This window comes from Schistocerca americana, chromosome 3 (genome assembly GCF_021461395.2).
Source record: "Schistocerca americana isolate TAMUIC-IGC-003095 chromosome 3, iqSchAmer2.1, whole genome shotgun sequence".
NCBI classification, from domain to species: Eukaryota; Metazoa; Arthropoda; class Insecta; order Orthoptera; family Acrididae; genus Schistocerca; species Schistocerca americana.
In genome coordinates this window covers 929304782-929376870 of record NC_060121.1, presented here as the reverse complement: position 1 = coordinate 929376870, position 72089 = coordinate 929304782, and the positions used below count along the sequence as shown (strand labels likewise).

The 72089-nt window shown below is 42.8% G+C and overlaps 1 protein-coding gene across 1 annotated transcript; it reads left to right on the top strand.

Annotated features, from left to right (window-relative positions):
• Window positions 1-15614: 15614 nt before the first annotated feature.
• LOC124606545 (aminopeptidase N-like) lies at window positions 15615-46355 on the top strand. The gene is made up of 15 exons (XM_047138531.1): window positions 15615-15748; window positions 15868-15901; window positions 18452-18646; window positions 22751-22857; window positions 24789-24956; window positions 25783-26094; window positions 32019-32317; window positions 35474-35555; window positions 36146-36305; window positions 36401-36575; window positions 39155-39429; window positions 39615-39811; window positions 44308-44472; window positions 45419-45497; window positions 46218-46355. Exons 1-15 carry the CDS (start codon window positions 15615-15617, stop codon window positions 46353-46355), a joined length of 2520 nt encoding a protein of 839 aa, XP_046994487.1.
• Window positions 46356-72089: the final 25734 nt, after the last annotated feature.

Genomic DNA, 72089 nt, shown 5'->3' with positions numbered 1-72089 from the left:
TAAAAGCCTGACGAAACAAGACAAGTATAAATGTCGATTTTGATAAAATTCAGTGCATAAAAAAGTGGAAATTTCTCTGCATTACCTCCCAGCCATTCTACCACGGAACTTGTGGAAATTAATACTCTCTCGTTAAGCGCCATTGTGAGTTTTGTCCGCTAATGTTGGTACACTAAATTAATTGCCATGCGAAGTTAAAGAATGTAAATGATTCATAGTAGAATGAAATTATAACGAAATCCAGACTTTTAGCTTCTTATAGGCGTTGATAAATGTCAACGGTGACAGTTGAAAAATGTGTTCCGCGGGTGGACTCGAACCCGGGACCTCCCACTTACGTGGCAGACACTTTAGACGACAGAGCCACCGAGGACACAGAAAATTGTGCGACTACAGGGACTTATCTCTGGCTCACTCCCCGTGACATCCACAGTTTCCAACTCTCTGTCCACACTCTACATTTGTAGTGCCCCTGCCCACCATACTTATTAATCGCGGCAGTCAATCTACCGATTCCCGTAAGAGTTCGGGCAATTTGAGTGCATCTGCACTGAAGACGATCATTGGCTGGTAAGCCTTATCTGTATAAAGCTGATATCTGTACAGATATCACTGGTGACCTGGCTGCTCTCGAAGAATGAAATTATAATGAAATCTGGGCCTTTAGCTGGTTACAGGCGTTGATAAATATCAACGGGGACAGTTGAAAAATGTGTGCCCCAACCGGGACTCGAACGCGGGACCTCCTGCTTACGTGTCAGACGCTCTGTTTATTTTTATTTATTTAATCTCATTTTGTTCGCTTTCGTTTGTTGCATCTGCTCGGGGCGGATGTCGAAAGACACCCGTTTAAGTCCGTTGTTGATGGATTAACTCAGTTTTTTTATTACAGACAGCAGCTAACTATCTGACCGAACACGCTGAGCTACCGTACCGGCATCTGACTGACCACTGAGGACACATAACATGGCGCGACTACAGGGACTTATCTCTGGCACACTCCCCGTGACACCCACTGTTTCCAGTTTTCTGTACACACACTAAATTTGTAGTGCCCCTGCTCCCCATACTCATTACTCGCGGCAGTCAATCTACCGATTCCCGTAAGAGTTCAGGCAATTTGAGTGCATCCGCACTGAAGAAGATCATTGGCCGTTAAGCCTTATCTTAATTACTGTCACAGAGAATTGTTGAATTTAATCTTTTATGTTATAAACAGTCGCACTTAAAAAAAAACAATCTTGAAAGCTGTGCATCACTTCAAGATGGCCAGCTTTGGCTCATTTCATTCATAAGAGGGTTGTCCAAAAAGTAATGCACCGCATTTTTTCTTCAATACTTCTTTATTGAACATAATGAGAATTACACACACGAAAGAATGGTGTTTTATCTACACACCCTATTTTTCCACGTAATCTCCAGTTGGTTCTATGGCCTTCCTTCAGCGCGAAACAAGGGCGTGTATGCCCTGTCGGCACCAATCCTTGTCCTGGTGGCGGAGTCAGTGCTTCACTCTGTGAATCACCTCCTCATCGTCCTCAAATTGTCTTCCACGCATGACATCCTTTAATGGCCCAAACAAGTGGAGGTCAGAGGGGAATAGGTCAGATGTGTTAGGTGTGACACGCCATTTTGAAACAGACATTTTGAAACTGTCCTGCAGCTACGCTCTATGTCGAAAGTGGCGAAAACTTGGCGCCCTCACTCAGGAGACTTCAAATAATACATACACGAAACGTTTCGCATTCGTAGCATTGTATTCGACTTAGAAAAAAATGCAGTGCATTACTTTCTGGGCAACGTCGTATTTCTTGCTTTCTTTTTTTCGGCTCCTGATGATTTTTTGTGCGTAAGACATGTTTGTTACCAAAAGGCATCTGACTGAAATTATGACGGTAACACACGACTGAACCTGTCTGAAGCTCGTACAATATTTGACCGCCGTCTTTTTATCTTCGTCTTCCGTTTTCTATTGATTAATTATTTTTTTTCTTAATTGGTTCCACGTCGTCTGCTTGGAACCATCGTACTCCTATTATTCTTTTCCACCCTCTTCTTCATTTCACACGTCCTTCCGCAAAATCTCCGACACACATTTCAGTCTTCAGAAAACGTCTTGAGAAATAATAATTCAGAAGAAGTTGATGGAACAGATGTGAAGGTAGTAACGGATGACGTCAGAGCACAATGTAAATACGAAAACAGGGAGAAGTATAAAAGTCATCGGATTATGCGGCAATGAGACAGTTTCAGGAAACTGTTTCCAAATGAGAAGTATCGTTTTGCACTGTTTAGATTACTGGTATCACCTGCATTATTGATACAGAACTTAATGAGTTCTGAAATCTGCTGTGTAAGATGGAGAAAGATCGATCTCACTGCTTTCTCATCCGACTCCTAACAGGATGAAAATAGCTGTATGACTCACACTGTGGAGTAGGTTTTCGGTGGATAGAGATTCGGGCTGTGCAAAAATGGGTTCAATTTTACAAAGAATTTATTAAACATAAGATATTCTTCTTCATTATTGAAATTTTGCATGTGGTTAAGGGCTATAAAATGAACCTTTTAGAAGAATTTGAAATATATAAACATTCCCAGTTAAATTCAAAAGATTTGATGCATGATCAACTCGCATTAAAAAATACATTGAGGTGCTATTTGATTGAGAAGTAGCGGCTCCGGTCTCGGAAACTGACATACGGCCGGGAGAGCGGTGTGCTGACCACATGCCCCTCCATATCCGCATCCAGTGACGCCTATGGGTAAAGGATGAAATGGCAGCCGGTCGGTATCGTTGGACCTTCATGGCCTGTTCGAGAGGAGTTTAGTTTTATATATAACTTAGCTATACTTTTTATATGTCTTATACATGTTCCTCTGCTGCTAGTACAACAGATTGACATGTAAATAGATATGATTCAGTTACTGTAAATTGTCAATCTGTGTTTGTGATTATCACATACGATACGTACATTTTGGGACATATCATAGCATTTTGCTTTTATGTATGAAGTATTGACGTCTGTTAAACCAATACTAAGTAAATTTTTATAATACAGATCTTATACTTTACTTAAGTGTATAGCCACGATCTAAACATTTGCAATATCCTAAACTTTGTAGGCTCTTGAAGATCACTAATTAATTTGGGGAAACCAGTAAAACGAAATAAAAATATATTTTCATCCGACGACTGAATATTTATTCTGAAATATATAGTACATCTGCTGAAAATTACAACCATGAATAACATGACAAGAGAGGACGTAATTTAAAGCTATATACCATTCTTGAAAAAGGGGTTCAATAAGAAAATAGCAATATAAAATGAAAACAAATATCAAATCGACTCCTCCCAACCAGGTAGAATCGGGCCAATAATAGTTTACAATTATAGTTTAAAGTGTCTGGCCCCTGGCCACAGGCAAAAGGTGACATTGCAATTAACTTTTGTAATTACCTGAAGGACAAGAAACTAGAGGACAAATTCCTGTTTATATAATGGCACTTACATTGGCACTCAACTAAATACTGATATACCACCACTCCCATCACCAACCAGTCACTAGTGTCAACCATCTACAGGACTGCCTATGCAAATTTCTCAATACAACTTTCTGTGTAATATGGCATATAAAACGGATCACTTCTGGGCATAATAACAACATAATCTTTGACACAAAGGCATCGACAAAAATAGTCACGCTCACAGCATAATAACAAGATCAGCTTCTATACAATGATACATACAAAATCAATCACGCTCACTGCATATAAAAAACAAAATAAATATGGCTCTCTTTTTTAGAGAAAACATCCAACCACCCACCATGCCACAACATAATAACCGTGACATCGCCACACTATACCCAGGAACCTTTAGTAATACTGATCACCCGGTATACTCAATGCACAGTCTGTAGTCTTCTCGTTACACTAAGTTGTATCACTCGTCCGACCAAATTCCTGCTGTGGCTCAATAAAAGCAACCAGTTATTCCTCCTCTTGTAATTTGGAAGTTCGTGCCTGCACCTCCACTGGAATCGCCATCCTTGCGCCCGGGACAAGACACCAACCGCCCCACCGTGTCGTTTGCTTGCACTCATCGGATACGGGCCACACTGACCTCCGGTGAGAGCACTGACAGATCCCTGGCTTACCAGTTTGAAGAAGACTTCCTGTTCTAGGTTCTTCACAAACTGACTGCAATCGTCGACAGTCCCTTCCGGCTTGCACCCAGCTGCTCTAGCGTCAGACACAGGCATGGGCAATGCGTCAATTCAGGGCCTCAAGCAGCCAAGCATAACACTGCCCACAGGTGAAGCAAATGTGCCGTTTGCTCGACACAGCATAATCTCCACAAACATCCCCTCACCCTCTCACCCCCCACAACGAAACTCCTGCCTCATCTCACGATAAGCAGGCCGTTGTGGCCGAGCGGTTCTAGGCGCTTCAGTCCCGATCCGCGCTGCTGCTGAGGTCGCAGGTTCGAATTCTGGCTTGAGCATGGATGTGTGTGATGTCCTTAGGTTAGTTATGTTTAAGTAGTTATAAGTTCTGGGGGACTGATGACCTCAGATGTTAAGTCCCATAGTGCTCAGAGCCATTTGAACCATTTTTTTTTTTTTTTGTTAAGCCCCATAGTGTTTAGAGCCAATTGAACCTCTCACAACAGCTGACAGAAGGAGGCACCACAAACCGTAATACAGTAAATTATATCAATAACTTGTAGCAACATTCAATGTCGCACACAAAACAACACTTTAATGGGCCATACGCTGGTTTATGTTCAGAGACATGCGCCCTGCATTTCCTTGCTGCAGAAAGATTCCTGGTTATAACAGTGACCTGGATCACAAAAAGAACAATCTAAAAGGATTCTGAAAATAATGCCATTGCTTGCCCGTCAGCTTGGAAATTTGGAAATTTGTGGTAAGTTCCTATGCGCCTAAACCGCTGAGGTCATCGGTCTCTAGGTTTACTCACTACTACTTAATCTAACGTAAACTAACTTACTCTAAGGACATCACCCACACGTATGCCCGAGGGAGGACTCGAACCTCCGGCGAGGGGAGCCGCGCGAACCGTGGCAAGGCGCCTGAGACCGAGCGGCTACCCCGTGCGGCCCGTCAGCTTGGACTCCGTTGTTCTTAGCTTCCTGAATTTTATAATATAGCTTTTTGGAATGGGGGATCCATCAGTCTTTTTACTGGTTTGATGCAGCCCACCACGAATTCCTCTCCTCTACCGTCCTTTCATCTCAGACTAGCACTTGCTGCCTAAGTCCTCAACTGTTTGCTGTATTTAGTCCTATCTCTTCCTCTACAGCTCTTACCCTCTACAGCTTACTCTAAATCTGTGGAAGTTATCCCGTGATGCATCGTGCCCATTTTTCTTATCAATTATTTATATATATTCCTTCTCTCCCTAATTTTCTCGAGAATCTTATCAGTCCACCTAATTTTCAACGTTCGTCTGTAGCACCACATCTCAAATCCTGCGACTCTTTTGTGTTCTGGTTTTCCCACAATCCACGCCTCACTTCCATACAACGCTATGCTCCAGAGGTACAATCCCAGAAATGTCCTCCTCAAATTAATATTATCTTTGATACTAGTAGACTTCTCTTGGCCAGGAATGCCCATTTTGCCAGTGCTTGTCTGCTTTTTACGTCATTCTTGCTATGTCCGCTATGGGTTATTTTGATATGTAGGTAACAGAGTTCCTTAACTTCATCTTGTCATCACCACTTCTAATATTAAGTTTCTCGTTCTTCTGTTTCCTGCTACTTCTCATTACTTTCGCCTTTCTTTGATTTGCTCTCAATAGATATCCCGCACTCACTGGGCTGTTCATTCTTTTCAACATATGCTTTAATTCTTCTTCATTTTCAATAAGGATAGTTCTATCGTCAGCGAATCTTATGATTCATATACATTTGCATTGAATTTTAATCCAACTCTTAAACCAGTCTTTTATTCCCATCAGTCCCTCTTCGATGAACAGATTAAACAGTAGGAGCGAAACTCTGCATTCCTATCTTCTACCCATTTCTAATCTGAGCACTTCGTTTTTGGTCTTCCACCCATATTATTCCCTCTTGGTTCTTGTACAAATTGTAGTGTATACTATCATTCTTTCCCTATAGCTTACCCACATGCCGTTTGACATTCTGGAACGCTTTTCCCATGTTGACAAATCCTATGAAAGTGACTTGATTTTTCTTCAGTCTTGCTTCCATTACCGACCTCAATGTTAGACTGCCTCTCTGGAGCCTTTACCTCTCCTAAAGACAAACTAACCGTCATCTAACACATAATAAATCTTTTTTTCCATTCTTCTGTGTATTATTCTTGTCAGCAACTTGGATACATGAGATGTTAAGCAGACTGTGCAATAGTTCTCGCACGTATCTGCCCTTACAGTCTTCCGAATTGTGTGCACGGTTTTTTTCTCATTTTTCAGGGCACGTTGGCAGTCTGATACATTCTACACACCAATGTGAATACTCCTTTTGTTATTACTTCCCCCAACAATTTTAGAAATTCCAGTGGAATATTATCTATCCCTTCTCCTTATGCAGACCCAGTTGGATTCGAGAGCCTTTCCTGCTCGTAAGTCTGAGCTTCTTGCTAACAGGTCGCCACTATACTTTTCCTGGCATTACGACTCCTCCTCCCTATCTCCTAAGGAGATATCTTGCTGGACAACAAATCCTCGACCGACCGCAAGTTAGCCACAGCGTAGTTAGTTCGAAAGTCTGTTAATTCCCGTACTGCGGCCACAATCGAGTCGAAAGTCATTTCACGTGAATCGCCTAATTAGAAATACCAGCTCCGCCAGTGCACTACAGTTTTATATCTTGTGTACTCGATACTACTGCCACCTGCATAAGTTCATATTGCTGCCCCTTGACTTGTCACCTCAGTGTAATATAGAATCTAAAATGGGTGAGGTTTCGCACCCTGAAATTACAACATTGTAACACATGTTTATGCAACGTGTTAGGAAATAGAAGTCAACAAGCAATATAGAAGGTTACCTTAATCGTACGTACTAATACCCACAACTAATCCAGAAATCACGTTGTTTCAAGTGGAAGTGATATAGGCCTTCGTCCGGATGTTACGCAAACCATACGACAGTTGTGCGTGTCGTGTGACCTAATATGACGCCTACGGTCGTTATGCTGAAACAACCGACTTAGAAGACTGCTTAGTCACTAAGGCCATAAGGATTTTCGCAGTGCCACCAGTTGTCCATCTGTTAGCATTGTGATGGTAGCCTACCCAGTAAACGGGTCTACATTGAATATACTCTTTGAGTAGAACAATTAGGAATTCTCGCATGTTCATCGAATCTGAAGTGCGTCAGCTGGATGTCATTGATGGATGATGAACATTTTGAGCACATACTATTTTACACTGGAAATCAAATGAATAAAATGTTAACGCTGGAATTTTTTTACACACTAAAAAGGAATATTAAATACCTCTATTTTGACCCGTACATCCAATGTGTCAGTAGGTAACATCTCCAGGATTATAATGCTACAGACTCCCACCATATCTGTTGCCACAGCATGCAAGAATCATCTATCCAAACACATCTACAAATGTGATACCTAAATTAACATTAACAGTAATTTATCGTAGATCGCTTGAGCAACCATATGACTGGAAAAAAATGCAGGTCATTCCCGTTTTTAAGAAAGGCGTAAGACAGATCCACACAATTATAGAACTACATCGTTGACATCAATCTGTTGTAGAATTACGGGACATGTTTTATGCTAAATAATTATGGAGTTCTTGGAAAATGAACAGCTCCTCTACAAAAATCAACATGGATTCCGCAAAGAGATCCTGCGAAACTCAGCTCGCTCTGTTCCTTCATGAGATCCACAGCGCAGTGGACACCGGCGCTCGGACTGATGCCGTGGTCCTTGATTTCATCTAAGGAAAGGTCCCAGAATTAGTATCGCTTACTGAAGGTTATAGTCCACAGATAGTATTGGGAACAGAAAGCTGGTTGAAATCAGACGTCAATGGTAACAAAATCGTAAGTTCAGACTGGAATGTTTATCTAAGGATAGGTTAGTCGCCAATGGTGGCAACGTGTTTATTGCAGTAAAAAAATTCGATAAAATCTAGCGAGGTTATCACGGATTTCGAATGTGAATTAATCTGGATGAAACTGAGTGTCAAATAACCGTCAAAAATGGTGATCAGATGCATTTATAGACCACCTGGGTCAGGATCTGTAATTGTAGAGAGCTTCAGACAGAACGCGTACAATATCATTAATAATTTTCCTGGTCATGCCGTTGTAGTAGGGGATGAGTTCAACGTGTCGGGTATAGATTGGGAGTGTCATGACATCAAAACTGGTTCCAGAGACAGGGAATCGTGTGGCATTGTTCTGGACGTCTTGTCCGAAAATTACCTTGAGCAGATAGTTAGAGAACCAACTCGTAAGGGTAACGTCTTAGACCTCCTGGCAACAAACAGACCTGAACTTATTGGATCAGTTAACGTAGAGGAAGGTATGAGTGATTATAAGGCTGTGACAACATCTATGATGACGGGTCCTACAAGGAATGTGAAGAACGGTAGGAAGATATATTTGCTCAGCAAGGGTGACAGGACACAAATTTTAGAATATCTCAGCACTGAGCATCAAATACTCGGCGATGAGAACGAAGACGTGGAGAACAAATGGAAAAAATTCAAAGGCATCGTTCAATATTCCCTAGACAAGTATGTTCCTATTAAAGTTTTAATTGATGGAAAAGATCCACCAAGGTTTAATAGGAGTGTTAGAAAAACGCTACGTAAACAAAGAGCACTTCATCTCAGATTCAAGAGGAGTAAAATGCTAAATGACAAACAAAAGCTGAACAAAGCGGAAATGAGCGTAAGGAGAGCAAGGAGAGAAGCTTTCAATGATTTCGAAAGTAAGACGTTGTCAACCGAACTGAGTAAAACCCCTAAGAGATTTTGATCGTATGTAAAATAAGTAAGTGGGTCAAAATCATCCATTCAATTTCACAGCGATCACACCGGCACCTAAATGGAAGATAACAGAGAGAAGGCCGAAATACTGAATTCGGTCTTCCAAAGTTGCTTCACCGCGGAAGATTATAACACTGTCTGTCCTTTCATCGAAATGGCAGACATTGAGATAAACGATCGCGGAACTGAAAAGTAGCTAAAATCGCTTAGTAGTGGAAAGGCTTCAGGATCAGATGAGATATGTATAAGATTCTATAAAGATTATGCGAAAGAACTTGCTCCCCTTCTAGCAGTAATTTATCGTAGATCGCTTGAGCAACCATATGACTGGAAAAAAGCGCAGGTCATTCCCGTTTTTAAGAAAGGCGTAAGACAGATCCACACAATTATAGGACTACATCGTTGACGTCAATCTGTTGTAGAATTATGGGACATGTTCTATGCTCAAAAATTATGATGTTCTTGGAAAATGAACAGCTCCTCTATAAAAATCAACATGGATTCCGCAAAGAGTTCCTGCGAAACTCAGCTCGCTCTGTTCCTCCATGAGATCCACACCGCAGTGGACAACGTCGCTCGGGCTGATGCCGTGGTCCTTGATTTCAGTGAGGCATTTGACACCGTCCTGCATTGCCGTTTAATGAACAAAATGCGAGCTTACGGTGTATCGGAGCACACCTGCGATCGGATTCAAGACTTTCTTGCAGACAGAACTTAACAGGCCGCTCTTAACGGTGTAAGAGGTGAGGTATGCGCTATATGCGCTGCCTGCAATAGGCGAGACTTAGGAGAGTCTCTGACCAGAGACCATTATGTCGTTAGTTGTTGCTTGTCACTAGTCTGCGCGTGTCGACAGTAGTCTTGAGTAGTCTGCGTGAGTCGGCGGTAGTCGGCGCGTGTCGGCTGTCTGGTCTGCTCGGGACTCTGGTCAGGACTCTGGAGGATGAGTATTGTTGTAGAAGGTAAAGAAGCAGCCTTCCGCATATCTAGTAATGTATATTAATTGTCATTTAATTTCTTTAAAAAGTGCCCCAATAATAATTTTCATAATATAAAGTAATTTTTTTTTAAAAAAAAAGCATTCATTTCAATTTAAAGATTTTATCCAATGAATAATTAATTCCTTTCACGAGTCACAAAGCAAAGGCCAGCATTGCACGGAGCTGTGCCGAAAATTTTTATGTAAGAGCAGATATATTTGCAGTTTTTATTGAGGTAAGAGTTTTTGCCTTTTTTTTATTCATAATACAGGGCCGAGGCGCAGCGTGGCTGTCGTCATAAAATTTACCAGGTTACTAAGTTTTTTTATTATTTTGGTGTTTAGGAATTTTTCTGTTTCGAACTTAACATAAAATGAGAAAAGAATTTTGTGGGAACATTAAATGTGAATGCATGTCTGCACACAGATTATAAATGGGAGCCAATTTTGTTCAGAGGTTACAATATGAAAAAATTCATTTAATTATTATTTTTGTGGGGAGTTTACGCTAGGTTCATTTTCATTTAATTATAATAATTCTGTTGGGAGGTTACATATGGTACAATCACATTATAATAATTCCTGTGGCGAGGTTACAACGGAACTAAATCGACAGATGTAAAGGTAATATCTGGAGCACCACAGGGAAGTGTGATAGGACCGTTGCTGTTTACAATTTATATAAATGATCTAGTAGAAAGCGGCGGATGCTCTTTAAGGCCATACAGAGATGATGCAGTTGTTTATACCAAAGTAGCAACGCCAGAAGATAGTAAGAATTTGCAGAACGACCTGCAGAGAACTAATGAATGATGCAGACTCTGGCAGTTGACCCTGAACGTAAATAAATGTAACATATTGTGCATACATAGGAAAAGAAATCCACTACTGTGCAGCTGCACTATTGATGAAAAACAGCTGTAGACAGCGTCTGCCGTAAAATATCCATGCATAACTATCCAGAGCGATCTTAAGTGGAATCAAAATATAAAACAGAAAGTGGGAAAAGCGGACACCAGACTCAGATTCATCGGAAGAATCTTTAGGAAATGTAACTCATCCACGAAAGAAGTGGCTAATAAGGCGCTTGTTCGCCCGATTCTTGAGTATTGTTCACCTATCTGGAATCTCTATCAGGTAGGACTGATAGAGGAGGTAGAGAATATCCAACCAAGAGCGTCTCGTTCCATCACGGGATTGTTTAGCTGCCGAAAGAGCGTTACGGAGCTGCTAAACAAACTCTACTGTCAAACGTTATAGGAGAGGCGTTGTGCAACACGGAGAGATTTACTATTGGAATTTCGGGAGAGCACTTTTCAGGAGGATTCAGACAATATATTACTTCCTCCAATATACATCTTGCGTATTGACCAATAGGAGAAAATTCGAGAAAGTAGAGCCAATACAGAGGCTTACCAGCAATCATTTTTTCCATGCACTATTCGCTAGTGGATAAGAGTTGGAGGGATCAGACGGTGGCACCGAAAGTACCCTCCTTCACACACCATTAGGTGGCTTGCGGAGTATGATGTAGACGTAGATGTAGAAGAGTTTCCTTAGAACATCAAAGGTACTTAATAGCACTGCTGAAAATACCGGGGTGCAACTTTGTAGGGATAAGACTTCCCTTCCCATTGGTTGGAAAAGAGTTTCTGAACCTCAGCCACCAGGACATGACGAGGAGTGAATGACCTGAAAAACCGTTGATTAGGCGGAGATCAGGAGTGGGTAGATCAGGTTTTAATCTGGCGAGATTGAAGTACAGTACAGAAAACAATATCAGGTATGATTGTGGGGAAGTCCAGACTGTCCAACACTTGCTTCAGTGCCGACTGTGTCCAGCCTACTGTATTGCAGAAAACCTCCATCAAGCGACATAAAATGGTCTGCAAGTGGCCAAATTTTGGTCAAATACTGTATGACATGGGAACTGTGCACCTATAAATGTTTCTGACACGAAAATAGCAATGTATTCCGTTGGTGTGGTTTGTTAATTTATGTAAAGTCTCTAAACTTCCCCTTTCATTGGATAAGTATCTAGACATATACTTTTACACCAATGGAATATCGCAACTACTATCTTCTCAATAGTTACATACAAGCATTTACAGTGAATATATCCATAGTGGTTGCGAAAATGGGAACAGTAGTTAAAACTGTGATTGTGATAGTAATGCTTTAGAAACCGTATTGCACCCAACGCACACTGTTTACAAATATGAGACTGGGGAAAAGCATAACATCGACACGATTCGCTAGTCAAAATATCATCTTGAATCAATAGTCGATAATCGAGGGACATCAGAATTGCTTATGGAGATCTTCAAGGGCTTAGTAGCACATATTGGTGTTTCAGCAGCTGTCCCAAAACTTCGAAATGCAGCTGCTGTTCTGCAAGCGATCAGACCACAGAATATCGTCCAGTTCCCCTGATACAAGGCATAGCAAGAAGTAGTACCAAAGTGAGTGACAGACTAACGACACGCTTCTTGTAAGTAACTTACCTTTATCATTATAGAGGAGATAAATCAGTACACCGGGTCCTTTAATCAGTGTAATATCAGCATCAGTTAAACGAGATCATAGAACGCCCTTAATTCATTTCAGGCACAGATAACACACAACATATACCATACGATGCTCTCAGAGAGGCACAACTCTCAAGACTGAAACAGAAAGCTATGATACCTCCAGTACTTCCATTGCCATTCATTCACACACACACACACACACACACACACACACATATATATATATATATATATATATATATATATATATATATATATATATATATATATATATATATATGGTGTTACAAAAAGGTACGGCCAAACTTGCAGGAAATATTCCTCACACACAAATAAAGAAAAGATGTTATGTGGACGTGTGTCCGGAAACGCTTAATTTCCATGTTAGAGCTCATTTTAGTTTCTTCCACCTACGCTCAATGGAGCACGTTATCATGATTTCATACGGGATACTGTACCTGTGCTGCTAGAACATGTGCCTTTACAAGTATGACACAACATGTGGTTCATGCACGATGGAGCTCCGGCTCATTTCAGTCGAAGTGGTCGTATGCTTTTCAACAACAGATTCGGTGACCGATGGATTGTTAGAGGTGGACCAATTCCATGGCCTCCACGCTCTCCTGACCTCAAACCTCTTGACTTTCATTTATGGGGGCATTTGAAAGCTCTTGTCTACGCAACCCCGGTACCAAAATGTAGGGACTCTTCGCGCTCGTATTGTGGACGGCTGATACAATACGCCATTCTCCAGGGCTGCATCAGCGCATCAGGGATTCCATGCGACGGAGGGTGGATGCATGTATCCTCGCTAACGGAGGACGTTTTGAACATTTCCTGTAACAAAGTGTTTGAAGTCACGCTGGTACGTTCTGTTTCTGTGTTTTTCCATGCCATGATTAATGTGATGTGAAGAGAAGTAATGAAATGAGCTCTAACATGGAAAGTAAGCGTTTCCAGACACATGTCCACATAACATATTTTCTTTCTTTGTGTGCGAGGAATGTTTCCTGAAAGTTTGGCCGTATCTTTTTGTATCACCCTGTATATATATATATATATATATATACACTCCTGGAAATTGAAATAAGAACACCGTGAATTCATTGTCCCAGGAAGGGGAAACTTTATTGACACATTCCTGGGGTCAGATACATCACATGATCACACTGACAGAACCACAGGCACATAGACACAGGCAACAGAGCATGCACAATGTTGGCACTAGTACAGTGTATATCCACGTTTCGCAGCAATGCAGGCTGCTATTCTCCCATGGAGACGATCGTAGAGATGCTGGATGTAGTCCTGTGGAGCGGCTTGCCATGCCATTTCCACCTGGCGCCTCAGTTGGACCAGCGTTCGTGCTGGACGTGCAGACCGCGTGAGACGACGCTTCATCCAGTCCCAAACATGCTCAATGGGGGACAGATCCGGAGATCTTGCTGGCCAGGGTAGTTGACCTACACCTTCTAGAGCACGTTGGGTGGCACGGGATACATGCGGACGTGCATTGTCCTGTTGGAACAGCAAGTTCCCTTGCCGGTCTAGGAATGGTAGAACGATGGGTTCGATGACGTTTTGGATGTACCGTGCACTATTCAGTGTCCCCTCGACGATCACCAGTGGTGTACGGCCAGTGTAGGAGATCGCTCCCCACACCATGATGCCGGGTGTTGGCCCTGTGTGCCTCGGTCGTATGCAGTCCTGATTGTGGCGCTCACCTGCACGGCGCCAAACACGCATACGACCATCATTGGCACCAAGGCAGAAGCGACTCTCATCGCTGAAGACGACACGTCTCCATTCGTCCCTCCATTCACGCCTGTCGCGACACCACTGGAGGCGGGCTGCACGATGTTGGGGCGTGAGCGGAAGACGGCCTAACGGTGTGCGGGACCGTAGCCCAGCTTCATGGAGACGGTTGCGAATGGTCCTCGCCGATACCCCAGGAGCAACAGTGTCCCTAATTTGCTGGGAAGTGGCGGTGCGGTCCCCTACGGCACTGCGTAGGATCCTACGGTCTTGGCGTGCATCCGTGCGTCGCTGCGGTCCGGTCCCAGGTCGACGGGCACGTGCACCTTCCGCCGACCACTGGCGACAACATCGATGTACTGTGGAGACCTCACGCCCCACGTGTTGAGCAATTCGGCGGTACGTCCACCCGGCCTCCCGCATGCCCACTATACGCCCTCGCTCAAAGTCCGTCAACTGCACATACGGTTCACGTCCACGCTGTCGCGGCATGCTACCAGTGTTAAAGACTGCGATGGAGCTCCGTATGCCACGGCAAACTGGCTGACACTGACGGCGGCGGTGCACAAACGCTGTGCAGCTAGCGCCATTCGACGGCCAACACCGCGGTTCCTGGTGTGTCCGCTGTGCCGTGCGTGTGATCATTGCTTGTACAGCCCTCTCGCAGTGTCTGGAGCAAGTATGGTGGGTCTGACACACCGGTGTCAATGTGTTCTTTTTTCCATTTCCAGGAGTATATATATATATATATATATATATATATATATATATATATATACGTGTGTGTGTGAAGTGATTTTGAAATACAAAAAGTAGTATATGTATCCCCCTAAAAATTTACTCTTCTCTAACAAAACGTTTAATGCGTTTCATAATACGTCTTCTATACTACCTGGAAACATACACTCTGTGATAATCCGGTATATGGCCATGTGTGTTACTCTCGAACGCAATGTTATGTTCTGAACGTGATTTTGAAATACAAAAAAGAATACAAGTATCCCCTTAAAATTTACTCCTCTCTAGCAACACCGTTTAAGCTATCAAATGACGCTTCTGTACACCACGAAATGTCCGTCATCAACCATGGCTTAAGGTCTGACACTACAAAACTGTGGATAGATCTGGGCTTTATGCACATCGTTGTGGTTAGGAATCACTGTACACCACTTTTCCTTTCCATGTTAAAATCTGTTCATTTCTTCCACAACCAGTCTTATATCAGTGATAGGAAGCTCAACAACTCGCAGCACAAATACTTTTCGTTTGCCTTTGGCAACTATTACGCCATTTGAAGCCCACAACGCGACTTATATACCCAGGTGTTCCAGCATGAGGGTTGTGTGGTGTTTGGTGGCCCTGGAGCAGCTGGTGGTGGTGGTCCACGGACAAGACGACCGCCTGCCGGGGGAGAGCCGACCCAGTTCCCAGACGGTCGACATCACGGTCTACCAGGACAATGAGGGGTGAGTCACCCACCTCCTCCCTCGCTACTAGTCTAAGCTACACATACTTCTGCTGCACAGCCGATCTCGATGACTATTGATACTCAGTTTGCTGTACATGTCACACCCGTCTTCCACAGTGAAGAATCATTTCCTCTGGTTTCTGGATTTCAAGTGACTAAACAGTAGCACAATCAGTTAGCGAGTTAATAAGGCAGATGTAAATCTTGAAAGATACAGGTGAAGGCAATGGAGTACTGCCAGATAATTGTGTCTTTTGTGAATCTAGTAGAGTACAAACTGTGTATATTTCTTCAGGTAGTGTGGCTCACAGAGAGCAAATTAACCTGGACGATATTTATACAGTTTTGAGAGTAAGAGTACTTAGCGACTTCCAATGAACTTTACATGTAATTTCAGGCATTTATGAAACCTATTTCACTCTGCCGCCCCCCCCCCCCCCAACAAGATCTTTAAAAGAAAAAACTTTACCCCTTACTACATTATCGTTGTTCATGCGGTAACATTTCCGCATCAGATGTCTTGTTTTAATTCATTACTCATTTACTATTACCTCTGTATACATATCTATATAACTGAATATGCCTGTAAAGTTATATCATTATACGACAAATGGTTTAGGAAATTTAACGTCACAGACATCGAGACTGGTGAATAAATGGCTATTGTTTTTAACGGAGTACAAATTATCCAGAATATACTCATATTCAGGATTCTATAATGAGAGCACTTAGTTGCCCATATGTTTCATGTAAACATGTAGCACATTAACATATTTGTAAAGTAATCACACGCTTGAAGATGCTCTGTACACGGGAGCTCGAGTCATTAAAGACTTGTGTGAGAGGGGTTTGCTGGTAGTTAAGGAATTCATCACAATTTACGTGAGAAAGCATGTACTACTACTGTGGGTCGCATGAAACATTTAAACACTACTTTGTATCACTAGAGTAAAGTCGTACGGCATGATTCGTAAGGGGCGTCGAAAGGCAGCTTCAAGCCACCTAATTGGAAAGGTTTTCCCCATCGTTCATGCCCGTTGGCATCTTCCCTTTGCAAAGCGTAAGATTTATGTATTTAAATGTATTTCGTAAGTGTAGATGACTGTAATGAGTATATGTGTGGTCAGGTGTCATGTTTATTGAGTCATAATGAGAGAAGGGAGTGCTCTCGAAAAGCACCTAGGCAGCCGCTAAGCTTGAGACTTTGTGGAGAGGTTTGGAATTTAATCTAGAACATTGTCGCAAAGAGTGGTGATTAGGAACGTTACGCAACTACCTCTCCTTCCCTTTACTCTAAAGGTAAAGGGAAAGCAGGCAACAGCATACGGCATTCAGCTATGCAAGCTCTGCCGTTAACCATAGTTCATTAATTTCGGTGGTGTGACGGGAACCTGTGTGTTCCACGAGCCAAGGCCGTTGGCACTGTAGTATTGCAGTTTGTGAATGAAATTGCTATTTTGACAGAAAACGTTGAGTTACCTGGGATCTGTCTCGTAACTTTTGTATGTCACCACTATATTTAGCTAGAATCGGAGAAAGCACTGAACATCGCCGAGTTTCTCAAAGAAATTCACTAGTTACCATTCACTGTATTATATCTTATTTATTCTCATCGTCATCCTAACACTAAACAACGGGATTTCCACAGATCCAGTAGAAAGGTTCGTAGTGTTATTTAAATAAATTGCACTTCATTTCTGCTAAATGGCTATAACACATGTCAGATGGGCAACGTTTTCACTAATAGATGTTTAAAAGGAGAAAAACTTACATAACAGGATGAACAGAAATTTCATAACTTGGCTTGATCAAGTTTTGAACACTGTCTAAAAATTCACAGATCAGAGTAAAAAATTGGAGTGTGATCTACATCTCCTTCTACCACAAATGTCAGCATCATAGTTGCTGTTATTTGTGTAATGACTACCGAGCCAATTTGGTACACTACTGCTTCTCTCGTCGTATCGCTTTGTCAATGCCATATCGAAACAACGTTTCCCCCTCTTACAAGTTTTAACACGAGATTTTACAGTATAAGCTACAGGCCACAAACCGATATATCGATAACTAGTTCGTTATTGATGGCATAATTCTACTGGCGTCACTGGAAATAATGGACACACTTCGCTCTTGATTCTTTCTAGTGTTATTACACCAATTATGAATGTCCCATATTTTAGAAATAATCATGGTTTACCTGGCATAGCATGATCAAATATCACATATGATGCATCAACAGCTAAACTGAAAGTAAAGGAATTTTCTCAATCATTGGCTTGAATCTAGGCATCTCACCAAATTTCATCCCATTCAAATAGTAGAAGATTAGTACAGGACTGAACAGCCGCCAGAAATACACCAACAATGCCATACTTGACGATCAATACTGCACGAAGTATAAACACTAAATTCTTAAAACTCTTTCATCATTATGTCAAGTATTCAGGTTTGATAGACATAAAATTAAAATATGAAGAGATTGATTAGGGACGAGAGGAGGGCAGAGAAAAGTAAGAGATATGGTGAAAATACCAGGAAAGGAAAGTTAGAGCAAGTCCGAATTGATGAAGAAATGAGAGCAAGTGATGAAAGTGATAAGAGAAGTTAGCTCTTTACCATGCACCCAACAGCAGATAACGTCTGTTTCCCTGTGTTTGTCACTCACTGCTTTAACGACTGTTGTGTTGGCTGCCCTGACAAGCAGCAGAGCCTCACCCTCCAGGGCCAGACGAGCGTGACAGTGGAGGTGGTGCGTGACACGGCGCAGCTGGTGCTGCACGCCGCAGTCAGCATCTCCTCCCTCACAGTTCGGTTCCAAGGCGGCGGCGTCATCGCCTCCAGCTACGAGCAGCCTCAAGACGGCCGGGACTTCTTGGTGGTGTCCCTACAAGAGCAGGTGAGAGATCATAAAATTTCTACAGCAGAGTTCATCCACATTCTACGCCAGAATAAATTCTTGGTAGCCGCATATCTGAACTGCTATGAAAGAAGTGAGACCATCACACAAGAAGGTAGTATGTATCATCATTTAATAGTGTAAACAAATGTGGACATTGAGGAACTTACGAGGTGCGGCTAGAAAAAAACCGGACTGATGCTGGAAAAAACATTTATTTACAATTATTTACAATTTCATGTTATCTCCTTCAATGTGCTCTCCTCCTCGGTCTCTACACCGCTCCATACGAATTTTCCACTGTTCATAGCAATGCTGCAGATCATTTTCGGTAAGTCCATACAAATGCTGCAGATCATTTTCGGTAAGTCCATACATTACTTCCGTCGCTTTTTCTTTTACTGCTTCATTAGTCTCAAATCTAGTTCCTTTCAAAGCTGACTTGACTTTAGGGAAAAGAAAAAAGTCACAGGGGGCCAAATCAGGTGAGTAGGGTGGATGATCTAAGATGGGAATGTTGTGTTTTGCCAAAAACGTCTTCACTGACAACGCACTGTGAGCTGGGGCATTGTCTTGGTGAAGGATCCATGACTTTTTTCTCCACAAATCGTTCCGTTTTCTCCGTACTCGCTCACGTAGGGTAGCCAGGACGCTAATGTAGTAATGCTGATTCACTGTTTGTGCCTCTGGTACCCAATCAATGTGCACAATCCCTTTGATGTCAAAAAAAAAACAATCATCATTGCCTTGAATTTCGATTTTGACATTCGTGCTTTTTTTTGTCGTGGAGAACCAGGAGTTTTCCAATGCATCGATTGGCGTTTAGTTTCGGGATCGTAAGTAAAAAACCACGATTCATCGCAAGTAATAACATTTTGTAAGAAGGTGGGATCACTTTCAATGTTTTCCAGGATGTCAGAACAAATCATTCTTCGGCGTTCCTTCTGTTCAATTGTGAGACACTTTGGAACCATTTTTGAACACACTTTGTTCATGTTGAAACTTTCATGAAGAATCTGCTTAACACTTTCCTTGTCAACTCCTGTTAACTCAGACACTGCTCTGATTGTTAAACGGCAATCTTGTCGAACAAGTTTACCGATGTTTTCAATGTTTGCATCAGTTTTAGCTGACAATGGTCTGCCAGTGCGAGTGTCATCACTGGTGTCTTCGCGGCCATCTTTAAATCGTTTAAACCACTCAAACACTTGTGTTCGCGATAAACAATCATCGCCGTACACTTGTTGTAACATTACAAACGTTTCACTTGCAGATTTTCCTAGTTTGAAACAAAATTTGATGTTAATACGCTGTTCTTTCTGTACACTCAACATTTTCCGACGCACAGACAAAACGTCAACTACTTAAAACAGACGCCACGGGCAGACTGAGTGCAGGAGGCAGATGAAACTCGAGCAGTAGGCGGAGCGAGAGTCACGTGACAGGCCACGCGAATTTCAGCCTTATTGCATTCGTTTCATTGTTTCACCAGTACTAGTCCGGTTTTTTTCTAGCCACACCTCGTATATTAAGAAACACAAATTTTTCTCCAGTTTCAATTAAAAAATATTCTAGACTTTTAGCTCAAAATAATAAGAAAGACAACAGTATATATTCTATTTCTTCCGTTTACCTTCAGGGAAATATTCACTGAAAAGGTACATTTAATTGAGTTTCATAAAGTGTGTACATTGACTCTCCGAATTAGCTGTTTCTGCATTTTACTCTTTGCTCTCACAAATTTTTAATACTACTAGCTCATATTATGTACACTACTGGCCATTAAAACTGCTCCAACAAGAAGAAATGCAGATGACAAACGGGTATTCATTGGACAAATATATTATACTAGAACTGACAAGTGATTACATTTTAATGCAATTTGGTTGCATAGATCCTGTGAAATCAATACTCAGAACAACCACCTCTGGCTGTAATAATGGCCTTGATATCCCTGGGCATTAAATCAAACTGAACTTGGATGGCGTGTACAGGTACAAATGTCCATGCAGCTTCAACACGATACCACAGTTCATCAAGAGTAGTGACTGGCGTATTGTGACGAGCCAGTTGCTAGGCCACCATTGAACAGACGTTTTCAACTGGTGAGAGATCTGGAGAATGTGCTGGCCAGGGCAGCAGCCGAACATTTTCTGTATCCAGAAAGGCCCATACAGGACCTGCAACATGCGGTCGTGCATTATCCTGCTGAAATGTTGGATTTCACAGGGATCGAATGAAGGGTAGAGCCACGGGTCGTAACACATCTGAAATTGGTTGGAAACTTTCTTCATGTCAGCACGTTGTAGGTGTCACCACCGGCGCCAACCTTGTGTGAATGCTTTGAAAAGCTAATCATTTGCATATCACAGCATCTTCTTCCTGTCAGTTAAATTTCGAGTCTGTAGCACGTCATCTTCGTGGTGTAGCAATTTTAATGGCCAGTAGTGTAGTTTATCAGATATTATTAAAATTCCAGTTGCAAATCTGCAAATACCTGTCGAACAGACTGTTTTACAATGTTCATTTGTTTCTGACACATATTTTAAAAAGTATATTTTTTGGTTAAAAGGTAATGGAGGATGAAGAGAGAGCTGGTTACAGACAAAATAGTGGCGGTTACCATTATAATGTTACGGGTTCCATACTCCACAAATCAAGTAATTGATGCTAGATCAGGGGTAACGGGTTCCACCGTTCTCGCTGCAGTTAATCGAACATGACGAGCCAGAGCTGTGGCGCTGCGGTCGCTTCGTACTCGTCGACACGTTCTCTCTTACTCAAGCATGCTGGAGCGTAAGGCTAGTTGTGACTTGTTGTTAGCATAGAAGATGAGTACACAATCTTACTGCTGTAATGTAGCAGTGACAAGGCGAAATGACCGATTTCTGGGGTCAGATAGCCATTAACGAAGCTGTGTTCTATAAGAGTAGAGGGGGTGCGACGAAAATTACCTGTTGCAAAAGACACAGTTGCAGATGCGTTCCACTATAGGAGGAGTGATATCTGGAATAAGTTCAGATGGAAAGCATACAAATTTCGTCCAATGCAAACAAAATTGTTCTATTCTTTATTCCACCTCTACCATGAGAAAACAATTGCGCTGTGACAAACGGAAACTGGGCGCAAAGCAAAGTCACTCTTATAGCCCTGTGACAAAAAAGCTCGCTATTTCTGTATTCATTTGCTCGTGGCAACTTGCGCTTGTGGGCTAACGGCGAATTATGAGGCTTATAATTCATTTCTATAATTTATTTTAATAATCAATTATCATTCTGTGACTGCACGTAATCCTCATGTCATGTTTTCTGATACTGTCGTTTAAGACTCGTTAACACCTGGAAAGTCTTCATCTGCCAATGTAATCGTTAGACAATTTCGGAATAGGTATTAAATATTAAATTTGCAGCAGTCTTCGAAAAAGTTTTATATATATTAATGTTTGTATAAACAGAACTATATTTACTGCTCACCGAACGGTCATTATACTGGTATATACCAAACGTCATGCCCAATGGTTGGTTTTGCCATTTAAGGCAAGACGGACGTTTTGTGACATTTCAACTTGCTCTTGAGAATGGTTTCAAAGCCGAACTCATGACTGTATGAAATAAATGAATAGTAATTTACAGTTCAATGGTGGAAATTTATTTCAAAACGGTTTTGTATTAGAGGGAATGGCGCGAGTCCGCCGTTATACCTGCAATCTCGTGTACTTACTGTCCTTTGTGAGTGAACTTGTGCCCAGCAGCAGACTCGGATGATGTGTGGGCTGTGGAAACGGTTCACGAGTCTGGTCTACGGACACACAGGGACAGCGAGTTCCGAGATGACTTCACAGGATACGCTGACGAGTTTAAAGCGAGTTTCTAATCTCTAATGGTTGAGTTACTTCGCTACTAAACTTCGTTACTAGATGAAGGGAATAAAAACATTCGAGTCGTACACTGAGAGAACAGACCAGCTAGTGGAAGTGATTTGTGTAGTTAGATGTAATCAAATTCTTTCTCCCACAATTTTCCATTTGAACTAACATCTATTCTCAGTACTAACAAAGCGTACCATGGTGCTGCTTCGTGGCTCATTCACGTCTCCATGTTGCAGGTGGCAGAGGGCAGCCTTTTGGTGCTGGACATCGTCTTCAGTGCCAACATCGGCGACAGGGAGCCCGGCTTCTCTCGCTATGACTATCAGGGGCGGGACGGGCAAGCGTGAGTATCGTACAGGTCACAGTGCTGTCACCAACAGACACACATTGCGAGACACTGCTCTTGATCCTTAGAAACCGCAATAACCTGTAACGCTACTTGCCAGCTACAAAATATCCTCATGCAATCTATTTTCTAACACTACCCAAATGCACGTTTAGATACTTGTTCGATGTGTACACATTTGGTTGTTGTAGACGAGCAATAATTGGAGACTTGTCTAACTTGGAGGCCATAGGATAGTCAGGCAGAGAGGGTACTAGCAGCTATATCAACGATTGCCGTTATTTTAGTTGAGTAGCAGCGTGCGAGCTGGTGACAACTCGTAGAAATCAGTGGTCACTAATAAAACCTTACATGTATTCTCATATATACCGCATCCTTACTAATTTCAGCTACATGTAAAGTGATATGGTGGTTCTAGTGCACACTTTTCAAAGATGTTTACTCCTCTCACAACATATGTCAAGGCCAGTTGATAAAGCTTTCATAGCCATGTACAATTCTTGTACAAAAGTTTTCTAGTTGTATTTGTTCCAACCAATTCCTTCAAACAAGTTTCTGTTTTGCTCTTAGCTAAATATGTTAATCTACTTTCTTTTCTAAGGAGTTGACTATTATTTGTTACTCATTATTAGCATGCTTCAACTAATAATAATTATTGAGACTACCATTTCATTTGAAGCATAGTAGTGATAGGATGGGTTGATATTGTGCATGTTGTCTTACTGGCAACTTCAGGTGGAGAGTGGGGGGGGGGGGGGGGGGGGGGGAAAGGGGGGGGGGGGAGAATTGCAAGGGGAGATGCAGTCGTACTATCCGGAGACATGTGTTATCAGTTCAATCAACACTTCATTGTCTTGTCCACAGTGTACGAAAATATCTCGCCTTCAATCTGTCCTCAGACATTACGGATGTTACACATCCTAACTCGGACATAAAGTGATACGTTCCTTTGGCTATATCCCCAGCACTTCCTTATGAAATCGTGTTATGTTCAAATATAGCAATACATTATTATCATTACTTGGAGCTTGTAATACATAAATCAATGAAGAACGGTGAAATCTCCCCACGAGAAAAAACTCACAAAATGCTTCAGGCATTTTTAAAAAGCAGGAATTTCTTCTCGGTGTTTAATCATCAGTAGGAAGTTTGCGCTTTGTGCTTTTCAGTATGACGTGTAACAGGACGAGTTTGTTATTCGGTATGATTGCGACGTGTAATGTTGTCTTTCATTTCTCACTCTTCACTGTCGCATTTATGGGCAGTAACACAACTTTATCAGGGAAGAAGGTGACATAGAGTAGAGTACCAATGGCAAGATTAAAAACGATACATTGCAGAGAATAGTTATCTAAGCCGACAGAGCACATTATCAGATACTTTCTCAATCGAATTTCTATGTCCTTTTGTCATGATCGTGGCAGCTTCTGATTGGAATCTCCTTCCAATGAAATATGAGTGGTGCTTGTCGAAAATTCAACTAGAAGGTTTGGTCATAGGACAGCTCCTATAGATGCTAGACAGTTGATTGCGTTCCCAGTACTTGATCTCCACTCGTACGTTGCAGAGTTCGTTGTAAATCGTATGTCAGAGTTTTCTTTTCAGATTTTCTGATTCATTTCTCTTATAGTTCCACACATTTGCTGCAGGCGTGCCTCTTAGAGACTAACTTTCATTTTGTTCATCTTTTGTAGCTGTTGAAATACGTCTTCTGCAGGCATTACTCAGCTTGTTTCAAGCAAACTTACATCTGGTGATACAGTTAAGTGAAAGGCCGTCTGCTGTGAATTCCTCTGTTTGTATCATCGTGATGCCCATCCCCGTTATGTTGTTGGTAAACTGGTTCCACTGTACGATGACATGAGTAAAATATATACGCAGCGCCTCAGCTACAACGTAACTGCCACGCTATGCTCTTCTGTCCACAGGGCCGTATATGCGACGCAGTTCATGCCGAACTACACGCGACGAGCACTGCCGTGCTACGACGAACCAGCATTGAAGGAGCGCTATCAACTCAACATGCGACTGCGGCCCAAGACGTACCAGGTTACGAGTCCAACGCTCGGGCCAGTTACGATGATGAGTAAGCAAAAGTGATTGCCTCCCACTATCACATGTGCGCTATGTAGTTTGAGTCTGACGTAATAGTATACGGTCAGCAAGAAGCACCAATGCAAATATTTCACTTTCCACGACAGCAGTTTCGTGGATAGTGATGGCCGACATTTAAATAAAATGTGTGCATGCAAAGGAAGGGAGAAACTGATAAATATTTTGCTGTCGTAAGGTCCACTGAAGGAATCAAAACAAGTACAGGCATTCGAAGATCTTTCTCTCATTCAATGCGTTTAATATCTCGAACAGGGTGACCTAGTGCTTGACAGCCGGAATGGATTCCGAAAACATTGCTCTTGCGAAAATCAACTGGAGCTTTTCATACGTGACATTCAGAATTCAAGGTTCAAGGCAGTCATGTTGAAACAATATTTCTTGACTTACAAAAATCATTCGTCTCACAATCAGTGGCATATTAACAATTATTAACAAAAATACGATCGTATGCTGCATCAACCTAAATTTGTGAAAAATTATGATTCCTTTTTAGAAAGATCACAGCATGTAATCTTGGATGTAGATTTAACTGCAGGCGTGGCCCATGGAAATATGTTGGGACCGGAGCCGTCATGTTGCTCATTAATGAGCTTGCAGACAACAGTTACCTAATACTTTTTACAGATGATACACTTGAAAAGATTTCAAAGTGGTTCGAATATTGGCCACGCACATCGCAATGCTTATGAGAGTATAGATGTAGATGTACACAACGTTCTGTCAGCTGCATAGTAATGGTGTAGCATTTTAAATATATGTACTTCCAGAATCTCACAAAATGTGACGTGGAGCACTTGTCATTTGCAGATTGGACGCTGAGGGTTTCCGTGGCTACTACTTCGAACAGACGCCCCCGATCAGCGCCTACCAGCTGTCCTGGGTACTGCACGACATGGTTGGTAGGGTGTCGTCTGGGGACGTCAGCTCTGTCGTCTGGCAAGTGACCTCCGGAAGCGACCAGAACGGTTTCGCGAGCTACATGGGACCTCCTTCTGTGGAAGCTATGGAGCAGCTGCTGGGCGTGCCCCTTACATATTATGAAACCAACAAGATGGATCATATGGGTGTACCTGGATATATAGAGGAAAGCATGAGCGGCTTGGGTATCATCACATACACGTAAGGACAACATCAATCTTGTCAATAGCACTGGCAGCGCAGACAATAATTTGCCATACCTACTGAGCCATCTCTCATGGCAGACACATTTCTGCATCGTTTGTGTCTGAAATTATAGGTTCTACTGGTTATGACCATATGAATAATTAATTTACTTCAATTCAGAAAGTCCTTTCTAAATGTTCTTCATAAAACTCACAGCTTTGCAAGTTACAACTGCCCCCTCTTGGATAGACTTCTAAAACTTCATGCATGCACTTCTCGTGAGTGTCGCTAATACTCCATTTACTGATTACTGTTCTAAGAGAAGATTTTATGTTAGTATTTATCTCCATATGGCGTCAGAGTCTAGGAGAAAATTACAGGTAACAAACACCACCATATTAAAATTCATCGAGACAGTTCATCTTAACAACTAAAGCATTTTATTGTGCTTTAACTTTGACCTTTTTATTTCTACGAATTCTTATCACACGGTGCGATTATAGGAGGACTTGTTCACAAAAATAAAAGATACAGTTTTTCCTCACAGAAGATACAAAACAAAATACATTCTACATGTGCAGTAAAAGTTCTTAGAGGTCATAGCCTGACTGACACAACACTGAGAGATAATGAGAAGTGCGTGTTTTGGGGCACGTTTCGATGTGTATGTAAAACAGTATTGCTTCCTGAATAATCTAGAAATTTCAGTACGTCATATTAGTAAGTAGTACAATTTCTTTTTTTGGGGTAATAACAAAATGAAGAGAAAATATATATTTTATGGCTGCTAAATTCTTAGAAATGTAAAGGAAACAAAAGGTATTAGTATAGTTACGAAAATAAATTCAGCAACTTTGAAAGTTTCCCACGTCAAAATGTTTGTTTATATTTACTGTTACACCAACATAGTTCCTTTCTGTAATTTAATCTTCTTTCTGAAGCATAATGACGATTCTTACAAGAAACCTCTTGAGTGCGAGGTTGCAAAGCGCTAACGATGTTTACGGTATTCGACGCCCTACATATTGTCTACCATGCAACGATAATATTTGTTGGTAATCGCACTAGGCGCCTTGACTTGAGGCAGTCAATGGTGAGCATAGCATGAGGCTACGGAGCGTAGCTGAACTGTTTATTCTACGAGTAACAACAGGTAGTGCTACTGGTGTTGATACAATGCAGAGCAATGGCAAAGATAAACGAAGTCGCCATTTCATTATTTGATTTCGTCACAAAGCAACCCAAGGAATTTCGCAGAGTAAGAAAGACGTTGCGAATGAAATTTTAACGCTTCGGTAACATGAGTCAGTGCAATGTGGTGCCGTACACGCTCGCAAGTGCGGACAGTGTACTTAAGGAGTTCAAATTTTCAAATCTGTATGAATTCCTAATGGACTAAACTGCAGAGGTCATAGGTCTCTAGACTTACACACTACTTAAACTAACATATGCTAAGAACAATACACACACCCATGCTCGAGGGAGGACTCGAACCTCCGGTGGGAGGGGCCGCGCAATTCGTGACATGGCGCCCTAAACCGCGCGGCCATTCCGCGAGGTATATGAGAAGTACAACGATGGCGATCTGCACTTAACAAGTGAAAGTGATACTGAAAGGTGTCAAGCCACGTAGTTCATCATCCTTGTCGGACACGGAGCCACAAATCCCATTCCCAGTGGAACGTAGTACAGGCTAATCGTTGTCCTACGAGAGAGTGGTAAACATAATTACGTACATGGGAGATCATGAACAGTTATGAACAGATTTCGAATAAGTACGCAGCAAAATGGCTGTGTAGTGCATAAGGCTCAACCTCGATATTGTGGGGATCAGTGAAGTGAAATGGAAAGAAAGATTTCCAGTCAGGTGAGTATAGGGTAAAATACCAGCAGCAGGAGATTGTATAATGGGAGTAGGATTCGTTATGAACAGGAAGGTAGGGCAGAGGGTGAGTTAATGTGAACAGTTGAGTGATGGTGTGTTCTCATCAGAATCGACAGCAAACCAATACCGACGACGATAGTTCAGGTATACATGCCGATGTCGCAAGTGGAAAATAAAGAGAGAGAGACAGCATACACTGAGCAGCCAGAACATTACTACCACCGACCTACTATCGATATAAATACGTCCAGGCGGCGGCAGCGTCACCTGGCGATGAATGACTGCTAGTCAGACACATGCACGACGCATGTAGCATCAGTGAGTGTACTGTCCGTGTGTAGAATGGGGAAGACGCGCCAAGTGAGTTTGGCCAATGGCAGACTGTAAGGGCGTGGAGTCTCGGTACGACAATTTCGGAAATTGAGCGACTTGTTGGGTGTTCGCAGAGTGCTGTTGTGAGTGTCTTCAACACATGGCGAAACCAAACTGAAATCATGTCCAGACGTGAGGGGTTGGGCGATCACATATCATTAAGATATCAGGCGTCGTAGCCTGGGCAGACTGGTAAAAGACTTCAATGCTGGACGGAGTAAAGTGTGTCTGTACATGCAGTGCACCGATCACATCAAACGATGGGCCTACTCAGCTGATGACCCATCCACATGCCAATGCTGACACCATGATATCGACAGTTACGACTGAAATGGCCACGTGACCATCGGCACTGGGCGTTGGCCCATTGGCAGAGCGTTGCATGGTCTGATGATCCAGAGACTTTCTTCATCATGCCCACGGGAGGACGCGAACCCTTTGTCTTCCAGGGGAACAGCTCCATGACACCTGTATTGCAGGAGTGAGACTAACTGGTGGCGGCTCCATTATGCTCTGGAGGCATCCATGGTCCCAGTGTTGCTCGTGCAAGGCACCATGACGGCCAAGAAGTGTTGTACATGACGATCATGTTTCCCAATGACAGTGACATGTTTCAGCTAGATAATCCGTCATGTCACAAGGGCAGGAGTGTCATGGTGTTGTTAGAGGATCATACTGGCGGGTTTCAGTTAATTTGCTAGTCCCCCAACTCGCCAGATCTGAAACCGATCAAACAAATCTCGGATGTGTTGAACGTGGCGTTAGAGCTCATCTCCACCCTCTCCAGAATTTTCGGGAATTTGTGTGACTAGTGTGTGCAGATGTGGCGACAATTCCCTCCAGCAATCTACCAAGGCTTAATTGTTTCTATGCGACGACACGTCGCCGATGTTATCCGTGGAAAAGATGGACATCCGGCTATTGGGTAGATGGTCATACTGTTCTGGATGATCAGTGTACGAGGATATTGAACGGGTAACTCATACGTAAATGGAGATGAAAATCTAATAGGCGTGGGGGACTACAGTTGTAGGGAAGGAGTAGAAGAAAAGATTGCGGGACAATTGGGCTTGGCAGTTGGAGAATCGAAGCATTAGAAATGTGATGCTACAGACGAATGTTGAAAATAGGTGGACTGATAAGGTAACGAATGAGGAGATTCAATGCAGAATCGGAGAGAAAAGGAATATGCGAAAACAGTGGCGAGGAGAAGCGATAGGACGTCTGTTAAGACATCAGGGAATGACTTCCATAAAACTGGAGGGAGCTGTAGAGGGCAAAAAGTGTAGAGGAAGACAGAGACTGGAATACATCCAACAATAATTGGGGACGTAGGTTGCAAGTGTTACTCTGAGATGAAGAGGTTGGCACAGGAGAGGAATTCGTGAAGAGCTGCATCAAGCCAGTCAGAAGACTTAAGACTCAAAGAAAAAGTAGGAATGAGAGAGGAGTAAGACTAATTGAGTTATGCAATAAATATCAGTTAGTAATAGCGACTACTCTGTTCACGAAGCACAAGAGGAAGAAGTATACTGGGAAATGACAGGGAGACACTATAAGATTTCTGTTAGATTACATCATGGTCAGGCAGAGATTCCGAAATCAGATACTGGAATGTAAGGCGTACACAGGAGCAGACATTGGTACAGATCATAATTTACATGTAGTTTAGAGTAGGCTGAAGTTTAAGAGACTAGTCAGGAAGAATCAGTGCTCAAAGAAGTGGGATATGCTTGAAGTTCTCTGAGGCTATAGACACTGCAGTAAGAAATACCTCAGTAAGGTTTTCAGTTGAGGAAGAATGGACATCTCTGAAAAGGAAAATCACAAATTTTGGGTAGACAAACGTTGGCACCAAGAAGGTATACGCGAAGAAATCATGGATAAGAGAAGAAATACTTCAGTTGATCGATAAAAGAGTACAAAAATGTTCAAGGAATTCCAGGAATACAGAAATACAACTCACTTAGGAATCAAATGAACAGAAAGTGAGCGGAAGCTAAGGGAAAACGGCTCCATGAAAAATGTCGAGAAATTGAAAAAGAAATGATTTTTGAGAGGACACACTCGGCACATAGAAAAGTTAGAACAGGAAGGGTTGTAACATTAAGAGCGCCATGTGAATTCCACTGTTAAATGCAGAGGAGAGAGCTGGTAGTCGGAAAGAGTACATTGAAAGCCTCTATGAGCGAGAAGACTTGTCTGACAACGCTTGAGAAGTAGAAACAGGAGTCGATATAGAAGCGATAGGGGATCTACTATTACAATCAAAATTTAAAAGAGCTTTGGAACACTTAAGATCAAATGAGGAACAAGATTTCGATAACAGTCCATAAGAACTTCTAAAATTATTGCGGGAAGTGGCAACAAAACGAATGTTCACGTTGGTGTGTAGAATATATGAGTCTGGCAATGTACTATTTGACTTTCGGAAAACCATCATCCACACAATTCTGAAGACTGCAAGAACAAACAAGTGCGAGAATTATCGCACTATCAGCTTAAGCATCATCCACACAATTCTGAAGACTGCAAGAACAAACAAGTGCGAGAATTATCGCACTATCAACTTAACAGTTCATGTATCCGAGTTGCTGACATGAATAATATACAGAATGGAAAAGAAAATTGACGATGTGTTAGATGACGATCACTTTGGTTTCAGGAAAGTTAAAGGTGCCACCAAAGGTGCGGTTAATAAATAATGGAAGCAAGACTAAGGAAAAATCAAGACACGTTCATAGTGTTCGACAACACGAAATGGTGCAAGTAATAAGAAATTCTGAAAAAAGTATGAGTAAGCCATAAGGAAAGACGGGTAGTAGAGTATATGTACAAGAACTAAGAGGGGAAGATAAGAGTGAAAGACCAAAAACGAAGTGGCCAGATTAAAAAGGGTGTAAGACAGGGACGTAGCCTTTGCCCCTCCTGCCCACTCTATACATAAAAAAAGCAACGATGTAAATAAAAGAAAGGTTCAATAGTGAAATTAAAATTAAAGATGAAAGGTTATCAATGACAAGATTTGCAGCTAACGTTGTTACTCTCAGTGTAGAAGAAGAATTACAGGATCTGCTGAATGGAATGAAAGGTCTAATGAGTACAGAATACGGGCTGAGAGAAAATCGAAGGAAGACGAAAGTATTGAGAAGTAGCAGAAAAGAGTACATCGAGAAACTTAACATCTGGATCGGTGATCACGAAGTTGATGAAGTTAAGGATCTCTGCTACCTAGGGAGTAAAATAACTCGTGACAAACGGAACAAGGAGGACATAAAAATAGACTATCACTGGCAAATGGGACATTGTTGGCCACGAGAAGTCTAATAGCAGCACTTCATTTAAAAAAGAAATTTCTGACAATATACGTGTGGAGCCCAACATTGTATTGCACAACCATTTCGGAAACGGCGCGACTTGCTGGGTGTTCGCGGAGTGCTGTGGTGAGTGTCTTCAACACATAGCGGAAACAAGCTGAAACCACATCCAGACGTGGGCGTTCACATCTCATGAAGATGTCGGACGTCGTAGCTTGAATTGTGAATCGTATTTGTTCCCGAAAGTATTAAATACGCAATTATCATTTCGTTATGACTTTCTACTGATTCTAGGACTGCTTTGTGTTAATTAAACCAATCCTATAGAAGTGGTACGTTGCATGATGTTGTGGTGATGTCTGCAGGGAGAGCAGTGTGCTGGTGGACGACGACTACACATCGGAGGCGACCAAGGAGCGAGTTCTGGGCGTCATCCAACGCGAGGCGGCCCACCAGTGGTTCGGGGGCCTGGTCAGTTCCAGCTGGTGGAACGACCTCTGGCTGACCGAGAGCTTCGCCTCCTACTTCCAGTGGATCGCCGCGGCTCTGGTGAGTTCCGAGTCCTCGCAGCACACGGTCTCCCACTGGCCACTGAGAGAGAGCCAGCGACAGTGTAACATGCGGCCCGTGTTAACAGGTGCAGCCCTCGTGGCAGCTGCGAGAGGTATTCAAATGGTTCAAATGGCTCTGAGCACTATGGGACATAACAGCTATGGTCATCAGTCCCCCAGAGCTTAAAACTACTTAAACTGAACTAACCTAAGGACATCACACACATCAATGCCCAAGGCAGGATTCGAACCTGCGACCGTAGCAGTCGCGCGGTTCCGGACTGCGCGCCTAGAACCGCGAGACCACCGCGGCCGGCACGAGAGGTATTCGTAGTGAACACAGTGCTGCAGGCCGCCATGCCAGCAGACGTTGCCCCCGGTAGCTACCCGCTCTCCAAGAGCCCCAACATCTCTGTTCGGTAGGCCTTTGACGAGTACTTCTACGAAAAAGATGAGATTCAGTCTAAGCAAGAGACCAACGAAAAACGAATACTGCTACGACATTAGCAGCGACTACTGCCAACACCAGTCAGTCAACATCACATATCCGTTCATAGTGGTCAGATTGATCAGCTGGGTAGTGCACAGTTTTGTACATTGCGTGATACAGATCATATGTCTTGCTTGTACAATATTACAATCGAGGAGATAGCCTTCTGGTTGTGAACAGTGGACCAGGTATTTTGACTCATGAATACTTGAATGTGGAAAGTAAAGAATAAATTCAATAAAATCGGGAATTAACAGGATCAGTGAAATGACATGGAAGGACTAGGTCCCTCTAACTAACTTCGTTAATCCTTGGGCATCAACATTTATTTATATATATTTTTTATAACAACAGGTCCCTTTGAAAAACATGTAGAGGAATAGAAGATAATTTGCCATTAAAGGCGTTCAAAATGAGACAGCCGGTAAATTTAGTAATAATAACCTCAAACCAATTCATGAAATAAGACGTTAACAATAGTGACGTTTTTAAAACTTTTAGATCAAAATTTTTTAAATAAATCAGCCAGGTAAAGTAACTAACACACTTCTAGATAAATTTATTCACGGGAATTCAAGTCTGAGACATTAAGCGGATCCCCAAAAAATATTATCAAAGATAACGTACGGATTACCCAAAAGGCTTACACAAAAAAACACCATGAAACAGAACAAGAAAATAGTATGTATTAAATTTTAAAGAGAAAGTTTCTTGTGTGAAGCCAGTCAACCAAAGACCCCTTGGCCGACAGCAAAATTTCGTTTACAATGTGGTACCTCAAAACCAAGATTGGGATAGATGTAAGGGCAGCATATGAAAGGTGGACCCAAATATTTCGTCATTTGTTGTCTCATGTATCATACTTTATTACTTAACGACAATAGTATCATTACAATTTTAAAAAATACCTATTAAAAGAATCCGAATTCTCGCAGTCAAAGCGTGAGCAGACTCAATTCATTAAAAACAAAATTTAACAATTATACCATTAAGGGCAGGGCTTGAAACCGGAAGTATTTAGATCCCAAAGACAAGAAAAAGTCGCAACAATTGGACGTGGCTGCAAGAGAGTTAAAAAAAAAAAAAAGGTTCAAATGGCTCTGAGCACTATGAGACTTAACTTCTAAGGTCATCAGTCCCCTAGAACTAAGAACTACTTAAACCTAACTAACCTAAGGACATCACACACATCCATGCCCGAGGCAGGATTACAACCTACGACCTTAGCGGTCGCCCGGTTCCAGACTGAAAAGCCTAGAACAGCTCTGTCTCTCCAGCCGGAAAGCGAGTTCAACAATCCGTTTTATCAATCAAATGAATTACAGTCCAGCCATTACTAACAATTTCCACACTTTAGTAACCGTTACACAGTTGGATAACATTCATCCAAATACAGGAAGGATCACAAGTCCCGCTACTGATTGTAGCTGTTGGAATGCCGCTTAGAAATACGTAAGTCTCAACAAAAAAATTCCTTAAGCAATAAAAAACACGTTCCCTCAAAGCAGACAAACTGTGTTCAGAATGTATGTGAATTCCTAAGGGACCAAACTGCTGAGGTCATCGGTCTCTAGACTTACACACTACTTAAGCTAGCAACAGCACACACATCAATGCCCGAGGGAGGACTCGAACCTCTGGCGGACAAATTGGAAAGGTAAAAAATTTAAATATAGATTCCACTGCCACACTGCAATCGAACATTGAAAATGACCTTTAATAAATATACAATTGCACAAAATTCAAGATAAGCTGAGAGTAAATGCAACTGAAATGTACTTCTAACTGGAACAAACCAGTAGAAACGGAGACAATCCTTAATAAATACACAATTGACCCAACTCCAAGATGCACTTCCAACAGGTAAAAACCAGTAGAAACGTTGACAATAACCTTTAACAAATGTACAATTACCAAAAATTCAAGGAAGCTGAGAACTATGGCAGATGAATGTCACAGCCAAAGCCAGTAAGGAACGAGCAGCCAAGTTTCACAATACGTGAGATTAACTAATGACTATGGACCAATGTAAGGTCAGACAGTTGATACTGATAAGTAACATGTCTTAAACGTAACGCACTGAGAAGAAGTAATAAGAGTGTAAGGTTTAAACGAGTAATTATAGAGGTATAATGTCTTTACTCATATGGGTATATGGACAATGCAACTTTTTTCTGAAGTTATCTGCCTTTGAAGTTGCAGGTAAATAATATCAAAACAGGTAACATTTCATTGATTGAAATAATTGAGATGCATGTTCCCTTTTCCCGTTGCAGCTTGTAGATATTCTGCTTTATGGCTGATCTAAGAAAATGCTCAAATGGTTCAAATGGCTGTAAGCACTATGGGACTCAACATCTGAGGTCATCAGGCCTCTAGTCTTAGAACTACTTAAACCTAACTAACCTAAGGACATCACACACATCCATGCCCGAGGCAGGATTCGAACCTGGGACTGTAGCAGCAGCGCCTAGAACCGCTCGGCCACAGCTGCCGGCCTAAGAAAATGAACCTAGATTTCACGATACGCTTTTTTCATTGACAACTGTCACTACTTCGACTACAAAACGATGATTGTTAAGTGTTTCATTTCAGAAGATCAAATATTAGTCAGATAGTCCTGTGAGAGTGTACTACACCTCCTGGACCTAGATAACGTGACCTCCCATTCCAGTCATCCGTTATTATCTCTCCAGTGACGATGGTCGAAATGTAAGGTAGACGCAGCTTTGACATTTCTGATCCGTTGATTTTCTCCTAATTTGTATCTCTGTTGCAGGTGCATCGATTGTCTGGATGATAGAGAATATAATGGGATCAGAACCATTCTACAGAGCCCTCAACAAGTGCCTCACACAGAAGTATGTATTATTTGTCAGAATTCAAAAGATAACCTTTTATTTGCAGACTCTATTAAATAAAGCTTTTAGCTGCTAATGTTTACTTTCTGCCAACCATTCACTGAAATTTTCTGTTCAGTAGATATATCTGGAATAACAATACGCAAAATATCCAATTTGGATAGCCTCTTCTAAAATATTACGTCACAGTTCTGTTTGCTTGTTAGTAGAGCTCTTTTATCCTTGGATATGTAGGCACGTTTGTTAGAATGTAAAATATGTTTCATAGGTATGTGGAAGCCACTGCTCAGAATTAATGGAGTAGTGGTTATTTGGTCCTAATACCTCACTTCTGCACAGTAGACCTATAATTTTATTGTCAATGAATAGGCATGATACTGTTCTGTATTGTCAAAAATACATTAAGTAATATTGATAGAGGTCGTCTATCTCACAATACTGGGACATTGCTCATTTACTTGTTGGTAAGACAAGGAGAATTATCTCAAATGGAGTGAACATTTCAGTTTATTGTTAAAAAATATTAAAATAAACATATTTTAGCTTTATTTTATCGTCTGTATATGACAGAACTAATCGCTTTCCCCTAGCATATACATGGACGTATGGGAGGATCTGCTCTTGGCTGCCCTGGACTCAGAGTCACCTGCATCTTCCCTGCCAGAGGGCGGCTCCCTGTCCTCTGTGGTGCAGCCGTGGCTCATCTCCGTCTCCAGGAACTACTCTGACGAATCAGCTGTCATATCACAGGTGCTTTGACTTCCCCACCTCCTACGGAGGTCTACTCAGCTGTCCCTGTCATGGTCCATTGCAGCCCTCGTGTGACCTCTTATGTGATTTTGCAGGCACCGTACCTGTCACAAGTGGACGCCGTGTGGCCAGTGTCCATCAGCTACATATCCCACTCTGAGGCGAACTACTCGGCGACCCCCCCACGGCTCTGGCTGCTGGACTCTGAGCTAGTGGTGCCGGCTGTAGCCCAGCCAGATGACTGGCTACTTCTCAACATGAATGTGACTGGTGAGTGTCTTGTATCCCACCTCTTTAGTACATTGATACTTTTTATGCAATGTGCTAACTTTTGTCTGCATTATCTGAAGATTTCAGTCTGCATATTACATTGACAACTACACTGGTTGGTTATAAAGAGTACACATTGCTGCCATTAATTTCAGCCATTAGTCTCATGAACTGCGATGAATCTACTCGTCATGTCCTCTGCTGTAGTTATAGCTCCGCTGCTACGCATCTCACTCCTCAGAAACGCCAAAGTTTTTCCAGATAGATCCTCCCACAATTGTACATGGAAGCTACACAATCTGTTCATTGGAATATTGTTCACCCGGCTGTTTGACTTCACCTGTGTCCTTATACTGCATATCCAGTAGAATCTGTACCATATTATATCATTTTCAGACTCATACTTAATTTCTTGTAGTTTTAATTTCATACAACTGTGTTGAGAAATACTTTTCTCATAAAAATTATTTTTAGTGTAGGTAGAAATTCATTGTATTGGTGTTCTGTCACAGTGAAAGAGTTTTAGGAAATCAATCCCCTCTGTTTTGATACACTCTTCTTGGAAATTTAATCAGTGTGACCAGAAATCTGTACTGGGAAGCAAACTGCTGCGCATATTGTCCATCTTGCCTGCTCAAGACCATATTACTGAAGGTGAGAGGGACATAGGTCAACTCTATGAGGAAACTTTTTCATCTCCATCATTTGCAACATTACATGAAGCACATTGCAGATAATGAACTGAAAGTCTTGCTCTACAGTTATCATGTCATGATCGTTGATTCTTCTACAGGCTGAATGATAGAACAAATCCAAATACAATCAAGAGACAATAGATACGATGATAGGATCTCAGGGAGGATCACAAGTGAGCGATCAGGTTATGGCTTAAGGATAAGTGGGAACAGAGGTGTGGATGATGCTTATCAAATATATACACCATATCAAAAAGTAGTCAGGCCTAGGAGACTTCAGTCTTATACTGTGCAACACTGCATCTAGCCTTGGTAATGGCCACTGTTCGGTGAAGAAGGAAGCCCACAAACTTCTTCAAGTATAGCACATCCAAATGAAACCACTTATTGATAAATACATTCCATAGCGTTATCAAACTGCGGGGTTAATAATCATTGCATTTCACCTACTGTTTCAGAGATGTCAGGTATTTTGTATGGAATTAAAATCAGATGATCTGGAAGGCCAGGTAGTAAGCCAAAATTTTTGTCAAACCAGCAATGTCTGTTGTGCCCTGTTGCAGTTGTAATATTATAAGATAGCAGTTTCCACAACATGCTTATATTTGTGAGTGTGGTTTGGTAAGTCAGGTATGTTTCAATGAAAAAATGGAACATTTTAATTGCGCCTTCGTGGTTGGTGAGCTTGATTACTCCAAGGACCATATGAAGTATTTCAACAATGTACAGCATACAGTGCATAGTTGACTGCCATCTAACTGGCCAGTGTTCTACTGTGATTCAAAGTGGGTAAAAGAGTGTTTTGCTAAACATTTTCACTTGAAGTGTTGGATTCTGCACAAATCAAAAAACAGAATTGGATAAATTTCTTGAGGATTCTGCACCATCACTGAAGAAAATTTACTTTTGGATTAATGAATTTAAATGTGGTCGGATAAGCACCAAAGACGAACGCTCGCCTGCCGTCGAAAGGAAACAATTGTCGAAATTCATAATATGGTAATGTAAGATGGCCGAATAAAATTTCATGAGAGTTCTATGACTGCAGGCTTCTCAAATGAGCGAGAGCATAACATTTTACACAGAGAATAGGCTGTGAATAAGCTGTGTACAAGGTGGGCGCTCCGATTGCTCACAGTCGACCAAAAGCGCAACTGGCACAACATTTCAACACAATGTATGGTGCTGTTTAATCACAATCCGCAAAACATTTTGCACCTATTTGTGACTGTTGATCAAACCTGAATCCATCTTTACAACTAGAGTCAAAACTTCTGTGAAAACAATGGATCAAGGCTGGTGAAAGTGCAGCAAAGAGAGCACAGACCATTTCATCAGCTCATAAGGTCATGGTAATCATTTTTTTGGGATTCTCAAGGAATAGCCCTCGTTGATTACTCAGAAAAAGACAGAGCCATAACTGGATCTTATTATGATTCATTGTTGGATTGTTTGAAAATTGCGTTGGCTGAAGAAAGACCAAGCACACAAAAAAGTGCTCTTTCACCAGGCTAATGTATCTTCCCACACATTAGCAATAGCAATGGTGAAATTGCTTGTCATCGGCTTTGTATTAGGTACTCCAACCTGAACAGAAACCTTGAGACCCCACTCCTCATTGGGCTCTCTGTGGCTTCGACACCTTGCATCATTTGAAAAAGAAGAAAATTCTCGACATGATGGATCATAAAACACGCCTACAAAACAACAACAAGAAAAATAAGAATGATAAAAACAACAAAAACCTACAGCAACAACAACAACTACTACTACTACCATTATTAATAATAGTAAATAAAAAGTATCCACAGAAAATACTACTGTTTTTCGACAGCAGGTGACTGCCTTTGTGTGTCGGAGTTTAGCAGTGTCCACTGTGTGCAGGCTACTACCGGGTGAACTACGACGAGCAGAACTGGGCGCTGCTGACAGCGCAGCTGCTGCAGAACCCCTGTCTGGTGCCGGCGGTGGTGCGCGCGCAGCTGCTGGATGACGCCGCCAGCCTGGCAGGGGCGGGCCAGCTGCTGCCCGCCGGCACGGCCCTGCAGCTCGCCTCCTACCTGCGTCTCGAGTACGGCTACATCCCGTGGAGGGCCGTCCCTGGCGCCCTGCGGAACCTCGAGCTTTTTGGCGATGAAGACGTGGCGGAGGACTTCAGGGTGAGGCCTCGCAACCCGACATCACTCGCAGACAATATATTCTCACTGCACTTACTGGTCTGTCATTAAGTCTGGTTCCAGCAAATAATTTCTGTTCACACTGGTGTTAGTGTTTGCTGTATGTGGTTTTCCGAGCACTACAACACTCTCCATTGTTTTAATCTGTATGAAACAAATGCCGGCAGGAGTTTGTGCTGTCCATGATCCAGCACATCGCGATCCTGCTGCACTACCGAGAGCAACCTGGAGAGGACCACACGACTCGCATTCTACGGGCCATCATTGTCAACATCGCTTGCAACTATGGTGAACCGTCGTGTCTCAGCTCCATGTATGAGCAGTTGCAACACTTCATGGCTGCCCCCGGCAACTCCAGTAGCCAGTGAGTGACCAGCTCAAAGTGCTTTGTCCTTTGTGTCACAATTGGAGTGAAGAGAATCTTGGCTAGTGCCTGAACTAATCCCACGATAGAGAACTCTCTCAAGAAAGTACAGTTTCTACCTGAAAAATTCAATGTAGCTTTTGAACTACACGTAATTTAAAAGCTTATTGTTGAAGTAGAATGAAAGAAATTGATAGTCCGTGAAACTGTCACCTACATTTGGCTGCAGTAAAGGAAGCATAATTTTATGTGCTCTGTTTCATATCGAAATCCATTCTTCCAATACATCCATCGTCAGTTACATAATAAGGCAACCTTTTTCAGTAAGACAATTTGCACTTCAAAAAGATGTCCATTACTTTGTAGCCTTAAACACTAATACGAATTTTTAGCTTTCTTTAAATCAGAAATAAGTTCCTACAGCTGTTATCCTAAACATTTCTTTTGGTAACTCTAATACCAATAAATAATCAATATTATAACGCACAAGTACACAAGTACAACCATCGGATGTCACTTATTCATCAATGAAAATTGGTATTTACCTTTCAATACATACCTGCATTTCATAAGGTTCCTTAAGTTTACTTTATTGCATAACAGAAGGAACCAGCTGTGAATGACATCATATGCATCAAGTTACCTCTACCCGGACGTCACTGGAGTATCGTTTGTACGCCACTGGATAGAGCTTCAAACGTAGTATAGGTACAGGACCAACTTACATGTAATTATATGAATGTGTGGTGCCTGTTCTTTCGGACATGTCTGAAAGGACAGACACGACACATTCATACACTCCTGGAAATTGAAATAAGAACACCGTGAATTCATTGTCCCAGGAAGGGGAAACTTTATTGACACATTCCTGGGGTCAGATACATCACATGATCACACTGTCAGAACCACAGGCACGTAGACACAGGCAACAGAGCATGCACAATGTCGGCACTAGTACAGTGTATATCCACCTTTCGCAGCAATGCAGGCTGCTATTCTCCCATGGAGACGATTGTAGAGATGCTGGATGTAGTCCTGTGGAACGGCTTGCCATGCCATTTCCACCTGGCGCCTCAGTTGGACCAGCGTTCGTGCTGGACGTGCAGACCGCGTGAGACGACGCTTCATCCAGTCCCAAACATGCTCAATGGGGGACAGATCCGGAGATCTTGCTGGCCAGGGTAGTTGACTTACACCTTCTAGAGCACGTTGGGTGGCACGGGATACATGCGGACGTGCATTGTCCTGTTGGAACAGCAAGTTCCCTTGCCGGTCTAGGAATGGTAGAACGATGGGTTCGATGACGGTTTGGATGTACCGTGCACTATTCAGTGTCCCCTCGACGGTCACCAGTGGTGTACGGCCAGTGTAGGAGATTGCTCCCCACACCATGATGCCGGGTGTTGGCCCTGTGTGCCTCGGTCGTATGCAGTCCTGATTGTGGCGCTCACCTGCACGGCGCCAAACACGCATACGACCATCATTGGCACCAAGGCAGAAGCGACTCTCATCGCTGAAGACGACACGTCTCCATTCGTCCCTCCATTCACGCCTGTCGCGACACCACTGGAGGCGGGCTGCACGATGTTGGGACGTGAGCGGAAGACGGCCTAACGGTGTGCGGGACCGTAGCCCAGCTTCATGGAGACGGTTGCGAATGGTCCTCGCCGATACCCCAGGAGCAACAGTGTCCCTAATTTGCTGGGAAGTGGCGGTGCGGTCCCCTATGGCACTGCATAGGATCCTACGGTCTTGGCGTGCATCCGTGCGACGCTGCGGTCCGGACGCAGGTCAACGGGCACGTGCACCTTCCGCCGACCACTGGCGACAACATCGATGTACTGTGGAGACCTCACGCCTCACGTGTTGAGCAATTCGGCGGTACGTCCACCCGGCCTCCCGCATGCCCACTATACGCCCTCGCTCAAAGTCCGTCAACTGCACATACGGTTCACGTCCACGCTGTCGCGGCATGCTACCAGTGTTAAAGGCTGCGATGGAGCTCCGTATGCCACGGCAAACTGGCTGACACTGATGGCGGCGGTGCACAAATGCTGCGCAGCTAGCGCCATTCGACGGCCAACACCGCGGTTCCTGGTGTGTCCGCTGTGCCGTGCGTGTGATCATTGCTTGTACAGCCCTCTCGCAGTGTCCGGAGCAAGTATGGTGGGTCTGACACACCGGTGTCAATGTGTTCTTTTTTCCATTTCCAGGAGTGTATAATTTGATAGGCCTAGCTGGGCAAAGAATCCACCTTTTTAGTGCAAATGCACAAACACGTCCAACCTCCTGTGTGAGAATCTCGGGAAAGCGAATATGAAGGAAATGGACAGGGGCAGCGGATAGGTGGTGCTCCATGGGAGCGTGGATAGGCCGTGAGGCGAGCCGAGATAGTCCATGCAATGGCTACAACACTGTGTCCCGGATGGCTCAGTGGTTACCCCACCTGCCTAGTAAGCGGGAAATCCTGGGTTCGAATCCTGGTCCAGTACGCATTTTCACTCGTCGTCACCGATTCTGCGTAATATGCCAGTACAGATGACAGCAGTGATCGCTCCCCTTTCCTTTCCTTCTTCCTCTCACCACCTTCAATTTATATGAAGGCCTTCAGCAACAATTATACACAGCATGTTCAATAGGTAATGCAACACATTTTTTTGGTTTTATGCAGTATTCGAATAGATCATATCATTCTCTATGTTTTTGTTACAAAACCCTATTTTTCTCTATTTTCTCTATTCCATGTGACAGCCTTATACCACCATACTGGCGGGGCAGTATGCCCGCATGGTACCACTCTACTTGCTGCATCAGTAACCTCCCCATCATCCACGTATGCCTTTCTGTGGCGTGCATCTTTCATTAGTCAAACAAATGGAAGTCAGAAAATGTGTAATCCAGGCTGTATGGTGGATGGAAGAACAGTCCAATGAAGTTTTGTGAGCTCCTCTCGGGTACAAAGCTTTGTGGTAGGCCTCACATTGTCATGGTGTCTGATTGTGATCCAGCAGTTACCTCGAATAAGAGTGTCTGCCCTTTCTAACGATACTGGAGTCGCAGCTGTGTACATCTGGCTGACATGCGGCAGATTGGACAGGTTCACGCGACTTTGTTGCAATGACGATAGACTTCTCATCGTTTGCTTATTTCCAGGTCGTAGACATTCTGCAAGTGCATATGAATATATACAATGCTCTTGTTTTTCACCAACACAAACTTAATGACAGCTCTCTGCTTGGAATGCACGTCTGTTACAGAGGCCATTTTGAAGGCTACGTATATCGCCACGACCTGTCGAAATTTCGTGAAACTATGGGGTCTGAAGTGGGAATATCCCAAGATGTCCCACTACAAATCCCGCATTTCTTCTGTGGTGTATAGTAAGCCTGTTTACTGGGTTCGCTAGATACATCTACATATACATCTAAATCTATACTCCGCAAGCCACCTGACGTGTGTGGCGGAGGGTACCTTGAGTACCTCTATCGGTTCTCCCTTCTATTCTAGTCTCGTATTGTTCATAGAAAGAAGGATTGCCGGTATGCCTCTGTGTGGGCTCTAATCTCTCTGATTTTATCCTCATAGTCTCTTCACGAGATATACGTAGGAGGGAGCAATATACTGCTTGACTCTTCGGTGAAGGTATGTTCTCGAAACTTCAACAAAAGCCCGTACCGAGCTACTGAGCGTCTCTCCTGCAGAGTCTTCCACTGGAGTTTATCTGTCAACTCCGTAACGCTTTCGCGATTACTAAATGATCCTGTAACGAAGCGCGCTGCTCTCCGTTGGATCTTCTCTATCTCTTCTATCAACCCTATCTGGTACGGATCCCACACTGCATAAACATTCAAACAAATCATATTAATGAGTTTTATTACAACATGAAAAGATACAATACTTTTGAGATTATATAGATGTGTCCCAAACAAAAGGCGACATACAAAATAATAAATCTTCTTCAGTATAAACAGTTCCAAGTCTGTGCTACATAGAGAGTACCAGCGAACTGAATAGAGTTGACACTGCTACTGTTGAACTGGCTGTCACCAGTCGGTCGCGGCGCTTATGTCCTCTTCGCACAGGGGCCGCTGGTGTTGCGTTGTCGTCCTGGAGGGAGGTCGGTCAGCGTGCGATTGGCTGACTTCTTGTCACAGCCATCTCTTCTGTATCGTTCCCGACTGGGTGCCAGCACTTGACTTTACGCTGTAACATATTGAACTGAAATTGGCCGAGAAAAAAATTGTGCTGAATTACTTATTGAACGTCCCTAGTACATTCCAATATTATGTGCTACACCACGCCTCCAACATGAGTATAGAAATTCGTTCTTCCATGTGAGACTTTCCAATTACACCATCGTAACACATACCACAGATCACAGATTTACCGAACATTCTATGTTATTATCGAAAAAAAAAAACGATCCTTATCAGAAATTGAGTCATACTGCGCCAAGAAGTTCAAGTTGTATCTTCAACTGCCTTACGTTTTTTCAGGGTGGGACCAGACTTGAAACGTGTCGTCTACTGCTACGGTGCCCAGCAAGGTGGGGAAAACGCGTACAGTTTCCTCATGGATCTGTACCAAACAACTGATATCGTCTCTGAGCTAAACGACATCGTGCTGGGGGTCACCTGCTCACAGTTAGTGGATGGGCTACGGTAGGTACAATGTAATAACATTGTCTCTATGATGATGGGTGCTACTGATTTATCTTTCAACCCAGCTCCAGCAATATGCACTATAAGTATACATGGCACATATGCAATGGACTCAGAAAGCTTCTTGTACTTCAGTTGGTCTTAAAACATTCACTGCATGAATTTTTTCGAAATTACGTGCTGACCGCCACTGGAGCCAAGGGCGGCTTCCGGAGAGAGCACCTTCAATGGCTGCTGGAGGGACTGCTGCAGCGCCGACACACCCTTGCATCCGCTCTCCAGTTCCTCAGCCGCGGCGCAAACCTTCTCTCCAGGTGGGTACAGCCGCCTTCTCCCTCAGCAGGCTCTCTGCGGCTCTCTCCAGAGAGACAAAATCAGCGCTGCAACACAATAACAAAAAATAATGATGAATAATAATAATGTGAGATGAACTTTGATGGTCACGCAAGCAATGTGCCTTTGTATTGGCAGTGCAGATAATCTAATTAAAGCTTTTTGTTAGGTCATCTGCTTGTATGTTTTCAGTCTGTATGGTTCAAAGTAGAAAGCTTTCCAAGCTGTCCAAAATCCAGGAACATCGAACACATACAGAGACATCCTTGGTGGTTATATAAATATAAATAATAAAGCATAATGAATAATATAACCAACACTGCCAGCGGACGAATAGATATCAACATCTATCTCTCAGTATCAATGAATATCCCCAATTTGCCTAGGTTGTACATTAGCACTCAAGTTTTGATCCATCCATCGCACTATTGACGAATATTAATTCACATAAACGACAGTGTGCATCTGTTCCTGTGATTCCTCCGACAAAATCCCAATATTGTCCAACAGAGACATTAATTCATGTATCGAAAGGTTTATACTGACGTGACACTAAACTCCAAAATGTTGTCCTGGTCGACCCCTGCCTGACGTCACTGCTGCGTGTCTGCAGGCCAGATGAGAAGCAGGCAGCCAGGAAGTTGCTGAGGCAGGCCACGCTGGAGATGGGCGACGAGCAGATGCTGGACAAGGTGAGTGGCGGGGGGGAGGCTGTGCTGCTCATGCACCCACTTATGTTTATGATAGAGAGAATGTGGGAGCAATAGTTAACGATAGCATCACTAACGCCACACAAACACACACCACACACACACACACACACACACACACACACACACACACACACACACATACACACACACACACACAGGGTGGGGAGCAGAGAGTGAAAGATCAACAAATTGCTCCTATAAGGAAACATTAAACTAGGGACTTTTATGGAAAGATCAGGGCTGTTTATGCTGCAAATAACACATTAAAGGGCATCATTGCATTTCTACGCAGTATAATAATATAAAAATATTGTTGCAGTAGTCTAAATGCTAGTTAGTCTCAAGACATAATCACGGATTTCTATAAACATGCATCATACTCATATATATTTTGATAGTGTTGTAATTACATGTTCATGAGTGTGAATAAAGTTAACTCCAGAGGATGCAAAAGTCCTAGCACTGGGTGAGAGGGGGATTACACTGGTTTGAGATATTATTACTTTTATTTAATGAGATTTAGATTCAATTTTTATATGTCATGTACCATACCATCAGTAATATGCAGAAATAAATGCAGTCATTTAGACATACATGGACATCATATAATCGTTTATTGAGATAAAGTATTTCATCCCCCCTTTTCCGTTGTACTCTTGCCGCACTGAGCCTTCACCTTATCCTCGTGACCTTCATCAGGTGCAGCAGGCAGCCGTCGCCCTGGAGGACGAGTCGCTGGTCGCAGCCGCACAGTGGAGCCGTGACGTCATCGCCAATGGAGCAGCCGCACGCCGCGATGCAGCTCGCTGGCTCAAGGGAAAACCATGGCGCCTCTGAAATGGGGGATGGTCTGAATCCCTGTATGCTGTGCTACCACAGTGACCAGACTGGAAAACTAGCAGAAAACAAAATGTAGCGAAATTTACACAATAAAATGGTATCAAAATCTGGTTGAAATTTCTTTTGTGTATTTCCCTACCTAATTTACATAACTAAGTATGTGGCGATTACTCGATATATTAAGAAAACCGACTACAAACACATATTGTGATAATAATCTCTACATATAAAAGGCAATAACCAGACTAACTGACTAACTTATCATCGCTCAGCCAACCCCTAAGGATAGAAACTTGAAATTTGCAGATGTTGTTGACCTTAAACTGTAGGCGTCATTTGAGAGAGATTTTTCGAAATTAAGGGTATGAAATAGGGGATTAAAATTTGTAAGAAAATATTTAGTTGTATCAAAAATCCTTCAAAGGTAAATCTATGATTATTGGATTTGCCTTCTCGGTTAGATACAAATGGTTGAGAGTGTCTATGGAGATATCACCTTAGGAACGCCAAATTTATGAATAATTATAACCTTCGATTCCAGGTAACAGAATCGCTTTTTGGGCAGAAGTACATTCGGAAAAGACGATGCTTCTATGGCCCTCATTAGAGTGAAAAGTTTAGGTGTAGTAACAAAAAAATTTGAGCAGGTCATACAGTCTATGCGTGTGAAGCAGCAGGCGATAAGATAGTAGATAATGTAGTGTAAAAGAGCACTTAAAAATTCAGATGTTCAGAATAAAGTCCTCTACCATGAACAGTTAAGTGCAGAGAATAGGGTACTTCCGATAGTACTGTGTAGTAGAGTTTATTCCTATTTCAGGGAGAGCGAGAAGAGTGATTGGTTAAATGCCTCTTTTCGTGTTGTAATTAATCTTGTGTTCACAGTCCGTGTTGTAACTATATGTAGAAGGGTATAGAAAATTTCTACATTTCACACATAAAACTGACTCCTGTAACTGTAGAAGTTGATTGCTAATGGAGAGTTAACGTCTATTTTCAAGCGTCTAACAGTTACGGTTTTCCAATATCTCTGTGAGGCTCTTCCATGGGTCAAATAAAACTGTGACGATTTCTGCTGGCCTTCTTTATCATTCAGTATCCCCTGTTCGGACGTTTTGTAATTAGTACTTTAAACTTCCGTATTAATTTAATGTTGGCTGAATGACTGTTTTGTCAATTGATTGCATTCGGCTAGTATCATTTCAATGAACTGGAGTCTTCAAGCTGCATTCACTACGGCAGAGCCTAAGTGCCTATTCTGTTTCTTATGTTCATGAATTGTTACAGTCAGGCTACTGCAGATTTCTCCATATTTTATTCTAAAGTTATAATTCCCTTATACTTTTGGTGTAAACGCCACTCAAGCTAATTTCAGTCTCAGCTGCGCTATCAATAACAAAATCACATAAAATATACAAGGCATTTTATTTTATTTTATTGGCGGTGTTTGACGCACCAATACATAAATTACATTGCAAATAGAGTAGATGTTACAAAAATTGTTTAGTAGGACGTGCAGAGGACACAAACTTGCTATTTGTACCAATATGCGCACGTAACAATCTCTTAGAAAATCCGTCAAGACTGTTGTCGTCTCGCATGAACTATTTATGAAATCTATAACGCATTTCCTTCCGATGCCAAGAAAGAAGTAAAAATAGATAATATAAACATTAGTTATAAAAGTTAAAAAACAACACCGGTCAATTTCCCATGACGTTAGATGTCGTCTGCTCCATGCCTAATCCGTGAACTACGGCTTTTGGGTGATCGTGTTGGATATTGCAGTCTTCACAGCCTTGTTGACGTCGTGTTTCTTCCCACAATTCATTCCATGAGTTATAATTCCAGCGATGTCGTCGAATAGATTGAAATTAGAGATAATGAAGTGCGCATTGTGTGTTGCGGTATTTGTGAGGAAGTCCAAGTACTCGATTCGTACGAGGCCACTGTAAGTTGGAATCCAGAGAAAGTTTCATGCCACAGCAACTGTACCACATAATGAGCAATTGTTACCCTTCTATACTGCTGAAACGTTTCGAGCTGGTAGTAGAAAAACGAATCTGCTGGAAACGGGATATCGTTTAGTCCAAGTAGACTGGCGAACTGGTGAGCGTACAGGAGAGCCACTGCCCCACAGGAAACTCACGCGTTCTGGGGGAAGGAGTACGACCGCCCTTCCTGAAGTTGAACTAAAGGTGGCACAAGTCACAATGTTGCATCTAGCTGCTACATTTCTTCGAATATTTTATTAATATATGATCTTCCACTTTTTGGGTACCTGATGGATGTTGTACGAGCTGTGAAAAATATATTTCCAAGTCCTCATAAGTTTAATGATGTTTTCAGTAAGGAAATGTTCTGTTAAGTATAAATTTCTTTTGCTTTACGTTTATGGTCACAAATTTTTGTCATCAGACTACCGGTTTCGGTCTATAATGGCCGTCTTCAGATCTACAGCAAAATATAGGAAAAAACGTAAATACACTAGGAGATTGTCTACAGCTTAAAAACAAAACAGACCATAATGAAAAGTACAACTGAAGGGGGCGGGCTGGCAGCAGCCTAATATGCCACTCTTCAGCTTTTTTTTTTTTTTTGGTCATCAGTCTACTGACTGGTTTGATGCGGCCCACCACGAATTCCTTTCCTGTGCTAACCTCTTCATCTCAGAGTAACACTTGCAACCTACGTCCTCAATTATTTGCTTGACGTATTCCAATCTCTGTCTTCCTCTACAGTTTTCGCCCACTACAGCTCCCTCTAGTACCATGGAAGTCATTTCCTCATGTCTTAGCAGATGTCCTATCATCCTGTCCCTTCTCCTTATCAGTGTTTTCCACATATTCCTTTCCTCTCCGATTCTGCGTAGAACCTCCTCATTCCTTACCTTATCAGTCCACCTAATTTTCAACATTCGTCTATAGCACCACATCTCAAATGCTTCGATTCTCTTCTGTTCCCGGTTTTCCCACAGTCCATGTTTCACTACCATACAATGCTGTACTCCAGACGTACATCCTCAGAAATTTCTTCCTCAAATTAAGGCCGGTATTTGATATTAGTAGACTTCTCTTGGCCAGAAATGCCTTTTTTGCCGTAGCGAGTCTGCTTTTGATGTCCTCCTTGCTCCGTCCGTCATTGGTTATTTTACTGCCTAGGTAGCAGAATTCCTTAACTTCATTGACTTCGTGACCATCAATCCTGATGTTAATTTTCTCGCTGTTCTCATTTCTACTACTTCTCATTACCTTCGTCTTTCTCCGATTTACTCTGAAACCATACTGTGTACTCATTAGACTGTTCATTCCGTTCAGCAGATCATTTAATTCTTCTTCACTTTCACTCAGGATAGCAATGTCATCAGCGAATCGTATCATTGATATCCTTTCACCTAGTATTTTTATTCCAGTCCTGAACCTTTCTTTTATTTCCATCATTGCTTCCTAGATGTACAGATTGAAGAGTAGGGGCGAAAGGCTACAGCCTTGTCTTACACCCTTCTTAATACGAGCACTTCGTTCTTGATCGTCCACTCTTATTATTCCCTCTTGGTTGTTGTACATATTGTATATGATCCGTCTCTCCCTATAGCTTACCCCTACTTTTTTCAGAATCCCGAACAGCTTGCACCATTTTATATTGTCGAACGCTTTTTCCAGGTCGACAAATCCTATGAAAGTGTCTTGATTTTTCTTTAGCCTTGCTTCCATTATTAGCCGTAACGTCAGAATTGCCTCTCTCGTCCCTTTACTTTTCCTAAAGCCAAACTGATCGTCACCTAGAGCATTCTCAATTTTCTTTTCCATTCTTCTGTATATTATTCTTGTAAGCAGCTTCGATACATGAGCTTTTAAGCTGATTGTGCGATAATTCTCGCACATGTCAGCTCTTGCCGTCTTCGGAATTGTATGGATGATGCTTTTCCGAAAGTCAGATGGTATGTCGCCAGACTCATATATTCTACACACCAACGTGAATAGTCGTTTTGTTGCCACTTCCCCCAATGATTTTAGAAATTCTGATGGAATGTTATCTATCCCTTCTGCCTTATTTGACCGTAAGTCCTCCAAAGCTCTTTTAAATTCCTATTCTAATACTGGATCCCCTATCTCTTCTAAATCGACTCCTGTTTCGTCTTCTATCACATCAGACAAATATTCACCCTCATAGAGGCTTTCAATGTATTCTTCCCACCTATCTGCTCTCTCCTCTGCATTTAACAGTGGAATTCCCGTTGCACTCTTAATGTTACCACCGTTGCTTTTAATGTCACCAAAGGTTGTTTTGATTTTCCTGTATGCTGAGTCTGTCCTTCCCACAATCATATCTTTTTCGATGTCTTCACATTTTTCCTGCAGCCATTTCGTCTTAGCTTCCCTGCACTTCCAATTTATTTCATTCCTCAGCGACTTGTTTTCTCTATTCCTGATTTTCCCGGAACATATTTGTACTTCCTCCTTTCATCAATCAACTGAAGTATTTCTTCTGTTACCCATGGTTTCTTCACAGCTACCTTCTTTGTACCTACGTTTTCCTTCCCAACTTCTGTGATGGCCCTTTTTAGAGATGTCCATTCCTCTTCAACTGTACTGCCTACTGCGCTATTCCTTATTGCTGTATCTATAGCGTTAGAGAATTTCAAACGTATCTCGTCATTCCTTAGTACTTCCGTATCCCACTTCTTTGCGTATTGATTCTTCCTAACCAATGTCTTGAACTTCAGCCTACTCTTCATCACTACTATATTGTGATGTGAGTCTATATCTACTCCTGGGTACGCCTTACAATCCAGTATCTGATTTCGGAATCTCTGTCTGACCATGATGTAATCTAAATGAAATCTTCCCGTATCTCCCGGCCTTTTCCAAGTATACCTCCTCCTCTTGTGATTCTTGAGCAGGGTATTCGCTATTACTAGCTGAAACTTGTTACAGAACTCAATTAGTCTTTCTCCTCTTTCATTCCTTGTCCCAAGCCCATATTCTCCTGTAACCTTTTCTTCTACTCCTTCCCCTACAACTGCATTCCAGTCGCCCATGACTATTAGATTTTCGTCCCCCTTTACATACTGCATTACCCTTTCAATATCCTCATACACTTTCTCTATCTGTTCATCTTCAGCTTGCGACGTCGGCATGTATACCTGAACTATCGTTGTCGGTGTTGGTCTGCTGTCGATTCTGATTAGAACAACCCGGTCATTGAACTGTTCACAGTAACACACCCTCTGCCCTACCTTCCTATCCATAACGAATCCTACACCTGTTATACCATTTTCTGCTGCTGTTGATATTACCCGATACTCATCTGACCAGAAATCCTTGTCTTCCTTCCACTTCACTTCACTGACTCCTACTTCAGCCTACAGAAGTTTTAAAAACATAATAAGAAGATAATAAATAATAAAAGCAGGCAATAAAAAAGGTAACTTTCAAATTGTAAAATGACGAAAAATTGTGGCAATTTAAGTATAAAACAAGAGTTGGCAACGATAATTGAAAAACACAGTAAGCAAAACAGGTACAATAGTAGACAGGCAATTAAAAAACGTGGCGACAGTCTGGTTTCTGTTCACAAGAGATAAAAATTCACCCCAAGCAAGATGCCCAATACTTAACACTCACTTAAAATACTGCACTTAAAAGTTAGCACAGAAATGACACATCATACCATAGGGCAGATAGGGGAGGGGGTGGACTCAGACAGATGAGGGGAAAGAAAGGGGGAGGAACCAATGGAGGGAGAGGACTCATAGGGGGGGGGGGGGCACAAGGTGGACACGAGAGGGAGTGTGGAAAGGCAGAGGAGCGGAATTCTAAAGGACTCGGTAGAGACAAGGGAGTCAAAGAGAGGGTAGGCGGTGAAAAGGGAAAAAAACAGAAAGGGAGGTCAGAGGGAAAGAGGGAACCCGGGAAAAGGATAGAGGTAGGGAGGGGGAGGTGAGGATCAGAGTTGATAGGAAGGATAAATGGAGGAAGAGAAAGCATCATTTGGGAGGGGGTGTTGACGGAATCCACCTTGGAAAGGAGATAAAGGGTGTAGAGGTGGAGGGTAGGTGGGACATAGCGGTGAAGGCATGGCAGTAGGTGGGGGTTTGAGAGGAGAAGGGCAACCAGGGGATTGGGGGGGGGGGGGGTGGACGGGATCAAGCCTGCAGGAGGTGTAGTCAACTAGGATGTGTTCGATGAAAAGGAACAGATGTGGCAAAGTAATCGGGTCATAGAGGATCTGTGTGGGGGATGGGAGGCATATACAGAAGGCGAGGCAGAGTGCACGGCGCTCGAGGATCTGGAGGGACTAATAGAACTTGGGGGGGGGGGGGGGGTTGGATATTCAGGTGGGACTGGTATAACAGAGGATGGGATGGGGCAAGGAACTGTAGGTGTGGAGGATGGTAGATAGGTTCAACCCCCATGTGCGGCCAGAGAGGAGTGTAAGGAGATGGAGGCAGTTGTGGGCTTTGGATTGGAGAGAGTGGAGCTGAGAGGTCCAGAGTCAATGGTCAGTCCTAGGCAGGTGAGGGTGGGGAAGAGGCGGACAGGACTGGCGCAGATGGAAAGGGAAAAATGAAGGAGCCAGAAGGAGGGAGTGGAACAACCTATGACGATTGTCTGGGCCTTGGAATGATTGATTTTTAGGAGCCACTGGTTACACCATGTGGCAAAAAGGTCAAGGTGATTTTGGAGAAGGCGTTGGGATCAATGAAGGGTATGAGCGAGGGCAAGGAAGGCGGTGTCATCAGCATACTTCAGGAGGTGGACAGGATGGGGGTTGGGGCATATGTGCTGTGTACAGGAGCTAGAGGAAAGGGGGAGGACAGAGCCCTTGGGCGCACCTGCAGAGGGGTAGAAGGTGTGGAAATCGATGTTATGGACAGTGATGTAGGAGGGGCGGCAGGAGAGGAAGGAGGCAATCAGACAAACATAATTGATAGGAACAGCATAGGTCTGGAGTTTAATTATGTAGTCATGGCTGGGGGCAGTGTTGCATTTAGTGTGGAGTGTGAGGATAATGCCCTGTGTAGTGATGGGAGTGTTAAGTTGTGATGGTGGTGTGTGGCTCAAGTACTGGAAGCTGGGAGCAAGGGGAGGAGCAGAGGTATCTGTACATTTGATGACGTCAGTTAAGGGGAATAATTAAATTGGGGATCTTTTGGAATGGAAAAGGCTTCAGATAGGTGGAAGGCGAAGTAGTTGGCCTTACTGAGGTTGTCAGGAAAGTGATGGTCATCATGGAGGAGAGGGTATTGTGGGGCAGGATGGTTTCCAGTAAAGTGGTGGAAAGCAGACCAATACTCCATGCTCTACGCTCATAAGTAGCCCACCATTCCTTGTACATTTCCACCACTCGGGTGTCACAGCACCAAGGTGCGCACCTGAAGATGCACGTATAAGAGCCCGAAAACGGTCGTGTGATAACAAAAAAACTTTACAACTGTAGCCGTATTTTCAACCTCTGGCTGGAAGAGTTTATTGGGAGCATGACGTTGAGTTGTGTGCACGTCTGTCGCCAGGCACGGCGTTTCTTCGCAGTAAGCATGTTGTGAATGTGTCATTGTAATTGCCAGTGGTTAGTGACTGTGTTCCAGTCACAACTGCAGAGGAAGGATCGGTAGAGGCGATGGGGCAGGGTTGGACAGTGAGGGTGGAGGGCCTTGGTAGGAATATGGGTGTCTACAGCGTCAGTCAAGGCCTATGAAGGAAGGTAGCAGTATGGAAGATGTCATTGGGAGATTGGAGGGCAAGGTTGTGGCGTTTGATCTGGGTGTGTATGGAGTCGTGGTAGGCATCCCAGTTGGCAGGGGAGTAATCGTGGAGAAGTTTAGGGGAACGTCAGATTGAGGCACAGGAAGGGATGGCGTCCCTCAGAGGTAGTGTGGAGGACAGGGACGTGGTCGCTGCCAATGAGGTCAAGGACTTCTGCAGTGAAGTGCCCAAGGAGGTAGGGAGAGGATAGGATAACGTCAGCAGTGGTATTGGATTCGGGTCAGAGTTGGGGGGGGGGAGGGGAACCAAGTCTCCCTGGAGGGTGGTGATAAACTGATGCCACTGCTGGAGGTTGGTGGGAGCATGGCTGTGGATATTGAGGTTTGGAGCAATAACATAAGTGGAGAAGGTGCAGTCAGTGTGGGCCAGGATATCGTACAGGATAGGGGTGTGAGGGCAGATGTGACAGTAAGGGTGGGGAAGAAAAGGCTGAAGGTAAGATGTTTGGTTGGATTGTTGAGGAGAGGTTGGAGCTGAACAGGGAGGTGTTTAAGGTGGCTGATAGCAACGCTACCACGCACTAGGGGCTATGGGTTATCAGTGTGGTGGGGGGTGTAAGAGGCAGTGGAGGTGAATGGATGGGTTTGGAGGAAGGTTTCATTGAGTATGAAGGCATCCATGCTGTGTTGATTGAGGGTGTGCAGGCAGAAGTGTTTGTGGGTGGGCAGGGAGCATATATTATGGTAAAGGATACTGTAATGTTGTCACATCATGGTAGGGGAGATTAAGATGACGATGGTGAGGGGGGTGAAGGTGAAGTGGGCCTGGTTGTGGGAGTAGGTGGCTTAGGTGGTAAGGTGAAAGATGGAACAGGCAGCGAGGGCGATTTGGGAATGGGTGTGGGGGTGTTTGAAAGGGTGGATGTTTTGTAGGACTATGGTGATGAAGTGGATGATGTCCTCTGTAGTAGGAGGAGGGGGATGAAGTTGTGGGGGTGAATGGGAGCATCTACTGGATGGATGGGGACGGTGAGCTATGAGGAGGTGGGAGGAGTATTTGCTTTGCATTTATACAAGTAGGTAGAATGGGATTCGTTTCAGGTATTACAGAAGAGGAGGGGGGGGGGAGAGGCGAGGTTGGGGCTGTTCTTGAAGAAGTGTAAATCCTTGCAGTGGGGATAGGTAGGGGACTCTTACAATCGGCAGTGACATGCAGATTATATTTAAGATATCGTTGGCAGTGATAGGATTCGAGGACGGAACAGGAGGGGCGAACTTTGTGGCGTCTGTTAGAGATGAACGCTACCTCTATAATGAGGCAATCCATGGAGGAGGAGGATCTGGTGAAGATCCTCATAAGGTAAATCGGCCTGGCATCATTAAAGATGCGACGGGCCGAGCGGATTTCAATGTTTGGGTGGGAACTGAGTTCGGCCAACACCTCAGCCTTTGTGACCATGGGACTAAGCCTCATGATCACGGCAGTGAAGGTCAGCGGACGCTGGCAAGGTTGAGGCTGTTGGGGGAGGAGGGGTTGTGGTAGGGGGTAAGGGTGGCTCATGAGCCAAAGTGAACACATGGGATTTTTGAGAGGAGATCATTGTGGAAGGATGCATTGGTGGATTTGATGAAGACCAAGTCCTTGCAAGGAATGACAAAGGAGATGGGGGCATTGGGGAAGTATTTATGGATGGCCAGGGTGAGGGTGCAGGTGTCGAGGAATTGACGGTCAGGATTTGAGAGGATGAATGTTTGGTCAAAGGAGATGTAGGGGGGAGGGATGGGGTCAAATCAATGTGGGTGAGTGTGTCGTGGGCACCAGGGGTCTCCTTTGTGGAGAGGGTGGGGCAGGGTCAACATTAGGGCGTTTGGTAGGTTTCTTGGATAGGACAGGGTGGAAAGGGGGCTGGAGGATGGATTGGGGGTAGGTGGCAGGGGCAGGTGATGCAGGGGGTGGGTTCGTGGGTGCAGCAGAGACTGTGGTGCAGTGTACTGAGATTTGTGCTGGCTGGGAGCCTAATGTAGGTGGTGCACAGACTGGTAGGAATCCTGGAGATGACGATGGGGTAGCAGCAAAGGGTGGGGGAGAGTCAGGTGAAGTGATGGCTGAAACCAGCACGGGAATAGGATAGACAGGAAAGGAAGCGCTAACAGGGATGGGGTCTGCCGATGAACTCCATGTGATGTGGTTGGAGCAGTGGAAGGGGAGGTGAAAATTATTGAAGTGGTAGAATGGGCCATGTTGGTGGTGAGTAAGTGGGAGGTAAAGATGGCAATGGTGGTGACAGCGACAGCAGTGTTGATGGCAGCAGGGGCGAGAAAAGGCGGCGGCGGTGATGACAGCAGCAATGGTGGCAGCAGCAGTGGTGACAAGGTAGCCCTCAGTGAGGGGAGGGGGGGGGGGGGTATGACGGTTCAACCAGGGAGAGATGGCAGCCCTTCTAGCAAGTGGTGAAGGTGGTCCGGCGAATCCCCTGGTCAGCAGCTGGAAGTGACAGCAACAGGGGAGACAGTGGCGGCAGCAGTGGGCGCTACCAAAGGAGTCGACTGCACCCTGAGAACAGCCCAGGCAGCGTAATCCTCCGATTTGGAAGTGAGGGGATCCAACCCTAGAGGTACAGTAATATTTTTTTTCTTTGCTGTATTTAAAGTTCCCCATACAGGGCCGGCCAGCTGCAGCATATGCATTGCTCTTCAGCTGAAAGACATTACAGATAGACAGGAAGAGATTTAAAACAATATCATGAAGAAAAAGGACATAGAAACAAAAAAGGAGGAATGTAAGAGCAAAAAGTGTACAAAAAGTGGTGACTCGAAAACGGAGGTAAAAATCTAAAAAAGTATTGTACACACAATAACACCCACTGTAAGGATTAGAAGACGCCAGGCAAAGTATAGCCGGAGCATTAAAAGTCGCAGAACGAGTAAAAGAGCCAAGTGACGGATGGCGTAACACAGAACAATCATGGACTATATACAGGGCGAGCACACAATTAAAACCACATCACTGATGACACTATAGAACGGCACCAGACACAGCACTAATACAGCACACTTGATGATGAATAAAAACCTGGGAGGATCTGCCAGGGGAGGAACATGAGGGAGAAGGGAAAGGTGGCGAGAAAGAGGGGAGAGAAAGGTGGATGACGTGGGGGGCATGCTGAAAGGGGACCAGGGAGCAAAAGGACAGGTCTGCCATCAGTCCCGGCGTTTTTTTGCTGTAATGAGGTTCCGGATGTGTCGCTGTATTTGCTAGTGGCGTTGGAATGTATCCCTGTCACGAGTGTGCAGGAAAGAGCGATAGAGGTGGTGGGATTCGTGGAGGAGGACAGGCAGTGGAGGGAGAGTGGGATGGTGGGGGTGGATGGTTTAAGTAGGAACATGGGCCTCCATGGCGTCAGTAACGACCTTCTGATAGAAGGATGAGGCATGAACAGTGTTGTCAGGATGGCGATAGGTAAGAGGGTGGCTTTCGATACGGGTGGTGATGGATTCCCAGTAGGCATTCCAGTTGGTGCGATGGTAGTAATAGACTGCCTGGGGAGGGGGTGCAGGGTGGGGAGCCAGAGGGAGTTGGTGAGCAGATGGCATGGTGAGAAGAATGGGGAGGTAGTCAAGGATGTCAACGGCGATACCCCCAAGGAGGTTGGTGGAGACAATAAAAACATTGGGGGTGGTGTTACTTTCAGGATGGGTGTGCTGGGAAAAGGGAACAAGGTCACCTTGGATCGTGAGGAGGAACTGATGCCACCACCGAAGAGTGGCAGGGCAGCAGTTATTGATGTTGTCAGCGGGGTGAAGTCAATGTGGGAGATGAAGTCATAGAGAATAGGAGCATTGGAGCAGACATAGATGGTGGTGCAGGTGACAATCATGAAGGGGAAGAAGTCGCTGAGGATAAGGAGTGGGGTCACTGAGGAGGGGTTGTGGCCAGACAGGGATGTGCTTAAAGTGGCTGATAGCGACTCCACACTGTGCTTGAGGATCAGGAGCATTAGTTTGGTGGAGGATATAGGGAGAGGTGTGGATAGTATGGTGGGGCTGGAGAAAGGTTTCGTTCAGGAGGAAGGTGTCGACCTGCTGGTAGGAGAGGGTGTTCGTGAGTAGGTATTTGTTGGTGTAAAAGGAGCAGATGTTCTGGAAGAGGATACGACACTTCTGCTGCGCCACGATAGTGAAGAGAGGTGAGGGAAGAGGCTTATACTAGGGTGTTGTGGTGGGCTTGGTTGTGTGAGTAAGCGGTGAAGATGTTGAGGTGAAAGATTAGCAACGAGGGAGATCTGTCAGAGAGTGTGGGGGCGTTGGAAAGGGTGAATGTTTAGGAGGACTATGGTGAGGAAACAGATTATGTCTTCAGCCGTGGGGGGTGGTTGGAAGGAGTTGTTGGGGTGCACACGGGGCTCAATGGGATGGACAGGGACAGTAAGCTCAGGGTTTGCAGGAGGGAGCTTAGCTTTACATTTGTGGGAGTAGGTGGGATGGGGGCCATTGCAGGTGTTACTGGAAGGAAGGGTGGCGAGGCCAAGGGTGAGGAGCTGCTCAATGGAGGGGGTGGACTCCGAAAAGACCTGCATGAGACAGGTGGGACCGGAGGCATTGCAGATACGGCAGGCAGAGCGAATTTCCAGGTCGGGATGGGAGTTCAGTTCAGCCAACACCTAATCGCCCATCATCACCGGGCTGAGCTTGGTGATTTTAAAATTTAAAATGCTATCATAATCGACTCATTAAGAGGTATAACCATATCTTAAAAGTTTGATACAATAACACAAGTATAACAGTTATAAACTATGTATTTTGTCTTGAAGTTGTGTAACTGACAGCTGGTGGATATGCGGAAGTTCATTATTTGAGAAGGCGAGCATTTAGCGACTTCCAATAAACTTTACACATAATTTCAAACCTTTACGACACTATTTCTTGCTAACAGCCCAAGAACCTTCCACAATCACACACATACACAGAGACACGCACAAATACAAATTATGAAACGAGAAAAGTTTGTTTCTTACTGAATTTTCCCTGTTCATGCAGTAAAATTAAAGCGTCAGACATGAGGTTCTAATTTATTATTTCCTTACTACTGATTCTACTCGTAACATGTACTTCTGGGACACATGACGTCATAGACATTCAGATGCGTGAGAAACAAACGTCTGTACAAAATGGTGCTCAGTAAAACTCCAACATCATGCATGACGTTTGAATTTATTGCTTTTTTACTACTACCTCTACTCGCAATACAATATAGAGACATTATGCACACCTATCGCTAAATGTACCTGCGAAATTCTATCATTGTACAACGCACAGTTCACGAAATATGACGTCATAAACATTGAGATGCGTGAAAACTAGCTTTTGCTTAAAAATTGAGGGTTAAATTTATTATTTCTTTACTTCTAACTCTATTCGCAATATATTCTGAAGATTGTATACACCACTGAATTTTCCTTGGATATAATATCACTGTACGTCACATAGTTCAAGAGACATGACAACAAAAATGTTGAGATGTATGAAAAACTAGCGTTTGGATAAAATGGAACGTAAAAAATCAGCGTAGAAAGGGAGGATGAACAGCTCGCAACTTCCTAGAGACAGCATTACTCTACTACAACGATGGAACATCTGACGTGGACCGCACTCCTTGCAAACACTTCACACCTACTCAGACAACGCTGACATTGTTTCGCGTCTGCACATAGCGGTCATCACCCACCACACAAAGTCCGTAGTTAGTTTCTGGCATCTGTTGTCCCACTGTTTCCACAAATTCCAGTCCTGATCGTTGCACACACAATAGTGGTCTCATTATGACAAGATTCTTTCTCTGAGCCAATGGTGAACGTTTTGCAAAATAATAAAATAAAGAGCTCATGGTAACAGCAACGATGGGATGAAAACCAATTGCACACCACTCACAATTCTGCCCACAAGAGCGTGCCTGATCAGGACTACAGTCAACTACGTCAACGACCTTAGCTAAACACTTAATAGAAAACCTAAGCTATAACTCCGACCAAACCGACTTAGCTTAAAGGAACGGTTGTTGTTGTTGTGGTCTTCAGTCCTGAGACTGGTTTGATGTAGCTCTCCATGCTACTGTATCCTGTGCAAGCCTCTTCATCTCCCAGTACCTACTACAGCCTAAATCCTTCTGAATCTGCTTAGTGTATTCATCTCTTGGTCTCCCTCTACGATTTTTACCCTCCACGCTGCCCTCCAATACTAAATTGGTGATTCCTTGATGCCTCAGAACATGTCCTACCAACTGATCCCTTGTTATAGTCAAGTTGTGCCAGAAACTCCTCTTCTCACCAATTCTATTCAATACCTCCTCATTAGTTATGTGATCTACCCATTTAATCTTCAGCATTCTTCTGTAGCACCACATTTCGAAAGCTTCTATTCTCTTCTTGTCTAAACTATTTATCGTCCATGTTTCACTTCCATACATGGCTACACTCCATACAAATACTTGCAGAAACGACTTCCTGACACTTAAATCTATACTCGATGTTAACAAATTTCTTTTCGTCAGAAACGGTTTGCTTGCCATTGCCGGTCTACATTTTATATCCTCCCTACTTCGACCATCATCAGTTATTTTTCTCCCCAAATAGCTAAACTCCTTTACTACTTTAAGTGTCTCATTTCCTAATCCAATTCCCGCAGCATCGCCCGACTTAATTCGACTACATTCCATTATCCTGGTTTTTGCTTCTGTTGATGTTCGTCTTATATCCTTCTTTCAAGACGCTGTCCATTCCGTTCAACTGCTCATCCAAGTCCTTTGCTGTCCATTTAGTAACTGGGTATCTGCATTTTGGATCAACGAACCCGCGCACTATTGTAACTCAGTCCTTTCAAACTAATAACTTAGATGAGTCAAGCAGAAATTCACACCAGGAGGTCCAGAGGGCACCAAGTCACAGAGCCGACTGATGATCGCCTCCAGCACGCACCTTTGTCCGCCAGAGAGGGCCCTCACGACACTGCATTGCGGCTAGCTGCAGATCAGCGAACCCAAAATCCGGCGCCAGCAAGCGACGCGCGAATCCAGGTCGCCGGAAAGATGCATATCCCGCTCAATCCCTAGACTCTGGTCGCCGCGAGTGGACTCAGGGGAGATGTGAACGTAATAAAGAGACTGAATAACCGCGAGAAAGATTTTACGAGCCGGTACGTGGATTATCAAAGTCTAAATATTGTAGGTTCTCTATAAAATCTGAAAAGGACCATACACAGACACAGTGTAGGTGGATTGAGGTTGCATGAAGTGAACTGGAAAGAAGGTAAAGACGCTTGGTCAGATGAATACAGGGCAATATCAAGTGGAAGAACATACTATAATGAGAGTAGAGTTCATCACGATTAGGGAGGTATGACAGACACTAAGTCATTGTGAATACTTCAGTGATACGCTTATTCTCATTAGAATCGACAACGAACCGACACCGCTAACAATAGATCATTTATACATACCAACATTGCAAGCAAAAAAGAGACAGGAAATTTTGTGAGGATACTGAGCATGTAATTCACAATGTAAAAGGAGATGAAACTGTAGTAACCGTGAGTGATTCGAACGTTGTGGTCGAGAAAGTAATGGCATACAAGGTTGTGGGAGAGTATGGGGTCAGTAGTAGGAATGAGAGAAGATATCTGTAACAAATTTTCTGAAAGTAAGAGTAAATCAAAGCTCATGAGAGTAGGATTTATCTTTGAAACAGGCCAGAAAACATAGAATGATACCAGTTGGGCCACAACTCTGTGAGACAGATTTCAAAACCATATACTTTATTGTAAGGCGTACCCAGAGGCAGATACACTGTTCAAAATTTATTAATCACGAAGAGTAAACTGAAGCTTAAGAGAATCGCCCGGCAAAGTAAACAAGTGTGATACTGAAGTACTAAGGAATGATAAGTTGCATTTGCGGTATCCCAAGGCTGTCGCTACTACGATAACGAAGCCAGAGTAAACAATTTAGTTGAAGAGGAATGGACATCTCTAAAAACACAAATCACCGATGTTTCCAAACAACTAAAGAGCCAAAGAAACTGGTACACCTGCCTCATATCGTTTAGGGCCCCCGCGAGCACGCAAAAGTGCAGCAACACGACGTGGCATGGATTCGACTACTTTCTGAAGTAGTACTGGAGGGAACTGACACCATGAATCCTGCAGGGCTCTCCATAAACCCGCAAGAGTACGAGGGGGTAGAGATGTCTTCTGAACAGCACGTTGCAAGGCATCCCAGATATGCTCAATAATGTTCATGTCTGAGGAGTTTGGTAACCAGCGGAAGTGTTTAAACTCAGAAGAGTTTTCCTGGAGACACTCTGTAGCAGTTCTGGACGTGTGGGGTGTCGTACTTTGCTGCTGGAATTGCCCAAGTCCGTCGAATTGCACAATGGACATGAATGTATGAAGGTGATCAGACATGATACTTACGTGCGTCTCACCTCTCAGAGTCGTATCTAGACGTATCAGGGGGCCCATATCACTCCGACTGCACACGTCCACACCACTACAGGGCCTCCAACAGCTTGAACAGTTGCTGCTGACATGCAGGGTCCATAGATTCATGAGATTGTCTCCATACCCGTACATGTCCATCCGCTCGATACAACTTGGGACGAGACTTGTCCGACTAGGCAACAAGTTTCCAGGCATCAACAGTCCAATGTCTGTGTTGACGGGCCCTGGCGAGGCGTAAAGCTTTGTATTGTGCGGTCATCAAGGTTACACGAGTGGGCCTTCGGATCCCAAAGCCCATATCGATGATGTTACGTTGAATATTAATATAATCCATTATGGAGTCGAGGTAGCAGTTGTCGTTATACTGGTTATCACTGTTAGCACTCAACCGCGATTCTTATACATATATTTTAACAACGCGTTTCAAGAGACAATGCTCTCATCATCAGGTTGTAAAGTCTATGTCATGAAATTAAACGGACTAAAAGGACAAAATACCATCACAAATAGTTGGGAAGTCCATAGAGTAAAACAGAATTAAAAGTATATTGGACTGTGGGTCCTCGTCTTACATTGAAGTTGTTGACACAAGTCGATGGCCGTCCAATAGCTACCAAATATGCTGTCGCACTGTGCCGGCTCGGGAGCTGTTGTGGACTGACGTGCCTAGGTGTTGTGGCGTGGTTACAGCCGTGTGCTTGACGGTAACGCTATGCTATTGGGCGCCTTATTTCCTTATTGCATTGGTCTGCCATCGTTAGCCTCTCGCAACTCCGTCAGTGACATGCTACAAGTTTAAAGTCGCATACCCACCCTAAAATAATTCTAAAAACCAGCTAAAAAATCTCATTTCTTTAAAATTATCTTGTGCATTTAGAATGTTGCTTTGTTTCTTTTCATGGCTAGCTATCTCGAATTCCTCTAGTAAATCAAGTTTCCTCCCTTTCTTTTCTACATGCAATATTTGTACGTTATCTTCTATGCTATTAAGGGGATGGCCTGTTTCATATATATGGTTCGCAACAGCTGATTTGTCATAATTTCCTAAGCTGAACGCATCTTTATGTTCTTTATACCGGATCGCGAATGACCTTCCTGTCTGCCCTATATATTTTGCATCACAAGTTCTGCACTGAATCTTATAAGCTCCCGATCTTTCAAACTTATTTCTCTTCTCGCCAATATCGTGCTTAAGGCTATAACTCACTAGGTTATTAGTCTGAAAAGCTATTTTGACATCGTATGGCTTAAAAATATTTGCTATCTTTTGTGAGACTTTTCCGTAGTATGGCATCGTGATAATTTTCACGTTCTCTCCATCAGGTTTATTCTTTTTGCGCTTATTACTTTTCCGTAACAGTTTTTTAACCATATCTATTCTGTAACCGTTATTCATCGCTATTCTCTCAATGGTATTAATTTCAGTCTCCCTATCTTTTTCGCTCATAGGTATATTGACTGCCCTATGCACGAGACTACGGAAAGCAGCTTCTTTATAAGCCTGCGAATGGCATGAATCATTCGGGATCACGGCATCAGTCGTAGTTTGTTTTCTATAAACGGAGAACACATGTTTGTTTCCCTGCTTTTTTATATTCAGGTCCAGGAACTGTAAATAATTGTCAGTTTCATACTCCACGGTAAATTCTATTTTATTATGTGCGTCGTTGAACTTGTTTACTATTTCCTCAATGTCCTCACGGGAACCATCGACAAGTAACAGAGTGTCGTCAACATAACGTTTGTAATAAACAATTTTATCCATGATGTTATCGTCAGAATTTAGAACTTTATCTTCAAGGTCGTCGATAAAAATGTCCGCCATAGTTCCTGAAATACTGGACCCCATGGCTAACCCATCGTCCTGAATATAAAATTTGTTATTGAACGTAAAATAATTAAAACTTGTAATGAGCTGTAGGAGTTCAATAAATTCAATTGTCTCTTGCGTTGAAATTTTACTGTATTTAAGGAAATTTCTCTTAATGATTTCTATAGTTTCGTTAACCGGAACACTGGAGTATAAGTTCTTAACATCCAACGAAACCAAATGGGAAGTGTCAGTGACTGGCGTATCTTTAATTTCACCTATCATGGTCATACTACCACGCACCGAATAGTTATTTTTATACACGTAAGTCTTTTTCAGAATTTGGTTCAACAATTTCGTTATTTTATATGCTGGACTATTTCGACCGTTAACAATCGGACGAACCGGATGCAGATCTTTATGTATCTTCACCTGTGATCTTAATTTGGGGGCCGTTGGATTCATGATAACGCATCTTCTTTTTTCGGCTTCTGTCAGTAGGAAGTGTGTGCGTTTAAGAACATTTTTTAGTTTAATTTGGAAATTGGCTGTTATGTCTTTCGGAATTTCCGCAATGTTATTTTCTACGTTGAATAATTCGCACGCTGACACATGCTGATTGCCTAGCATTGAAATCTGCAGCAATTTGAGGAGGGGTTGCACTTCTATAGCGTTGAACGATACTCGTCAGTCGTCTTTGGTCCCATTCTTGCAGGATCTTTTTCCGGCGGCAGCGACCTCGGAGATTTGATGTTTAATCGGATTCATGATATTCACGGCACACTCGGGAAATGGTCGTACGAGAAAACCCCTACTTCATAGCCACCTCGGAGATGTTGTGTCCCATAGCTCGTGCACCGACTGTAACACCGCGTTCAAACTCATTTAAATCTTGATAATCTGCCATTATAGCAGCAGTAATCGATCTAACGTCTGTGCCAGGCACTTGTTGTCCTATATAGTCGTTGCCGACCGCCGCCCCGTATTCTGCCTGTTTACATATCTCTGTATTTGAATACGCATACCTATAACAGCTTCTTTGGCGCTTCAGTGTAGATATAAGCAAAATAACTGCGAAGATACTTCAAGTAAGAGACGAAATACTGCAGTTGATAGTCGAAAGAAGAAAATACAAAAACGTCCAAGAAAAGACAGAAATAGACGAATATAAGACAATCAGAAATAAATAGTAAGCGCAGACGGACTAAAGGGCAATGGTCGGCCTGGTGTAACGCTGTGTGTCTCCGATGTCAGTACACCTCTCGCAGGGTTTCTGATGCAAGCGCGATATTCACTTGCACTTAATCTGTCATTGTCAAAAGCACCGGAGATAACTAGTTTTGTTGTATTTGACCCGTACTTCTGGCATAAACACTTGAAGGCACATTCAAGTGGATCGAAAGTTTTTAACAGCAACTGATCACTCTGTTATCTCGTATCGTTTTAAGTATCCATGACGCAAAATTCATTCTTTTAACACTTCGATATATTAAAAGCCTGACGAAATAAGCCAAGTATAAGTGTGGAGTATGATCTAATTTAGCACACAAGGCAGCATTTCCATCCACAAGGGAATTCAGTAAAAAGGCTTTAAAAAGAATGTGGAAAATTGAAAACAGATTGCAATTCTGTCCAAGGGAGCAGAGGATTATTGCAAAAAGGAAGTCAGTTTTACGAAAGGTAGCAGTGTAAATGATGAAAAAGCGCTTACTGTTGTATGAATGATTATGGTTTCAGAATTTTGCAAAAAATTGTATTACCTCTCAGCATTTACATCAGGAAACTTGTGGAAATTAATACAGTCTCCCTAAACGACATGTCGGTTCACTGATAAGTAAATTGCAATGCGAAGTTAAAAAAATGTAAAAAATTCTTAGCACAATTGTCAACAAATGCCATGAGTTAAATGGATGCTCACCTACTCTTAGTCCTTTGTCTTTACCACTAACGTCCACTTTTTCAGATACCACAGTGCTTTAACAGAGTCCAAACAAATTAAGCCAATTTTGCACATCGGAGAATCTGTATTTCGACAAACCTGCAAAATAGTTGCTCGTCCTCAAGATACAATGAAGGTAAGTAAGATTTAGTGCAAGAACTACTATCGTTATCAATTTAAATTTTAGAAACAAGAAAGTGATAATGACAGATACTCCATACGAGGAGTAAAAAATAATGTATGCAGAGTTAAGCAGGATTGAGTCAAGTTGCTGTTACCTATGTCTGGCAGATTACAATAAATAGTTGTTCTTGCCTACCTGTTTCTAGACTAATCGAAAATTACTATAAACCCAAGAGATTAAAACAATTATGCGTGTCGGTCGTTTTTATTTACTTTTTAGACGCATTTCGATAGCTTATACCCTCATCCTTACATGTTGGCTAGTGGATTACGTTATAACTTCAGTTGTTGGATGTTGGGAGTTTTCTTTTTTTAATTTCAGTTCGAAGATGTCACAGCAAAAATAGCCCCGTGCGTCGTTATAAATTTATATACTCATAATTAAATGGCACACAAAACAAATTATAATAATCATTATCATTAAAAGACACACAAGACGAAATGATATCGCACACATCTGTTTTCGGTCCATAGAATGAAGAGACTGTATACTTCTAATGATTGCCAGGGTTCTTTCGCCGGAGCACCTTCGAATTAAGTTCAGAACAAACAAGTGGCTACATCCATCTGAAATTATAATGAAACTCACTGATCCACATGAAGATGAAGGTGAGTCATCTAAACGCATCGTAAAAGTAGATAAAAATTGTTGTCGCAGATAGTTGTTTAAATTCATCTTTTATGTGATAAACATTGGCACTTTCAAAACAAAAATAATAAACCCAATGTTTATCGTGCATCGTTTAGATGTGGCCAGTCTCGGCTCGTTTCAGTCATATTTCTTGCCTTTTTTTCTTCGACTCCTGATGGTCTTTCCTCGTAAGCTGTGTTTGTTACCAAGAAAGGCACTTCAACGAAATTATGACAGTAGGTACGACTGAAGGTGTCTGAAGCTCGCACGTTTTATCGCGTCTTTTTATGTCCCCTTCCGTTTCCTATTGATTAATTCAATTTTTATCTTAATTGGTTCCATGTCGTCTGCTTGGCACCATCATACTCTTATTATCCTTTTCGACCCTCTTCGTCATCTCACCTGTCCTTCTACATAACCTCCGGCACATATTTCAGTCTTCAGAAAACATCTTGAGAAATAATAATTCAGAAGAAGTTGATGAAACAGATGTGAAGGAAGTAATGGATGACGCCAGAGCACGACGTAAACAGAAAACCATAAGCATAAAATCCAGCCGATTACGAGGGCAATAAAACAGTTTCAGGCAACTGTTTCAAAATAAGAAAGATCGTTTTGCACTATTTAGATTACTGAAACGCCTGCATTACAGACACAGAACGTTGCGATTTCTGAAACCTGCTGTGTAAGTCGTCGATCCTGCTCCGTTCTCGTCCGACTTCTAACAGGTCGGAAATAGCTGTATGACTCACACTGTAGCGTAGGTTTTGGGAGGAAAGAGATTCGGGTTGTGCAGAAATGGACTCAATTTTACAAAGAATTTATTAGACATAAAAAAATTTCTTGACAATCGAAACTTGCATATAGTTGATAACGGCTACAAAGTGATCCTTTTAGAAGAATTTAAATATATCAACATTCCCACTTAAATTCAAAATATTTGTTGCATGATCAAGTTGCATTGAAACATACACACTGTTTGGATCGCGTAACATCTCTTACAAAATGTGAAAATTAGTCCATTTCCTTTTATATTATAACTATGTACCATGTTTTTTAAATTTTCAGAATAAAAGTCTCTACACACCTTTGTTTTACTTTTTATATGTTTTATGTATGTTTCTCGCTGGTAGCTTGGCATGTAAATAGATGTCAATCTGCATTTATGATTATCACACACAATATGTTCATTTTTGGACATACCATGGAATTTTGTTTCTGTGAAGAAGGTACTGACGGCTGCTAAAACAATACTAAATAAGTTTTTGTAGTACAGTTCTCATACTTAACGTGAGTGTATAGCTAAGGTATAAATATTTAAAATATTCTTAATTTTGTAGCCTTCCGAAGATCACAAATAAATTTGTTAAAATCACAAAAGTGAAATAAAAATATATTTGCAACTAACGACTGAATTTTTATTCTGAAATATATACTACAGTTGCTGAAAATTACAACTATGAATAAAATAACAAAAAACTTAATTTACCGCTATATACCATTCTTGAAAGAGGGTTTCAACAAGAAAACAACAATATAAAACGAAAATAAAATTCAAGTCGACTCCATCCGTGCAGACAGAATACAGCCAATAATAGTTTACAATGATTTTTAGAGGAAACATCCAACCAACCACTACGCCACCATAACACGCCACGTTATACCTAGGGATCTTTCGCTTTTAGTAATACTGATCATTCGGCACACTCAATGCACAGTCTGTAGTCTTCTCGGCACACTGTGTTGTATCACTCGTCCTACCAAATTTCTGCTGTTGCTCACTAAAAGCACCCAGTTATCCCTCCTCTTGTAATCTGGAAGCTCCAGCCTGCATCTTCACTGGAATCCGCCCGGGGCAAGACACAAACTGCCCCAATGTGACGTCTTCGTGCACAAATCGGGTATGGGCCAACTTACCGCTGGTGAGAGCACTGACAGATCCTTGGCTTACCAGTTTGAAGAAGACTTCCTGTTCTAAGTTCTTCAGCAACTGACTGCAATCGTCCACAGCCCATTCCAGCTTGGTCCCAGAGGCTCTCGCGTCAGTCACAGGCATAGGAAATGCGTCAATTCAGGGCTCCAAGCTGAAAACCATAACTCTGGCCACAGGTGAAGTAAATGTGCCGTTTGCTCGACACAGCATAATCTCCACCCCCAGCCTCTCACTGCTCAACTAAATCACTGCGTCCTCCCTCCACAATAGCTGACTGAAGGAGACCCGAAAACCCATAGTACAATAAATATACAAATAACTTGTGGCAACTTCCAACACCGCTCATATTTCAACATGCTAATTCACTATATGCTGATTTACGTTGAGAGACATGCGGCCTGCATTTCCTTGCCACAGAAACATTCTTAGTTAAAACAGTGACTGGGATCACAAGCTGAACAACCCCAAAGGCCCCTTAAAACAACGCAGCACCTTTTCCATCAGCTTGCCCTCCGTTCTTCTTAGCTTCTCGAATTTTCTATTGTAGTTTTTCTGTGGGGTGTCATCAGTCTTTTGACTGCCACGAGGTTCTCTCCTGATTCAACCTCTTCATCTTTAGTTATTTCTCTACAGTTTTTACCCTCTACAGCTCACTACAGTACCATGAAAATTATTCGCTCATAAATCCTATCCCTCCTTCTTGTCAGTGATTTCCATATATTCCTTTCCTCTCCAATTCTGCGGAGAATCTTACCAGACCACCTGATTTTCAACACCCTTCTATAGCACCACATCTCAAATGATTCCTTTCTTTCACATTCTGGATTTTCCACACGCCCTTCTCACTGCTATAAAATGCTATGCTTCAAATGTACAATCTCAGAAAGTCCTCCGCATGTTTCATACCTGTAGGCCTCTCTTGGCCAGGAATGCCCTTTTTTCCAGTGCTTGTCTGCTTTTAATGCTTCTTCTGCTTCGTCCGCCATGGGTTATTTTGCTGCCTAGGTAGCAGAATTCCTTAACTTCATCTACTACGTGATCACCAATTCTAATGTTAAGTTTCTTGTTATTCTGTTTCCTGCTACTTCTCATTACTTTCGTCTTTCTTCGATTTGCTCTCAACAGACATCCTGCACTCACTGGACTGTAAATTCTATTCCACACATCCTGCAATTCTCCATCATTCTCAATAAGGAGAGCAATATCATCAGCGAATCTTATCATTCATATACTTTCACCTTAAGTTTTAATCCCACTTTTGAACCTTCCTTTTATTTCCATCACTCTCTCTTCGATGTACAGACTGCATAGTAGGGACGAAAGACTACATTCCTGTCTTATACCCTTTTTAATCGGTGCACGTCGTTCTTGGTCTTCCACTCATGGTATTTCTTCTTGGTTTGTATGCTATCGTTCTTTCTCTTTAGCTTACCCCTATTTTTCTTAAAATTTTGAACATTTTACACCATATTATTTTCAACGCTTTTTCCAGGTTGAAAAATCATATGAAAGGGTACTGATTTTTTTCAGTCTTGTTTCCATTATAAATTTCAACGTCAGAACTGCCTCCCCGATACCTTCACCTTTCCTAAAGCCAAAATGACTGCATCTAACACAACCCCAATTTTCTTTTCCATTCTTCTGTAAATTATTCTTGTCAGCAACTTGGATACGTGAGCTGTTAAGCTGATTGTAGGATAATTCTCGCATGTATCTGTCCTTTCAATCTTCGGAGCTGTGTGGATGGTAGTACGTCAGAGGTCTCATACATTCTATACACAAATGTGAATAGTCGTTTTGTTGTCACTTCCTCCAATAATTTTAGAAATTCAGATGGAACATTATCTACCTCTTCCCCTTAGGTAGATCTAGTCGGATTCGGACGTCATCCGTGGTCGTAAGTCTGTGCTTCTTGCTGATAGGTCGCCACTATACTTTTTCGTGCATTACGACTCTTCTTACCTGTCTCCTAAGGAGATTTGCTGGGCCCAAATCCTGGACTGACACAACTTAGCCATTGGGGAGTTAGTTCTAAACGCAAACTTAATACACCAATATATCCTTATGCATCTAATATGCAACTGTGTCAAAGGTATGCGTTAACAATTCCAGAGTTTCGTCCAATGTAGTGTCGTCGGTGATGAGCAACCACACCCACTTTCACGTTTTGTCTCACTCTTTCCACGAACAAGGTGTGGTGGCAGAAGGCCGGATTCCCAATCCAAAAACGAACTCCTTACAGTCTCTGAAGGTAAATGTCGTGTCATTGTCAGAAACTCTCGACAAGGATCAAATGTACCGTTTACTCCCTTCATCGAGTATATCACAGTCTGTTTTGTCGCTGATCTAATAGGGCACAACGAAGAGAACCTTGAGTAGGTAACTACGTACATCAGCGCGTGCTTGATTCTCACCCGCGATCTGGGTAACGGAAACGTAAGACACTGCTAAAGTGCTAGAAGTTAGTAACTGCAGTTGACGACTGTTGCCTTCTGGTGTATACAGCAGCTCTGCTCATCGTCTACAGGGGTAACAAGTGGTGTCACCCACTGGTCTGAAAATGGACTCCTGAGACTGAAACCAGTGACCACTGGCGAAATAAAACACAATTTGCAATCACGACTGATTATTTCCAACAGAATAATACAGATCGCTGCTGCCGGTAGCATGAATTCAAAACTTATTGACGTACACAATAGGCGTTTAATAAGTACTGAAACTCATTTTTTTCTCTCCAGTTTTGGTTGAAAATATGCGGAATTTGTTGTGTGGCATCTTGGAATAGTCCCGCTTCGGCTCCTAAACTTTCATGAGGTGCCGATAGCTGGCGGTACTACATGTATCCTTCAAAGTGGCGTCTGCAACAGAGAAGCGTTCCAAACAGAGATCTGTCACTGAGCTTCCTTTGGCGGCAAACCGTAGTATCGCAGATATTCATAGGTGTTTGCAGAATGTTTACAGAGACCTGGCAGTGAACAAAAGTGCGGTGAGCCTGTCATCATCTCAACAAAGTCGCGCGAATCTGTCCGATCTCCTG

What these genes read in the sequence shown, in the direction of transcription:
- LOC124606545 (XM_047138531.1), top strand. Translation starts at nt 15,615, where the DNA reads ATGAGGGTTGTGTGGTGTTTGGTGGCCCTGGAGCAGCTGGTGGTGGTG. An exon ending in GTCTACCAGGACAATGAGGG is followed by an intron (nt 15,749 to 15,867) that starts GTGAGTCACCCA and finishes CGTCTTCCACAG; the next exon opens with TGAAGAATCATTTCCTCTGG. An exon ending in ACGATGATGAGTAAGCAAAA is followed by an intron (nt 24,957 to 25,782) that starts GTGATTGCCTCC and finishes TGTCATTTGCAG; the next exon opens with ATTGGACGCTGAGGGTTTCC.